Source organism: Marmota marmota, unplaced genomic scaffold, assembly GCF_001458135.2.
Source record: "Marmota marmota marmota unplaced genomic scaffold, marMar, whole genome shotgun sequence".
NCBI lineage: Eukaryota > Metazoa > Chordata > Mammalia > Rodentia > Sciuridae > Marmota > Marmota marmota.
Genome location: NW_026000174.1, coordinates 58,460,491 through 58,532,579, shown reverse-complemented (window position 1 = coordinate 58,532,579; position 72,089 = coordinate 58,460,491). Strand labels below are relative to the sequence as shown.

Here is a 72,089-nt window from a genome sequence, read left to right as displayed (position 1 = left end):
CCAGGTAAACCCCGACCAGCAGTTGGGAGCACACCTTGCTGGACATGTCTATTGCATAGCTCAAGGGCCTGCTGATGGCCTTGTACCTATCAAAGGCCATCACTGCCAGCAGCATACACTCAGTATCTATGAAGATACAGACAATGAGGAATTGCAGAGCACAACCAAGGAAGGGAATTGATTTGTTCTTGGCAAATATGTCCACCAGCATCTTGGGTCCAACTGCTGTAGAATAGCAGAGATCAGAGAATGAAAGGTGGCTCAGGAAGAAGTACATTGGAGTGTGAAGCTGGGAGTCTGTTCTGATTAAAATGATCATTCCAAGATTTGTGAGGAGGCTAATGAGGTAAACAACTAGAAATGCAGTGAACAGAACAACTTTCATTTCGGGGTTATCAGTGATTCCCAAGAGAAAAAATTCAGTTAATGAGGAGCAGTTTCCAGGATCCATTCTTCTTCATTCTTCTCCTACACTATTAGAAAATTCATCAGGTTAAGATCCAAGTTTTCTGAATAGCCAAAAAAATAACATCTATAAGTCAAAATGAAATTTCTTTCTGTAAGTTATTTTCTGTACAATCAGAAAATATCCCAGACATTTAAAGTTATTATCATATGAAAACAAATTATTTTTTTTTAGAATTGGAAGTTGATAAGCTTTTGTTGTTAATATTTATATAAATCCTGAGATATGTTCCTCTCTGAGCGTCTATCATTCATTCAGTGGATGGTAATAAACTAACATGGTTTTAGTTATAAAATGATATAAAGGAAATACCAAATTTAGAGACAGAAGCCACAAAAGACTGAATATCCAATAACTTCGACAAAGGTATGACATTTATTATATTGTTCAAGAAGCAGGATTGATTTAATTACTAATAGTGATATACCATAAAGTTAATAAAATCATTATGATGACTTTTTTGGTGGTTTTAGGGTTTTTTTTTTTTTTTTTGTAAAATAAAGCACATTTTATGGAACTAGTCTATCACACATCATCACTGATTTACCAATATCGTATAAATACTTTGTATAACTGACCTGGTTCCAAAGGAAAAGACCCTTGAAAAGCCAAAAAGTAGTGATAAAAAGAAGTAGGAGCAACACAACACAACAAATGTTTGTCTTAAATTTGGCTGTTAATTGAGTTTTTCTTTTTTTTTTTTTAATTTTTTTAGTTGTCAATAGACCTTTTTTTTTTTTAGAGAGAGAGAGAGAGAGAGAGAGAGAGAGAGAGAGAGAGAATTTTTTTTAATATTTATTTTTTTAGTTTTCGGCGGACACAACATCTTTGTTTGTATGTGGTGCTGAGGATCCAACCCGGGCTGCATGCATGCCAGGTGAGCGCCCTACCTCTTGAGCCACATCCCCAGCCCCAAATTGAGTTTTTCTTTAAAGTGAAAATAGAAAAACAGTAAATATTTTAGAGTCAGGCTTCTGTTTCTTGTTTTTAGTATGTGCTTATATATGCACATGGTGGGGTGTCTGTCTATCTGCTTATATGTGAAAACTGGAATCTGGGCACTCATATATTAGCTCTTCTAGACATCAATAACATGACATGTGATCCACTCGGGCTTCAATTTACATATATTGGTATTTATAATGTGCTACCTCTATTATTATTTGGTTAAGCTAGTTCAGACTTTAAATTTACCTGCACCATATCGCTTGCAGAATGATTTTAACAGGAATGGGTTACTAATGAATTTTGATGAAAACAAATAAACAAGTAACACATCTACTATCCTTACACAAATGACAAATGAATGCAGTGGCATTTACAGAGCTCTAACACGAAAATATCATTGGCAATATTTAACTGAGTAATAAGGAATAAAATCTTTCATTGAAACATTCCTCAATACTTGATTTCTGATTTTTCCAAACCAGGCAGGAATTTCTGTTTCCTTTCTTTTTCAATTAGACATTCAGAAACTTACCTGGATAAGAAAGTCTTTCTGTCCTTATCTCTGGTACGTGAATGCTCAGTAGATCACATTGTATTTTAAACTAGTGACTGTTGGGACTTATATCTCTTAAGCATCTTATATCTCCTCACTCCTTTGTATTATTCAAGCATGATTAATTAGATCCCTGGCTCAGTATTTTCACCTGGGATTTATTCAGCACAGGCTGAAATTTTAATGTAATTCTTTACCCTTCTCACAAATTGATCTATGTCAGAATTTTTTAGCAACATACTCCATGACAATCAGGATCACATGCATTTCTACTGAAGACAGACAGTTTTTAAAATTTTTAAATTCGTTTTAATTAGTTATACCTGACAGTAGAATACATACACTTTGATATATCATATATAGATGAGATATAATTTCTCATTTTTCTGAGTGTACATGTTGCAGAATCATATTGGTCATGTAGTCACATGTATACATACAGAAATACTGCTCGCTTCATTGTACTATATTTCCTAACCCACATCTCCTCTCCTATTCTTAATGATGTTCATGTCCCTTTCATTGGTCATCCTCCTCCTTCCATTTTTTTTTAAATAGTCTCCTTATACCAGGTTTAAAAATGTGCTCATCTCACATGCTATTTTCCAGTAATCAGTGTCTGATGCCTCTCCCAAATTTCATACCAACCACACTCAAATCTATTGTTTTATGAATGCACAAACTTGACTGTACCCAGAATGCTCTCTTGTGTTTATATAATCATATATGAGGTCACTACATTCTCATAATCCCTAGTAGAGATTTAAGTAAAAAATAGACTTGTAAAGATGTGTTGTTAAATATGTTCAGGCTATTATGGTGGATATTCAACAAAGAGTAGAAATAGTCAACCTTTGAGGTCTGTTTCTACTAATATAGATAATACATACTGTATTTTTTTAAAAAAAAAAAACAAGTTTGATGGTACTTTCAAGAAAGAAGCCAACTTCTATTCTTTTCCAAAATAATATGTGTATAATATTATGCATTGAAGTTCTTAGCTAATTGGGAGACCTGGAGTGTGAATTTTGTCTGTCCTTCAAAATCTTCCCTACGTCTACCAATAAAATGTTATATCTTCTCTCAAAGTTAGTTTACCATCTTGGTCTCTGACTTTGACTTCATTGGACTCTTGCTGGGACAAAGAGGTAAATTCTGCATTCAGATTTTTCTGACCATAATAATTTCTCTGCTCACCATTCTATGAATGGGTTTTTTAAGCATCTATGCACTCAGCAATGGACTTGTGAAGGCAAAACCTGTGAATTTAAATATAGATTATTGTGAATATTTTATGAAAAGCGATGTGCTCTTACATATTATGTAATTTATCTCTTTATATACTATCATATATATGAAACATTACTGTGTATTTCCCTAACAACTACACTATACAGAAAGAAATTATGAGGTTCAGAAGTAATCAGGAAACTTCTGGAATCCATCAGCATCATGTTTGAGTATAAAACTTGTGCTCTCAATAGATTTATAACTATAGTTTAATAGGAGAAAATATTTCCATCTTTGGAAAAAAAATTGTCTTGGCTTCTATCAGGAAATGTTTAGTGTGTTTTATTACAGTCATAAAAATAGGAATATACAGTCTTAGATTCTAAGACAATGAAGAGGTCCTTGAAGTTCCAACTCCATACCAAAGCAAGATTTCACCAGAGATGGAATGCAGAGGGAAGCAATAAGGTAGGTTGCCAGATTGAAACATAGTTTGTTCATTTGTTTTTATCTGGACACTTCAACTTTGTACATTGGTTTGCAAAAGTCTGCCATAACACACAACCCCCAGAATCACTTAGAAAATAAATAAAATAGCACTCCCGAGGGTGTGCACCTAGGCGGTCTTGGAATAAATGCTCTGTATTAGCGACTTTTTGAGGGATATTTTGCAACACGTGAAACATTTCAGAATGCAAAGTTTTATATGTGTTCATTAAACCCTATCTTTTAATGTAACATCAAATAAAATACCCTTACATTTTTAATGCAGTTAATTGTATCTACTAAATCAGTAAATAAAAACATTGAATATTCAAAACTTCTGTGAAAAATGATAGGCATAAGCCATTGTATATACTCAAAAAAACTTGGTGATTCCAGTGTCTTCTCAATCCTTACCTGAGAATACGTAGATTGGGACACAGTCTTTTTTTCAAAATTCTTTTAAAGCTAGAAAATAACTTGGTCTAAAATCATTAAAATCTTCTTGTTTAGGGGCAAAAGTTTCCTTAGTGAAACACTTAATTGACTTTTCATGTTTCACTATTATTTATTGAGTAATGACACCAATACAAATGTACTAAATTTACTCTAGGAGAAATGTTGCCTAAGTCAAGCTGAAATTAAATAATTGTAATAATTTGCCACCCATTAAATTGAGAACACTAATACATCTGAATTACCCAAGAGCTTCATTCACTACCATTATCTACTTCTTTTTCATGTACTTAAAGGATGGAAATTACCCTTGTTCTAAAGTACTTTTCCCATTAGAGGACTCCCTGTCTCCAAGATGACAAATCTCTTTTGGTTATTTTCTGTTCAGGCAGAACTTAAATTTTGTTCCCTAAACACAAATGTGCCTGCAGACCATTAGGTCTAAGTTCTCTCCACCCTTTTCCATGACAATCTGAGACGAGAGCCTGAATTTTATTATTCTGGTTGGATAATTAATTTCCTAAAAAAACTTGGATTTTATTTTGTCTAGTGACTCTTTCATCATGGAAGGAAATCATTTATTTGGAACTTAAAAAATCAGAAGTAATCATGTAAGAAAACAGACATTAGCTAAAGGACATCTTTTATGTCATTTTAAAATGTCATTTTAAAATTAGTGCCCCTAAATGTAATAATACTATCCAGGCAAATGCCTGTTTATAGACTCCTTCCTTCAAAAACTAATTTTCTGGTCCTAAGTTATGGACAGTGACAATAAGGTTAGTGAATGGTACCACTCTCAAGAGAATCAGGTTTGTTTATTTCTTTTTGTGGGAAACAATAGTGAAAATACTCAGGGTTAGAATAAGATATTTTTGTTTTATTTAGAAGAGAGCCATTTTTTATAAGAAAAAGGAAAATTATACTGCAGAAAAAATATAAAAACTGTACACAGTCTTCTTAAAAATGATTTTTATGTACATTTTTAAGACAAAAATGTGTGTGGATATTTGTAGTGTGTGTGTAAATACTTAGTAATCACCGTCATACAGCTTCCCAAAGGGGTATGCCCATGCATATGTCCACTAAACACTTTCAGTAACTGAGTCCTTTTATTGTTTCTCTTCTTCACCAGTAACTTAGAGTGGTTTGGGATTTCAATTTTAACCATCATGTAGGGTATGAACTTTGCCCTGATAACTAGTAAAGCTGGATATCTACTTTTATGAAGCATCTCTAATAGTCAAAAGACAAAGTAGAAGGCCCATCAGTTGTCCAGATTAATGGTATTGGGTTCCAGAAACTCCTGCTGTCTAGCTAGCATCACTGTCACTGCCCCTTCAGGTCAAATTGGCTGATAAATGCAAAGACACCATTTTGCATGAATATGCTCCCACATGCCCCCCTTTTTTCTTCCCCAATATAGAAACAAATATAGGTATTAACAAAATCACATTGATTTAGACCGACAGTATGGCAGTAGGAATAAGAGTATAATAAAGGTCATCCAGTTTAAGACTCTGTTTGACCAGATGGATACTGAGGCCCAAAAGGAAAAGTGATTTTTTTTTAAAGTCACACTTCTTATAAATTGAGAATTGAGATTAAGACTCCATTTATGTAATGTTTTGAACAGCCAACAATAAAAAATTAAAAAAAAAAATAAAAAAAAAATAAAAGCCACGTACTTCAGTAGAAAACACATTTTGAATTTTGGTCTTTTCCTAGGCTACCCAAGTGCAGTGCAATTTTCTCATGCAATACTGGGCAGCAGCAATAAAGCACAGCTCCCAGTTACACGATCACCATGGAAAACAACTGATTCTCCACACTGGACTCTGTTGCTAAGCTGGGGCATTCTGCAGATTGTTTTAAATGCATTTCCAACTTGTGAGATTTTTTCAATTTACCAGAGGTTTGTCATGAAAAATCCCATCATAAAACAAGGAGCATCAGTATTTATTTGCTTCTTCCAAGTCCTAATAGGCTCACTGAGATCAGTTACTGTACAACGTAACTGTCCTTCAATTCCAACAATACATGCAGTATCAGACTTTCAGCAGGGGGTTTCTTGTCAAACTGAATTGAGCTCAGGGGCTATGGTCCATATCTTGTTTTGTGTGGGTACTAAAGGCCCACCTTTTCTCAAATCACTCAATGTCATAGTTTTGGCCCCAAAACTAGACCATCTGTTGGTTGACTGTCTTTCCTAATTATGGTTCCTATATCTGCTTATATATTATGCATTCATTCAACAACAGGCACTGTACAGCCACCACAAGCCAAGTCCTGCTCTAGGTACTGGCAGTAGACTGCAGAATGAAACAGGCAAACCCCCATGCCCTCATGGAAGAGATGGGCAACAAATAAGTAAAACATATCTGGTGTTTTACTGATGGTGATAAATCCTTTGGAGAACAGTGAGCCAGAAGAAATGATAGGGAATTTTGACAAAGAAAGAGGGTGAAGGTCTGTGATGGTCTCACTGAAAAGATGACACTGAAGCAAAGCTCTAAAGGAGGTAGGAGGTGTTATGGGCCAGCCTAGGCAAAGACCAAACATACTCCATTTTACCCTGAGACTCCATATCATGTAAGAAATGCTTCTCCTATGGGAAGGCCCCACCTCTGTACCCATTAATAGTTACCTAGCAGTTCTTATACAATGTAAAATTGTTCTCTTTGCTTTGCATATTTCTTGGACAGTGTACCTTGTGAGAGATTAATTGTCTAGACATTAGTAACCATTCTCTAACTTGTACTCAACTAGGGTCATTTTGACCCACTTCCTGTCTGCTTGCTTGCTGCTATGCCAACCTGGAAAATCCTGTGGGAAATACCAATGTAACCCATTGCATTGTCTCATTAACTGCCCAACTCAGCTTCTGTACTTGCTTATTTACATTGGCTAAACCCCCAAACATCCCTTTTGTGGTTTTTTGGCTTAAATATGAGGCCAAATGAAGATGGATGTGTCACTCTGACCATCCACTGGCCAGCAATAAAGGCTTTATTGGCAAAAAAAAAAAAAGACTCCATTTATTGTCAATGTCTCTGTAATTAGAGTTCAATTTATAGTTTCTATAGTGTATTTAAATGTAGGTTGAGTTGGCTTCCTCTGAAGAAGGTAACAAACTATTTAGCAAGTACTACCATTTTCTTATTTTCATACATTTTGCTAGTCATATTTTTTTAAAAAAGTTGATTTTCAATGTATGAACACATATAATGTTAGTATGTATTATATAAATAATATAAGTACACACTAACCTGTCATTACTGGCCATGATTATGATTTGGGATGTAGGTGTTTAGGCATAGCAGATACTATAATAATGGAATTGAGAGAAATTATTGTCTAATTGAATATGGGCACTTAATCTAATTGGATATTAATATTGTACTTAAGACAACAATGTTTGCAACCAATAGATGGTAGGTATAATATGAGAAGAATATGTATTAGAGAGATTAAAAAATTAAAGATAACATGATTGAATTAGAAGGGTAAATTAGATTAAAATGTTTCATAATAGCTTTTACTTATTTTGTACACAAAGTCAATATCAAAAACTTGGATTGTCATCTGCATAAGCCTATATTTGAATAATGAGCTCTCTAAAGATTGTTTCCAATAAATTATTATAGGCATTTTACTTTCACTTATTTAGGCAAAAGGGTAACACAAATTGTGTAAATCAGTCTATTCCATTTATAAAGAAACTTTTTTAACTTTCAAGTAATTTAGTAGACAACATTTTTCATTTTAATTCAGACATTAGATTTCTATTGTTTACAAAATGCAATAAGTAAATCAGATATAAATTTAAACATTTTGCAATAGTCAAATGGACAGTAATATTCTAGCTGCATTGCATGTTCATATATCTGTGATTGACACCAAACCTGTCATGGGTCAAACATACCTCTGCTTTGAGGCTATTTCAGATATAGGACTTTTTAGATAATTTTTTTTTAAGAAATAGGCTGAGAAGTGATTATGACTAAGATAATCATTGCTCATTACTTTTTTTATGCCTCTATACTTCCACATACAATGTCTTTGGATCTCTGAAAAATGACATTCTAGAAAGCACAGGAATTTAACTGTCCTACATGGGTTTAATAAGAAGTCCAAAATATTTTGCTCAAAGGAATAATACAATGGCAGCTGCATAACTTTAGATGTTTAAGAACATTTAGCTGATATAGTTGTAGCTGAAATTTTAAGTGTTCTTTATGACTTTCAAATATGTGTTCATATGAAGAAGTCACTTCCAGTGCTTTGCTCATTAAAAAACTATAGCACAGCAATTGAAAGTTCCTCAATGTCTTAGGAACACTCAGAGAAGTCTCTTTTTTTATTTTCCAAATTATTTATTTGCCTTTATTTAATGTTCCATTAATTTTAGCACAACTGCTTCACATACTTACTTATAAGACACACAAAATATATTCAGCACAATACTAGACATTTGGTCACTTTTTTGGTAACCTCATAAGTAATAAACTCCCAACAAAAATAACAGATTTTTTTCTCTCCCAAACTCTTTGTGTCTCTCCTGCCCTCCTTTATATCTTGCTCCTTTCCTTTTCCTTCTTTCCTTCCTTCCTTCCTTTGCTCAAATGGTAGGCTGGAGTGGGGCGAAGAGATAAAAGCACGGTCCTTACTCTCAAAGTGCTCATAACTCCACATTGGAGGCAATGACTTGGGAAACAGAGTCACAGATTCAGCATGATCTGAGGCCCACTGGGGTGTGAGAACAAGGACAGGAGATGCCGGAGGTCAGAAAAGCACCCAGAAGGAAGTGACCTGAGTGGAGAATTGTAGCAAGGACTTGCCTAGTCAAGTCTGTTCTCTTTATTTGCCATAACTTAGCTGCACTGGCCTTTTTCACATCTCTATGACATTGGCCTGACCACCTCATGGCCTCTCACACTGCTGACCATCTCTCCAGAATGAGTTTTTATTTCCCCCAATAGAATCTCCCACTTAAATATACTTATCCCTTAATTAAGGATTAAATGTTGCCATTTCAAGGACACAGGACACATGTTTTAAATTCTGGTAACTATATATGTCCAGTGTGCTTTGGACTTATAAGGTTCAGTTGATTTATATTAGACATAATTGCAGGTATTATGAACAAGTTGAATAAGCATTTGGTTCACATTCATTATTTTCATAAGATTAAAAGATGAGTTAGAAAAAGCACTTCAGGATTCACCAGTAAATTACAAAGTACTTGGGACTGCAACTGGAATTCGGGAATCTATAAATTCTTAAAACAATAAAATTCATAAGTGTAACTTTGCAAACAAGAGATTGAACATATTAGCAATCCTGAATTTGCCCACATAGTGAATACTGTATATATAAAATGAACCAAGACCTATTTGAGGAATTATAAATGTTGATGTTTCTTTAACATGTATAAATAATTACCATATTATACCACATTAGTGAAAATGATTTTATTTTCATGTAATGTAGTGTAAGAGTGGGAGAAAACTCTATGCACATAATTAACTAATGAAACCCCTTTTCAAGTTTTCTCAGGGCCTCTTTCACATCATTGTAAGATTGGATGGAAGAAGGTTCAAGACACTCGTTTTTTCAAAAGAAAAAGAGATTTGATATAAGTCACATTTATTGAAGAACAGAGTCATTTGGATTGCAGTTGTAGTTAAATGAGAAGATACAAGATACCCGATAACTAAGTTCTATACTAGTAATAACTAAGAGTGTCCTTATGTCATATATGTGTGTGTGTGTGCGCACATGCATGTGTGTATAGACATTCCTTCACATATAGGGACACACCCAGGTTTTCTCAAGAAGCTCATTCAGTTCTTGAGACATAAGAAAATTAGAGCAGAGAAAGTTAAAAATGAAAATATTAAGAGAATACACAGATGTGCATTTTTTCACTTCTCAGAAAATTAATATTCATGTCAGTAGAATCATTGTATTTATATGAAATTATTTTTGTAATTTCTTAAGAAACACCATGTGTATATGTGTGCATGCATGTGTGTGGCAAACACATATTTCTGTTGATTTTGTTTTACAACATCTTATAAGCAAACAAATAATAAACAAAGTATCAAAAATGATATCTAGTACTTTATTTATTATTTGTTTCTTTCCCACTCTATGTCTCAGACTTGATGCAAGTAAGTGTTTTGGATTAAACAGGTGGAAGGCTCAGTACAATTTGGAAAAATAAATTTTGTAATTTCACATTGGAGAAACTGATTTAAGAATCAAAGAAACATTAAATATTTCTTTAGAGAGTTGATTTGTGGACCTCAGAGGAGCACTTAGCCAGGGCTGAGAATGGGGAAAGAGCAGGGGGAATCATCCTGGAGGAAGTGATGAAGGAAGGAGTTGATGGTTTATGATTCCAGTACCCAGAGCCCCTTCACCAGGACCCTTTAGCGGCTCTCTGTAAACAAATCTGGTTAGGTTTCTTCACTTGCCAGCTATAATAAACCTATTCATCTTTAAACTTCTCTAATTGTAAATGCCCTGATACAATCCCTACCTCTCCCAAGCATACCTGTGTTTAGATTTTAACTGGATATCTCCATCCCAGGAAGATTTTGTCCTGTACATATAATTTAGACATTGAATTATATTTCAATCCTTTTTTGAGTTTGGTTGTTTCAAGATCAATTTTACTTTCAGCATGAATTATTTGAGTGCTTATTGAATCTTGTTATTCTATTTCCATTAGAATATAAAATTTACCACAAGGAATACTGGACTTGTGATGGAATGCCTGACACTTAAATTTGCAAAATAAAAAAAAATAGTAGACACTCACTAAATCTTAACATAATAAGTTTTAATTAAAATATAAACAAAAGTTTTATGCTATTGAAAGCATGCAGAAATTTTTGCACAGAAAATGAATGCCATATATTTATTCAAGAAATATAAAGAAGCATGATTCATTTGGAGGTCTGCAACAGTTTTCTTATGATTAGACTCTAATACAAATTATTATATGTGAAAATTAAACTATGGGACATATCTTTGTTTCTTGTGTCATACAAATATAATTTTATAAGTACAATACCAACTATACATGCATGCATATGTACACAAAAGGAAATTATTTAAAACCACCTTCTGTTTTTCAGTTTCTCTAGGGCTCCTTTCACATCTTTGTTGCGTAGGCTATAAATCAGAGGATTCAGCATGGGAATCACAAGGATGTAAAACAGTGAGCTCATTTTATCTTGATCTAGAGAGTAGGCAGAACTCGGCCGGAAATACATGAAGAGCATAGTGCCCTGGAAAATTGCTACTGCAGTTAAGTGGGAGGCACAGGTGGAGAAAGCTTTGAGCCTCCCCTCAGCAGAGCGGATCTTTAAGACTGATGAGATGATGTAGCCATAAGAGACCAGGACTCCACAAATGGTACTCAGTTCAATGAATCCAAAAAGGGCAAATAATACCAACTCATTGACTTGTATGTCAGAACAAGAAAGGAGTAAGAGTGGAGGTAAATCACAGAAGAAATGATTTATCTTGTTAGATCCACAGAAACATAAGTGGAATGCCAATATCGTATGTATCAAACCATCTGCTGTTCCCACCAGGTAAACCCCAACCAGCACTTGGGAGCACACCCTGCTGGACATGTCCACTGCATAGCGCAAGGGGTCGCTGATGGCCTTGTACCTATCAAAGGCCATCACTGCCAGTAGCATGCATTCAGTATCTATGAAGATACAGACAACGAGGAATTGCAGAGCACAACCAAGGAAGGGAATTGATTTGTTCTTGGCAAATATGTCCACCAGCATCTTGGGTCCAACTGCTGTAGAATAGCAGAGGTCAGAGAATGAAAGGTGGCTCAGGAAGAAGTACATTGGAGTATGAAGCTGGGAGTCTGTTCTGATTAAAATGATCATTCCAAGATTTGTGAGGAGGTTAATGAGGTAAAGAACCATAAATATAAAGAATAGAAACACTTTCATTTCGGGGTTATCAGTGATTCCCAAGAGAAGGAATTCAGTTAATGAGGAGCAGTTTCCCTTGTCCATTTTTCTTAGTAAATAGTTAAGAATATCATCAAAGTTATGGCAGGTTAGGCTTTGATTTTTTTCTGAACAGTAAAGATAAAAACTTATCTGTAAAGCAAAACATAATTTCATTCTGTAAATTGTTTTGTGTTTATTCGGAATATATCCCAAACATATGTCAATTTCAAAAAGACATTATAATATAAAAAATGTAGTGCGGGAAGTTTGTGATCTTTGACTCTAACTTTTTATATATCCCAGATGTGCAACTTGTCTTATCTATTACCCATTCTCAGTAGAAGCCTCAAGCCAGATGCTGGAAAAGTGAACATCTCCTATCCTTAACCAATAGCCAAGTTCTCTCATTCTTCATCATTGGTATACCGTGATTTTATATCTTCTGTGAATGCTTTTTCCTGGTTCCAAAGGAAATAGTCCTTGAAAAGCCAAGGAAAAGTCATAAAATGAACTGGTAGGGAGGAATACCACCAACCATTTGCTCATTCATGGGTTTTACATTGATGTTTTCATTAAAACGAAAGTGTGATGATAGACAAAGTTTTGCAGTTATATAAGCTTCTGTTTCTTTTGGTCATCTATGTGTTTACGTGCATTATGGCATGTTACATGATGGTGTGTCTATGTGTACTTACCTGTTGATGTATAAAAACTGGAATGTGACTGGTCATCTGCATTTCTTTAAATATTAGAGCATGTGATCCACATGGACTTAAATTGACACAGATTTTTTTTTTGTAATAGGTCACTTCTATTATTATTTGGATACAATGAAAACAAATCTTTATATGTACGACATCACTTGAAGAGGGATTTTAAAAATAGGATGTTTTCTTTATGAATCTTGATTAAAATATAAATAAAGAATTCCTTTACTATTATTCTACAAATGAGAAGTAGAGTGAATCCAATTCACTCAGATCACCAAGAAAATATCACTGACGATGAGACTGTGGAGCATGATTCAATTAGCAAGCAGGTATAAAATCATTCATCTATACATTTCATAATACTTGATCTCTTATTTTTTTTTCCAAAGAAGGCCAGGATTTATTTTTCTTCTATCCTTCAAACATAGCCATTTAGAAACCTACCTGAGATAAGCATGTCTTCCTGTCCTTATCTCTGGTGTGTGAACAATATGAGGATTATATTTATTTCTTCCCAATGTCTGTTGGGACTTAAAACTTCTAGACCTCTGCCTTCAGGCTTTTGTGTAATTTAAACATGATTAATTAGTTTCCTGGCTCAGTATTTTCCTATGAGAATACTGCAATGAATTTAGCAAACAGCATGCTTCACAACAAACATATGTCACCTTCTTCCAGTGAAATCATACATCTAAGAAACTGAAATGCACAGTCTGCTTAACATGCTGAAATACAGACTCCACTTCCAGGTCCCTTCCATAGCTTGGGTGTTCATAATGTAGAATCCCACTAGTCACGTAGTCATATATGTACAGAGGGTAATAATTTCTGATTCATTCTACTAATGTTCCTACCCCATAAGCCTTCCCCTCCTTCCACTCCCCTCCACCTAATTTTAGTAATTCGAGTCTTCTTTTAAAATAAACATATCACTTGTATATTCATAAGGCTGTGCAGCCACCCCCACTATTCAATCACTGAACAATTTTCATCATCTTAGTAAGAAACACATCTCATGGCAGGCACCCTTGTTCTCCCTTTTCTGTTAGACTTGGCAATCATTAACCTATTCTGAGGCTGCGTGCTTCCCTAATCAGGAGAGTACATATAAACAGAAGTATGAAATATGTAGCCAGTTGTCTCAGGCTCCTGTCAATGAGTCTAATATTTCCAGGAATCATCCATGCCTTTGCATGTGTCAGAAAGCCCTATTTTGTAGAACTGAAATAACATTTATTTTTAAGTATATAATATATTTTCATTGTTCATTCACCCTTGATGAACACTTGGTTTGTTTCTACATTTTCACTGTTATGAATAATGATGCTATAAACATGCATTTCAATGGAGAATTTAAAGACAACAACATTTCCTGTTGTCATACTCTGAGTCTCAAATGGCAAGTCATCATATGTGAAGAAATAAGGCCAAAAACTTTTCAGCCTGAAAAGTTTGGGGCCTTATTTCTTCACATATATTTCTGTCTTTCCTACACTTTTTCTCCTTCTGTCATTTAGAAAATGTATATGTTGTTATGATTTTTAGTGTCCCATATGTCTCTTAAATCATCTTATGTTTTCATTTTTTCTCCAGGCTTCCTAGATTGTACAATTTCTAGGCACCTGTTTTCCAAGTTCACTAACACTTACTTCTGATTCATCTACTTTGCTGGAGAATCTTTCTTTTGAATTCATTAGTTCAATTATAACATTATTCAGATCTATGATTTCTGTTTGCTACTTTTTAAGTATATATTTTTCTCTCTCTTGATAAAAATTCTATGTTTATTTTTGCATTGCTGTCTTGAGCTCTGAATGCATTTCTTCGATGATTATTTTTAATTTGCTGTCAGGTCAATCACAAGTCCTCACTTCACTCATGTCAGTTGGAGATTTATCATGTTGTCTTCACTGTTTTAACTTGGAATAAATATCCCTGATTTTTCATTTTCCTTAATATTTTTTTCATTTGGTCCAAGGAGAATTATAAAGTCAAATCCCCTCTGCGGTCAGAGTTTATGAGTTGAGAGCCAAACCTTGGAGGAAGACTTTGGAGGTAGTAGTAAAATGTGAGGTATAGGCTCTACTTTCCATAGGAAGTGATCAGTATTAGATATTTATATCCCAGTTTTATGTCACAGTTCCTAGGACATGTTTTATGTGAGAGTATACCTCACACATTCTTATTCATTTAATATGGATGTTCTCTCATTTGCCAGGTGGGTGGGGCTCTATCAATTGATCTCTTTTTCTCAAAAGGAATTGATACAAGAATAGAGGTTGATTTGGTGTATTCATAAAAGAATCGATACTTGAGCTAATTTACCATGTTGCTGATATAATATCCTTAATTACATGTTATATGAACAGTTTGGTTATGATATGTCATACTATAGTCAGCTTTGCTTTAAGCCTTATTACAGGTCTTTGAACTTTCTCCATTTGAATGTTTATATTTGCCACATCTTTGTTAATTTTTAAGCTTTGATTTCTTCATGCAGATTTTTACTCAATCTGTTTATTCTCCTTCTTTAACTCCAAAGGTATGAATGTAAGCTGTCTTTAAGGTATCCCATAAATCTCATGGATTTTCTTCATTCCTACTCAATTATTTGTTATTTTTTCCCATTAAGTATTTATTTTTAAAATACTATGCTCAAGTACACTGGTTCTTTCTTCTCCTTGATCAATTATACAGTAAATTCTTTCTGTTGCACTTTTCATTTCATTAATTTTTTTCATCAGCTCCAAAATTTCTGTTCTGTTCTACATTTTTTATTTCAAACTTTCATGTTTCTATTTGGTTGATTTATTGTTAAATTATTTAATTTTGTTGAATTATCTCTATGTTCTTTTGATGTTGACTGAGATTCCTTAAAACCACACAACTCCTTTAAAGGTCATTTATAGGTCTCCCTTTCTTTGACGATAGTTAATGAAAAATTAGTCTGTCTGATGTCAGTGTGCACAGTCTTTCCCTATGGAAGATGTGAGCAAGGTCCCATTGTCCTACCTCCAGTGAGGGAGCAGTATCATGGTTTGTAAGAAACCTTTTAGCTTAAGTCAGTGTTAATGAGGATTGGATTAATCCTCAGTGGTCAATATTGTGCGTGCTTACAGTAGAAGTAAGGGCTGTAGGAGTGTCTGATGGAGAAGGCTCTAATCTTTTTCACACTGATGAAATCATTCTCAAGAGGATGACTGTTGGCACTAAGTCTAGTTGGGGACATGATGATGGTGATAGTAGGGGTGGAATGGGCAAGCAACTTGAGTCTTAATCCTGAGTACTCATACAGAATTTATAGCTCTGAATTCGGGACAGTGGTGGCCTCAGGGTTCATGATACATTTTGTCTTAATAAATTATTGATAATGATGAGCAAAGTGTGAGTGCTTGTTCATCAGCTGGGACTCCAGACTCCAAAGCCTGAGTATATGCAGAGACAGTGCAGTACTAAGGGACAGACAGAGCTGGGTTGTTAGGGAAGAGGAACTTCTTAGGTCTTCTTGCTCTTATACCAAAATAACTGAGATTGGGTAACTTATAAACAATATAAGTTTGGTTTCACAACACTAAATGCTATTAAGTCCAAGATGAAGACACCAGAAGATTCAGTGGTAAAGGCCTTTTCCTCATAGATGTTACCTTTCTCAGTGTCACCAAATAGCAGACTAGGTGAAAGCTCTATTGTCACATGTCAGAAGCCAGGGAGTTCCTGTTTTGAAAGGGCAGTATGAGCTTATGAGGGGAAAATCCTCAAGATTTAATTATTTTCCTGAAAGCCAAACCTCCTAATAACATAGTAGGAGTTAAGTTTTAATATGAATTTTAGAAGGACACTTTTAGACCATAACAACAACTGTGTTGTGTACCAAACATAGGTACACACAGACATATTGTGTTGGAATTTAATGGAGATATAGCAGTTCTGGGGTGCCGGGCACATACTAAGTTGCAAATGCAACAGAGTTATTGAGGAGAGCGTGGGCATGCACAGAGAAAATGAGGATCTGGGTGCAGCATGCAGTCTAGTTTCCAATACTGGTAGTTCTAGGGTCTGAGGCATGAATATATGCACTGCAGCTATGGAGCTAGTACAGAAGGAGACTACTGTGGAAAGGCTGCAGGATAGGGTGAGTGGTATGTGTGTGTTTTAAATTGATGTTGCTTCTATTCCTGGGAGGACACAACAGTCCATTACTGACAAGTTGCAAGCTTCAATGTCTCTCTCTTCAGAGTTGTCCACAGCAGCGCAACCCCAGGGACAAAAGATTTTGGTGTCCTCTACAGAGCACATTGTTGGAGACAAAGAGGGTACCACCCTTTGGCTCATAGCAACCACAGTCTCTTGTCTCCTGTTTCTAGCCATCCTCAAACATTCAAGCATTCTAATCTATCTCAGTATTTTTTTGTGTGAATTTATTCTCCATTTCTTTTTTTTTCTTCCACTCTATTACAGCATGTAAATAAATGTTCCCTTGAGCAATTCTAAGACTGTTATGATTCCTGAATGATTATCTTTTCCCCCCTGGGGAAATGAATTCTTCTATGCTAACTTGCTAACACCATTATTTTAACTCACCAAGATTTTGTCTGATAAATTAAGTGGGGGGGAAAAAGACAGCTCCTCACAGTTTTACATCTGAAGATACATTAAGACATTTTTCTCTTCCCATCCTCACAATTTTAGGATATGATTTATTTGTTAAAAAAATTCTTAATTATTTCTCCTGAGAACCTAACAATGATTTCATTAAATTAGATGGAAAACCGTGACCTGGTCATATTGGGATGCTCATGCAATAGAATCAATAGGCAAAAGAGTTTGTTTTCCTGATTGTGGTGATTGTCTATGAATTGTTATTACTCCCATATAAGGAGGGAAGTGGACAGAATTTCTGGAAGACACGAGAGCCTTTGAGGTGTCTTATATTCTCTTTAAACCTATTGGAAAAAATTAGAAAAAAACTAAAACAGCTCAGTTTAGAGATAACTGCTGATGACATAGATATTTCAAGAATAATAGTTTGGAAACCTTTACCAGAACAGAAACCATAGTAGTTGAGATGTTTGCTAAAATTGAAGAGACTATAAAAGATATCATAGAATAAAGTCTGTTATGTTTGCCACCTGTAATAATATCAACAGTAGTTGAAACCAACATTGTAGTATGAGTTCATTTCTCTCTGGCTTTGACACTCATATATTTATAATTAGAATATCCAATATCCCCCTCACTCCATTCCTCTGTTTCCTAATATAAGACATGGTAATTGCTGTTATACTTTTTATTTATTTATTTATTCTAATTTGTTATACATGACAGCAGAATGCATTTCAATTCATAGTATACATATACAGCACAATTTTTCATTTCTCTGGTTGTACACAAAGTAGAATCACACCATTTGTATCTTTATACATGTGTTATATGAAGTTCATCTCATTTCACCATCATTCCTTTCCTCATTCATCCTCCCTTTACCTCCTTCCCCTTTGCCCTATTCAAAGTTTCTCCATTCCTCCCGTCAACCCCATTATGATTCAGCATCCACATATAAGAAAAAACTTTTGGCATTTGTTTTATTGGGATTGGCTTACTTCACTTAGCAGGATGTTCTCCAACTCCATCTGTTTACCTACAAATGCCATGATTTTATTTTCTTTTGATGTTGAGTAATGGTCCATTGTGTATATATTTTCTTTATCCATTCATATATTGAAGGGCATCTAGATTGGTTCCACAATTTTGCTACTTTGAATTATGCTGCTATAAACATTGATGTGACTTTGTCCCTGTAGTATGCTGTTTTTAAGTCCTTTGGGTATGTGCTGAGAAATGGGACAGCTGGATCAAATGGTGGTTCCATTCCAGTTTTCCAAGGAGCCTCCGTACTGCTTTCCAGATTAGTTGCACCAATTTGCAGTCCTACCAGATATTTATGAGTGTTTCTTTCCTCACACATCCTCGCCAGCACTCATTGTTGTTTGTATTCTTAATAGCTGCCATTCTGACTGGAGTAAGATGAAATCTTAGAGTAGTATTGACATGCATTTCTCTAACTGCTAGAGAGGTTGAATATTTTTTTGATATTATTTGTTGATGGATTGTATATCATCTTCTGAGAAGTGTCTGTTCAGTTTCCTAGGTTATTTATTTATTTATTTTGGTGGGTTTTTTTTTTCTTAGTTCTTCATATAGCCTAGATATTAGTGCTCTATCTGATGTGTGTGTGGTAAAAATTTGCTCCCATTCTGTAGGCTGTCTCTTCATCTCACTGATTCTTTCTTTTGCTGTGAAGAAGCTTTTCAGTTTAAATCCATCCCATTTATTCCTTTTTTATTTCTTTTTGGTGCTGGGAATTGAACTCACGGCCTTATGCATGCAAGGCAAGCACTCTACCAACCGAGCTATATCTCCAGCCCTGAATCCATCCCATTTATTGATTCTCGATTTTCTTTCTTGCGCTGTAGGAGTCTTGTTAAGAAAGTCAGAGTCTAATCTGACATGATTAAGATTTTGGCCTACTTTTTCTTCTATTAGGTGTAGGGTCTCTGTTCTAATTCCTAGTTCCTTGATCCACTTTGAGTTGAGTTTTGTGCATGGTGAGAGATAGGGGCCTATTTTAATTTTGCTGCATTTGGATTTCCACTTTTCTTTTTTTTTAATACCATGTATTAAAGAGGCTGTCTTTTCTCCAATATATGTTTTTTGTGCCTTTGTCTGATATAAGATAACTGTAATTTTGTGGATTAGTCTCTGTGACCTCTATTCTGTGCCATTGGTTTACCAGTCTATTTTGGTTTCAATATCATGCTGTTTTTTCTTATTGTTGCTCTGTAGTATAGTTTAAGGTCCAATATGCTAAGCTCGAGGCCAACATAAATCTTTTTTTAAAAATATTTATTCTTTAGTTTTAGATGGACACAATATCTTTATTTTACATTTATATGGTGCTGAGGATTGAACACAGTGCCTCGTGCATGCTAAGAGAGCACTCTACCACTGAGCCACAACCTCAGCCCCCAACATAATTCTAAATGGAGAAAAATTAAAAGCATTCTCTCTAAAAACAGGAACAAGACAGAGATACCCTCTTTCACCATTTCTATTTAATATAGGTCTTGAATCTCTAGTCAGAGCAGTTTGACAGATGAAAGAAATTAAAGGGATACAGATAGGAAAAGAAAAACTCAAACTATCACTATTTGCCAACAACATTATTCTATACCTAGAGGATCCAAAAAATTCCACCGGAAAATTTATAGAACTAATAAATGAATTCAGCAAACTAGTAGGTTATATCTATATTGTATATGGTTTATATTGTGATCTGTTAACATTGTCCTTCCCCTCAAAGGAGAGGTATTGGAACCCTTCAGGGGCACAATAAGCCTATAGGGTAAAAATGATAACAACTTGGAACTACAGTGATAAAAAGTGAAGACACATGATCAACATGAAAAGATAAAGGAAGAAAGCACCCAAACAAATCAAGATATTACATTATTAGAATCATTGGCCAGCACATCAGAAGAAATGACAGAGAAGGGGTTCATAATTAAAATGCTCTGTGAATTCAAACCAACACCCATAAATCAAAGGCATTTCTGTACATCAGTGACAAACCCTACAAAAGAGGAACTAGCAGAACTAACCCATTTATAATAGCCTCAAATAAATAAATAAATAAATAAAATTGAGAATCAGTGAAAGACATCTACAATGAAAACTACAGAACACTAAAAAATGAATTTAAAGAAGACCTTAGAAGACGGAAAGATCTACCTTGATATTGAATAGACAGAATAATATTGTCAAAATGGCCATAATACCAAAAGTACTATAGAGATTTCATGCAATTCCAATTAAAATTGAAATGACTTTCCTCCTGGAAATAGGAAAAGCAATCATAAAATTCATCTGGAAAAATAAGAGTCCCAGAATAACCAAAGGAATTCTTAGCAAGAAGAGTGAAACAGGTAATTACACGTCTAACTCAACAGTTTGATAAGCCACAGGGTACAAAGTTTCTGTGCCATTTCGACAGAAAAATTCTCAATCACCCCAGATTGATCAGATGGCATGTAAAATTCTACATATCCTCTTTATTCAGTTTTATGTGTACATCTGTTTGAAGTAAGCATACTTTTGTAATTGGTTTTACTTGAAAATTAAATTAAATATGATTAAATATATGTTCATGAACAAGCACTCTGAAAGAGCTGTATTCTTCTTCGTATAATTTTCAATATGTTCATGACTGAGAGCTACATTTATCCAAACAACTTCTAGGTTGGATTAGTTAAAAGAGGAAATTACATGAGACTTCAACATAAAACTTCTAACCCCATAATACTTACAAGTTTCTGCTGCCAATGAAATGCAGAGTAAGTTCCTTTGGATACCAGTTCAGGGACCACACTCACTTCAGTTAAGATGCTTCAGGAAGGATTTAATCATATTGTAGGTAGGTGGTCAGCTTCTGAAAATGATGACTGTGTTGGATCAAAAATATAATTTCAGCTTTGCTAGCTGCATTACAGCCGCGGGAATTCAGCAAGCACCTGCCATTGATGAAGAAATACAGCAGGCTCCCTGTATAATGAGGAGGGCAGGATTCCAGGAAACATACCAGAAGACTGCAGCCCTCAGGGTGTGTGGTAAGCAGGCCAAGCTGAGCCAGGGTTTCTCTAAGTGCTGCTCCAGCTTGTACATTGGAATCACCTGAGGAACTCTAAGGACCAGGGGCGCATTCTAACTTTTACTATTCCCTTACATAGAAATAATCATGTTTTCTGAAAGATGATATAATATCTGTGATATAATTATTGACTACCAAATGGAAGTATCATAGCAAATGTAAGAATTTAATTTGCAACTTTAATCTACCCAATGTAGATATTATCACTAATAGATGCTTAAATATGTAAAATACTTAAATGGAATGAAAAGCCATGTTTAGAAACCCTACATCTATCATGGTCTGTATGATTATAAACTTGATTGAATAAATCTGAAATAAAATTCAGGATTAAATTGTTCAGTTTGCTTGTGTAGTTTTGCATGCGTGTAGTCTCTTCCTACCAAGTAAAGCACCAGAGATGATGAGAAAAGCTGTCGGTCAGAAGTATCAAGAAAAGCTGCTTAGAGAATTTTAAAACTGACATGAACATGATTCTGGCTGTAACAAAGAGAATATTGATGTAAATGTACTTTTACACTGGCACTACCAGATCAAAGTTTGTAGATGTTTATTATCACAGAATAATATTTATGTACAGCAAAATGTTCTGGTCTCTAAACTACATTTTTCAAGGATACACATCCTCCAAAGCACTGAAATGATCACCCCAAGTAGACATAGATTGACACTATTATAAAACTAATGGCTTAGACTGTATCTGAAATGCCAAAGAAGAATGTTCCATACTTTCAGGAATACGTGGCATGATAAAAATATTAGATAGGGATAAAACAATTATTTTCCATTATAGTTTACCTCTATTGCTCTAGCTGCTATTCAGACAAGTTTCTAACATATGCAGACATAAACTAAGTATAGAATATTATTAAGTTACTAAAATCTACTTTATAAAAGTATTTTTAAAATTTTTTTTACAAATGATACTATCACACATTTTATTATAAAATGTGCCTTCTAACTAATGTGAAATACAAATATATATAATAAAAATCATTCACTGGTAAAACAATATGAATATTATTCTTAGCACCTAAATGTATTAACACTATAGGTCATGAAAATCAATGATATAGGTAAAAGTATTCTCTCTCATTTGCAGACAAATGAACTGAGGCAGAGAAAAGTACAGTAACCTTTTCAATGCAACATTCATTATCAAGGTGCAGACTTAACATATAAACCTAGGCAATCTGGCTTCTTCTCTTACCCAGAAATCCACACATCTGAGATATTCTGCACACATATGTACTCACATTTTTTTCTGAGATATTTACTATATTCCTTAAGATAACCTGACCCAATCCATTTTAACACATATCCTAAGACTGTAACCAAAAACCTATTGAAGAGCAACTATTGTTCAGCTGCTACTTTTTAATATATACTTTTATTGTGGGATTATAAAATGACTTTGATTCTGTGAAAAAGCAAACGTGATAAAAGCCTGTTGTACAAGTAGTTGTGTGCTGCTGTTAAGGTTGCTGTGCCAAGTTAGAGTTACTAATTGAGGAATTAGGTGAAAATTGAAATATTATTTCTCATGAAGAATTTATCTTGGATTGTAGAGCTTTCTTCTCTGCATCTTTTACATCTTTATTTCTCAAACTGTAAATCAATGGGTTCAGCACTGGGATGATAATGGTGTAGAACACCGAGGTAATTTTATTAGTGTTGGGAGCATACACAGAACTGGGACGGAAGTAAATGCAGAGAAGAGTCCCCTGGTAGACGACCACAGAAGTCGGGTGAGAGGCACAGGTAGAGAAGGTTTTCTTCCTCCCACCAGCAGAGTGGATCTTTAAGACTGAAAGAAGGATGAAATAGTAGGAGGTGATGATGATGATGAAGCAGATAATTTCCACTGAGCTGCTATATGTGGAGAGGAGCCACTCATTAATTGATGTGTTTGTGCAGGAGAGCTTAAGCAGGGGAGGGAGGTCATAGAAAAAGTGGTTAATGACATTTTTGTCACAGTAGTTCAGAATAAAGGCAAAGGATGTGTGAAATAGAGAGCTCAGGTTGCCTCCAATGTAGGACAAGACAATTAACCTAATACAGATGCCCCGTGACATCACAACTGTGTACAGTAAAGGGTTGCAGATGGCCACATAGCGGTCATATGCCATGGCAGCCAAGATAAAGTATTCAGTATTCAGTATCTGCAAAAGTGCAGAAGAAATAAAACTTCAGGGCACACCCATAGTAGGAAATAGATTTGTTTACTGAGAGGAAATCATGTATGTATTCTAGCTTTCTAGAAAGCACAGTCACTAAGGAATAGCAAAGGTCAACAAAGGACAGGTTTCTGAGGAAGAAATACATTACATTCACTGGTAAATAAGGTATTAGATTTAGCATGAAATACAAAGAAACTAAATGTATTAAAAGGCAGTTACTAAACACTAAATAAATCATATAGTAATTGAATTGAGTGGAAGAATCAACAATAAAACTGTGGAACTATTGAAAGCATCATAATTTTTTTCACATGTATTAATTCATGACAAGTAATGTTTGGATACCTGCAAAATTTTCTAATGATTAGCTTTTGCAGAAATATTTTAGTGAATTAAACAATGTGACACAACTTTGTTTCTTCTGTACCATGCAATATAATTTTGCAGAAAAACACACAACTATTAAAAGGTGCATATGCACACATAATGAAAATATTTAAATCCACCTTTTATTTTTCAATCTTTGAAGGGCTCCTTTCTTGTTCCACAGACTATTACTCAGAGGGTTCAGCATGAGAATCACAAGGATGTAAAATAACGAGATTATTTTGTCTTGTTCTACACAGCAGGAAGAACTTGGCTGGAAATACATGAAGAGGATATTGCCCTGGAAAACTGTAACAGCAGTTAAGTAGGAGGCACAGGTGGAGAAAAGTTTGAGCCTCCCCTCAGCACTGCAGATCTTTAAGGCTAAAGAGATGATGTAGTAATACGAGACAAGCACTTCATAAATGGTACTCAGCTCAATAAATCCCAAAATGGTGAATACATTTAACTCATTGATTTGTATCTGAGCAAGATCGTATAATAGAGAAGAAATATCAAGGAAGAAATGATTAACATCGTTAGACTGTCAATGTTTTACGCATCAAAGCATCTGCCATTTTCACCAGGTAAAACCCAGCCATGAGCAGGGGGAAGACCTACAGTCTATGTCTATTGCTGATGGTTTCATACCTACCATAGGCCATCACCACTGTCACTGGGCACTCAGAATCTGCAAGGATCCATGAGGTAAAGTACTGTAAAGTACAATCATAAAAGATAATTAACTTATTTTCATCAAATATTCCAATTGGCACCTAGCACCCAGTTGCTGCAGAATAGCAGAGGTCACAAGAAGAAAGGTGACAAAGGAAAAAATATATTGGTGTGTGAAGTTGGGAATCCACTATAATCAGCATGATTATTCCAAGATTTCCAGGAAGATTAATGAAATAAGCAAGCAGAGATATGATAAGTGTGGATAATGTTAATGCCAGTGTAAATGAACTCAGGCAAGGAGGAATCTCTCTCATCCATTTTCTTTTGTTTTGTGCAAACTTAAAAAAGACCCCTATAACGTTGTGAGTGTGTGTGTGTGTATAGCTAGCTAGCTATCTATCTATATATATATATATATATATATATATATATATATAATTAGTCTGCATATCCATGGATTGTCTGTAATGAAAGAACAATGATTCCAACTCTAATATTTTTTTTTTATCCTTAGAAAAAATATCTAGTCATGCTTCACTCTTAAAATAACATCTTATCTATTTGGAGAAAAAAAGTAGAAAAAAAACTAAAATAGCAGTTGAGAAAAGTTGAGAACTAGATATCATTAAAGAGGTATAGTACTTTCCTCATGGTTTTTATTTTTGGGACTTTGCCTTCCTTACTTCATGAAATCTAAGTATGGAATAAACACCAACTATACAAAGACTAGCCTGCAAGATAGAGAAACAAATAATTTTGTAATTTTGTGATTTGTATAAACATTCACAAAGACACAAAAACATACAATTATGACCTTTCTCAAAATCATCATTGGTTTAAAAAATTATTGTTTTAGTTCTATATGCATTGAGCATAGCACTAACCAGTAAAAATGTTATATTCTACTGTTGGTAATCAATGTTCTCTTTAGTAATTAATTAGACATAAAATAGATATTATTGATTTTTTTTTCAGGAAGCATATTATGATTCTACCACAAATTTGATTTTACCACAAAAATTGGAAAAAGGGGATGGATATTTGTGGGTTTCCCACCTTTCAGGTAACTAAGGTAAGTGGCCCTATTAAGTTGAAATCAAACATATTGTTACTTGTAATATGATACAGCAATTATCTCTCAACTTAAAAAATAAAACGAAATAACATCCTTAAATTTTTTAATGTTTCTATACAATAATCAAATGAGTTAAGGGTTGCTTATGAACCCAGATTATAACAAAATAATTAAACATTATTTTGTGAATAGTAATACATTCAGTGAACGTCTTTTGGTTTTGAGTAGAAAATATTCATTTTGAGCAATAGATTTCAAAATTTAATAAACAAAATAAGCTGGCTTAAATAATTTATTTACAAAGCTCTCATTTATTTTCCCAAAAGGTAAGGGTTGTTTTATCCTTAATTTAAAAATTTGGAAATTCAGAAACTTTTCTAAGAGAAGCAATGTCCTTCGGTGTGTGATAGGTATGTGATATGTGTGTGTGTGTGTGTGTGTGTGTGTATATATATATATATATATATATATATATATATATATATAATGTTTGTCATTACCTCTGAAGCTAATTATTCTCTAAGCTACTTCCATCAGGGTTTCCCATTATACAGAGGTAAGTATGATTAATTATATTTATGGCTCTTTATTTTCCCCTGTGAATGCATCCATGTCTTCAGTAAAGTTTGAGTTTTAACTCTTGACATTGATCATTTAATTGATCTATGTCAGTATGAAAAGTGTGAATTAAATTTATAGTGTTAAAATAATACACATACACAGAGCCACTTTTGTTATTTGAGCTGTGACTATGGCCCACTTTCATGTTTGACCTGGAGTAACTGTTGGTGTGCCATTGGTATATGTGGTCATTGCTTCTGTACTAGAAGTCAATCTAAACCTAGGTAATCCCAAACATACTGTTGGTGTATTATGCAGAAAATACCAAATAATTACCTACAAAGTCTTACTGCCAAACTTCCCACTGGGTCTGAAATAAGTTGAGATGCCTTGTCCACAGTTAATAGCCAGTAATCAGGCACTGATGAAGTCTTCCTGGCTCTAGGAAGAACCTGGGGATGAAAGGACCATTCCCAGGCTCCTATGTTGCACCTGAGACCACCAATATTACTAAGCTGGATTACGCACTGCACATAAATAAATTATTTGGTCCCATAATAAGCGCAATACTGAGATAAGACCAAGGTCCACAATTCTATGGGCTGCCAACTACTGATGTAGACTTGTGACCCAAGACAGTTTAAACAGCCATATATTATACTAGCTTAATAGAAGCCTGATCATACAAGGGCTACAAGTCTGCCCTTGGCAATGAAGCTATCTCAGAGTCTTCACCCACAAGTAGGCTAGGGGATGGGCCTCCTTAGGTTCTGCCCGGGGTTATATCTCTACATTCCAATGCTAAGTTCCAGGGCAAAGTCTTCTGTTTACGATGATGACCTACATCTAATGAAAAGGATCATGTACCAGGCTATGTTTCCTGAGTTTGAAATGACATTTGTGACAACAGTTCCTTAGCCCCCTAGGCTGAGAGTAAGCTGAGTCATATCTGAGTCTCATGGCCACAACAACATGACAGTCTCAGATGTTCACCAAGGCCTTACCAACAGCTAGTGATGATTTAAGTCAAGAGATTATATCATTGGCTTATGATTCTCTCTGGTGTTGGAAACTTGTTTTAAGCAAAGGCCTAGTGAGGCCTGTGTTGCCTGATTTGGAGAATGTTTGGAGGAAGCAGTCCCTTGGCCACCAAAGCTGTCACTAAGCTGGATCAAGCCTGAATCTCATAGTAGTAGAGATTTGCACTGTCTCAAAGAGGCAGGCAGGCGATGGCTCAGGTCCAATTCAGGCTGAATTTCAGGTAGTCCCATCTCTCCCTGATGCTGGATCCAGTCTACAGGCCCCTTCTCTGAGCTCTGGCTGTTTAAAGCCCCAAGATTATACCAGGTCCTAAGGCTCACCATGGCGGGCTTGGTACTGGACTGTGACACAAAGTCCTGTACTAGATTTCATGCACATCTCCCCAGACAGTGGAGTCTGGCTCCACCTGCCACCTGAAGATGAGGTTGGCTTTAATTCAATTATATTTTAGATTATCTATCTTAAAATTATCTCAACATATAAGAATATTGATACCAACATTGGGGACGTAAGAATCAGGGCTTTTTATTTGACAATGGCTTACTGGAATATGAGGACCAGAGTATTATGGCTAAGAGAAGTGATATCAAGCTATTAGTGAAAGAAGTATTTCTCTACAGAAAATAAACATTAAAATATTAATGTGTATATAAACACACACACACACACACACACACACACACACAGTGAGAAACAACACCACTCAACCCCAATATGAGACTCTGAATATACCAAAGCCCTCTAAGAAAACTGAAGGTTTGAGACTGACTGGCTTATCTCTAATTAGGTGACGACCTGTTTGTCTCTGGCGCCATCTACTGTGTAGAACAGGTAAGAACACAGTGCCAAAGGAAACCACTTTGCAATCCCTCCTTGCCAAGCAGAACCAATGTGAAAGAAAGAGCATTTTCCTGGTCAGACTTCTTTCTTTTTTTTAAATTTATTTATTTGTATTTTAGTTATATGTAAGATTAAGGTTCATTTTCACATAATTATAAAAACATGGATTATAATTTGCTGTAATTTAGTCTCCAGTACTTCCTCATCCCCTCTTCCCTTCCCTTCCCTCTACTAATCATTCTGATATATATATATATATATTTAATTATAAAAATTAATTAGTTTCTTGTGGATGTACATGTTGGTGATATTCAACACTGTGGTATATTCATAAATATACATAGAAAAATTAGTTCAGATTTATTCCACTTTTCTTCCCGTATCCTGTCCCACCTCCCTCCACTTCAATCCTCCCACTTTTTTTTTCATTTCTCTCTTTTTCTCCCTTTATTTTGTACTTTTTTCCCATATGTCAGAGAAAATATTGTACCTTTGACTTTTGGAGTCTGGTTTATTTCACTTAGCATAATAGAGACTAATTTCTTAAGGTTGGTTCAGGTTGGACATTCTATGTAATTGGATAGAATTATATTTTTTTCTGACAACCTTCTACATCAAATTAGTTGCATGTTCCAATTTTTTTTCCTCAAAGTCTCATGGTAATCCTTTGTTTCCACCCAATTCCCTGTATGCTAATAGTACTATTAAATTCATTCAATGAGCTGGCCATTCTAAGACTGTGTTTACCACCTCCATTTGATTTTTTACTACAGCTTAATTCCATGGTGAATGACCCCACACTTTTTGTCATTATCCAAATCTTTCTAAAAATATTTTTTAAATATTATTTTCTATATTTTTATTTTTGTTTCATTTTTTGGAGGTATTAAGGATTGAAAGTACTCTACAAACTGAGTTACATCCCCAACCAAACTCAAAAGGTCAAGGGTTGTCTGTTTCCTTCAGATATGGAAGCTAGGGAGGAAAAAAGGAAAAGAAATGTGGGAACAGATCTCAGGGAAATGAAAGGGAAATCAGTAGAGGAAAGGGACCAAAAGTGAGGATTGAGGAGTGGGAGGTGGGGGGGTTACAGGGAGTGATATTGACCAAATTATATTATGTTGTGGGTATGTATGAATATGAAACAACAAATCTCATCATTATGTCCAACTATAATGTGCCAATAAATTATGTGGAGAAAATAAAATATTATAGTTATTTTATAATCTGTTTGCCAACTCAAATTGTGTGTCAACATGCATTGGATTTTTAGTATTTATTTTCTTGTTTATTGGCCGTAGCTCTTGCCTATTCTCTTTAATTTTACATTTAGTAATTATTATATGTTATGTGTTGACTACAAAGAAAGATTTTCCAGATGATTTCTTTTATTAAAGAGGGCTAGATCCTTCCTCTGATAAAATTTAGACTGATAACTCAATCGCATCAGCAACTGATTAGAACAGGATCTTTCTTGCCTTGGCAAAAGGCAGTATCCCTACTTATAGAGCATAGCCATTCTGGCTTTCACATATGAGCTTGAGATCTTTGTCTTTTCAGTAGGAATAGTGTGAGAATCTCCACTGTCATGCTTCCAGAGACGTCTGGTTTATGGCATTAATATTGAGAAGGTTGTGGAAGCAACGTCACTGTGCATTTGAGGTCCCACCGATCTCCACTTGTGGAACTCTAATCATGTGCAATTACGAAAAGTTCTGCTAACCACTCTGACCATAGCCGCAGTGCTCCAGGAAGCATTATGTCTGTATTCTTTACTGTGAGAGGCACCCAGATTAGCAGGCCTTCTCTAAGAAATGTGGTTAAGAGTTGCCAGTGTCAAGCGATAATTCCCTCAAGCTTTTACACTTTTCTTTTTTACTCAAACCTTCAATCCATTTGCAGATCCTTTTGTCCTTAGTAAAACAAGAGTATTCCACTTCATTTGTATGAGGTTTTGCAGTGATGTCAGTTTATTGTAAAATTTGAAGTTTAGCATATCTTGAATAGGAACTCATTCATGCATTCCAGGGTCCTCACATCTCCACTTTAAACAGTCCCATACTGTGTAACTTCCTCAAACACTCAGTAAGTCCATGTTCTGTTCTCTCACCCACACTCATGATTGTGAGATTGTGACTGTAGCACCTGCAGAGACATTGGCAGATCCTCAGCTCAGGTCTGAGTCTTTAAACCCTGAATTATATTCATTCTAATGCATACTGATGAGTTTATATATATGATGCAAAAATTGACTCCCCTAATATTATCGAAGTAAAGATTTGATCAGTCAAAGCTTCAGTTTTGTTTAGTTTTTGCTTTGTTTGTTTGTTTGTTTTTGCTGATAAGGGAGAATATCACCCCACAAAAGCTTTGTCAGTTTCTAGAGAGAGAGGAGGTAAGTGGAAAAAAAAAAAAAGCTCTTTTAATAAGAGGAAACTGGGCTTCAGGTGGAGAGTAAAAATAGAACAGTCCAAGGAGGTGGAAACAGCAAAAAAAAAAAGATTTTGAGGCAAAGCATTTAAAGACTCTAAGGAAGAAACTTTCACTAATGTATTCCATTGAAGAGGCCATGGATTGTTCAGGGAATTTCTGCAATGGGCAGTTGAAGCATTTGCATGAATCTCTTGGAAAAATTAAAGGATCCTAAAGGATTAACAAGGTCAGGACAATGCAAACTTTACTGTGTGGTTTCAATTTCCTGGTGGGGTGTTATAGAAAGTCTCAGTTCTCAGTGATATTTGGAATGTAGCCCTTATTATTATTAATTTTTTAAAAGTTTCAATGAAACAATAAACTAATGCATATTTTCACATCCTCTGTATAGGGTTAGGTTTATAATTTTTTTTTGTTTTATATTTATAGAAACAACAAAGGGTATGTAATTATGTATATAATATGTTAGTTACAGTCAATAAACAAGAGAAACCTCTTAGTTGCCTACAAAATTCAGTGGTATTTGCTGATATCAGAAAATATACCATCATAGGTGGTAGAGTAATATCACCTTCACTTCCTTCTCAAATAAAAGTCACCAATATCATAGTTACTATACACCAGCTGACCTTGTATTAAAAAATCTGTTCAAATATACTCTACTGTCATTTATAACTTAAAAATAAAAGAAAAAATGTTTTTCACTATATCTATATTCCTAAAAATTGTGCTAATCTGTACACTGGACCAATGTGTATAATTATCTCAATGAAAGATTCCCTTCAATTCTCCTTTTTCTCTCTCTTTGTTACTGTGTCAGTCAAATTTAGAACCCCAATAAAGTATAATGCAATGTCACAGAAATTAAGAAGGTTTTGAAAGTGTATAGTTTATTTCATTTTGTTTTCTTGTAGAGACAATGCTACAGCTTCTGGGATGATGGGCTTTTTTTCCCATATCTATAGAACTTTGGATCTCACCCACACATTCTTATAGATCAAGTATTACAGTGTTAGATTATCACTATTCTTCTTTCTCTCAGAAAACATCTGCTTATAAATAGTCTACATAGGACTCTATGGGTCTTCCTCCTCAACACAACAAAAATATTAATTTTCAGTACTGATAATAGAATCCATCGAGTTTTTTAAATAATTTATTCAAATAAATTTTATGACTCTTATTTTCATTTCTCTGAAGAACATCACTGGAATTTTAATAGGAATCACATTACATCTGTATAGCATTTTTGGAAGTATGGCAATTTTGACAATATTCATTTTGTCTATACAAGAACACAGGAGATCTTTTCATCATCTAAGTTTTTCAATTTCTTTTTTTAGTGTTCTGTAGTTTTCATTGTAGAGGTCTTTCACCTTTTTTGGTAGATTGAATCCCAAGTATTTTTTGAGGCTATTGTGAATAGGATAGTTTTCATGATTTCTCTTTTAGCTAATTCATCATTGCTGTATAGGAATGCAATTGATTAATGGGTGTTAATTTTTTATTCTACTACGTTGCTGAATTTATGCATGAGTTTTAGAGGTTTTCAGGCTGAGTTTTTTGGTTCTTCTAAATGTAGAATCATGTTATCCCCTAATAGGGACACTTTGAGCTCTCCTTTTCCTATCATATCCTTTACTTTCTTTCTTTTGCCTAATTGCTTTGGCTAAAGTTTCAAGAACTTTATTGAATAGAAGGGATGAAAGGAGCATCCTTGTCTTGTTCCAGTGTTTATAGAAAATGCTTCAAGTTTTTCTGCATTTAGAATGATGTGGGACTTGACTTTGTTGTATATAGGTTTTATAATGTTCAGGTATGTTCCTTCTATACTTAGTTTTACTACTGCTATAAACATAAAGCACTGCTGTATTTTGTCAAATGCTTTTTGTGCATTTATTGAAATAATTATGTAATTCTTGTTTTTAAGCCTATTGATGTGGTCAATTTTGTTTATTGATTTCCATATATTGAACCAATCTTGCATCCCTGGGATGAACCCCACTTGATTATGATGCACAATAATTTTAATATGTTTTGTATGCAATTAGTCAGGATTTTATTAAGAATTTTTGCATCTATGATTATCAGGAATATTGATCTGAAGATTTCTTTCCTTGATGTGTCTTTGTTCGGTTTTGGTATCAGGGTAATACTAGCTTCATAGGATGAGTTTGGAAGAGTTCCTTTCTTTTTTATTTCATGAAATAATTTAAAAAGAATAGGTGGTAGCTCTTCTTTGAAGGTCTTGTAGAATTCTGATATGAATCTATATGATCTTGGCCTTTACTTTGTTGGTAGGCTTTTGATGACATCATTAATTTTATTGCTTGAAATTTATCTGTTTAAATTTTCTATATCCCCCTGATTCAATCTGGGTAAGGTCATGTCTCTATAAATTTGTTGATATCTTCAAGATTTTTTATTTTATTGGAGTGTACATTTTCAGAATAATTTCTGATTGTTGTTTGTATTTCAGTAGTGTCCATGATGATCTTTCATTTTTCACCACAAATTTTAGAATTTTTTTTGTTTCTTAAAGATGGCTAAGGATTTATCAACTTTATTAATATTTTCAAAGAACCAAATTTTTGTTTTATTGATTTTTTTTGAATTTTTTATTCTTTTGTTTTAATCTCATTGATTTCATTTCTTATTTTAATGATTTTCTTCTTCTACTGCTTTTGTTATTGATTTGTTCTTCTTTTTCCAGGGCTTTGAGGTGTAAAGTTAGGTTATTTATTTGATGACTTTCTATTATTTTAATGAATGTGCTCAATGCAATGAACTTTCCTATTACAACCAACTTAATATTGTTCCAGAGATTTTGATATGTTGTGTTGTTCTTCACATTTACTTCTAAGTATTTTTTTAAAATTTCATCCCTGATTTCTTCTGCTAACTATTACTTATTCAATAGTTTATTATTTAGTATCCAGGTGTGTTATTGTAGCTTCTAATTTTTGTTTTTTTATTGATTTCTAATTTTGTTCTGTTATGATCTGATAGAATGCAAGATAGTCTCTATTTTTTTTTTTTTTTTTTTGGTATTTGCTAAGAGTTTTGTTTTTTTGTTTTTTGTTTTTTTTTTGGTCTAAGATATGTTCTATTTTATAAAAATCTATATGCTGCTGAGAAGAAAACCCTATTCAGTTATTGATGAAATAGTCTACATGTGACTGTTAAATTATTAGTTGTGTTTTTTAGTTCCACAGCTTTGTTATTTTGTTTTTGTTTGGAAGATTCATCCAGTGATGAGAGAGGTGTGTCAAAGTCCCCCATTTTATTGTGCTATGGTCTATTTGATTCTTGAAATTGGGAAGGGTGTGTTTGTTGTATATAGATGCTCCATTGTTTGGGGCATAAATATTTATGATTGTTATTACTTGTGTGTATATAGATAGACAGATACACACACACACACACACACACACACACATCTATCTATCTACCTATATAGATGAGATACAGTTTTAAATATGTGAACTATTTGCAAAGAACTAGCACAACTCTAGGGTCATTTTTCAGTTTACAAGTGCTATTAAAAACAACCCCAATATTAGTGGGAATGAAAATTATCTCTTCAAATTAACACTGATAGCATTTGTACTATAATTACCAATGTGTATTTAAAAAAATTACAATGAATATAACTATTAACAAACCCAAAGAGTCCCTTGGAAATAAACTTGTTTGGAATATTTTAATTATTAGGTCCCCAAGGAACAGGAGAATTCATATAAAAGTCCTTAGTCCTGCTGGTGAAATTATTCACTTAGACAGTTGGAAACAGCTCCTATCTTGGTGAGTGGCTTCTGTAATGATTATACCTTGCTTTCATGGGGCAAAAGTTGGGCTTGGGTACTTCAGGTGGTAGGGGTAGTGCTCAGTGGAAGGGGTAGTGCTCAGTGCTGAGCATGCATGAGACCCTGGTTTCATCCCAGCAGCTCTGAGAACAAGAACCACTGATTTGTAGCCAATTGAGAAATTGTATTTTTTCCTACTCAATATTGTGTCTGTAAGAGCATTCCTCTGTGTCACTCTGATCCAGGTTGTCCAGGGATGCAACATATCTTTGCTTAAAGACTCCTTTGGTCACAGATAAGAAAACACACATGACTGCCTACTTGATACTTTTATTCCATAAAACTGTTTTACATATGAGAGGAATTTACTGAATCTAGTAGCTTGATTATATATTTTTGTTAATTTCCTTTTAAAACAAGAGTTCAAGCTCCACTTTCCTCCCCGCATTTCCCATCCTGTATCTTCCCTTCCCTGTATCCTGTCTCTACACAGAATTTTTAGGCTATCAAAAGAAATGACCAGTTGGAAGCTCCTAAGAGAAAATGCCCTTCTTTCTTAGGAAACAGAGAAACCTTTTCTTCTTCCCTTCAGCCACTCCAGGAACCTCTGCCTGTCTCAGAGTGGTCACACTGTTCATGTTATGACCACCCTCTTGCTTGCTCTCATGGGCTTTCGCTGGGGAACACTTGAACTTGTATCAAATCTACTGACTACTGGTTCAATGACCTTGGTATTTTACCCTAAGCAGCAGTGTTTTTGCCCCAGATATGAAGTTGATAAGAAACTTGTTTATGGAAAGCCAATGTATCATGAGGTTTTGGGGTCAGGATCTTTAATGCCAATCCTTTTATCACATTTGTCGATCTCAGATTCTCTAGTTTGCCTTTCATAAGAACAAGATGATAATGATAGTAGCTCCATTATAATTTTGTTAATGGTTTTGCTGACAAATGGTTATAAAGCATTTAAAATATTTCCATTATACATAATCGTCATTTTATAAAGTTTGCTGTTTATCCACTAAATGTCATTCTCTCCAAGGAATTACACATGGAATGACAAATAGATAGATAGGTGGTAGATAGAGATAATTTATTAAATACAGAAACCATAAGATATTTTTGCCCTTGTTGTGGTGTTGATTAAGATAACTTACATTGTTACACAAAGTCACATTGTCTACCTATGGCCAAGATAGACAGGCAACCAAAATCTTACTAATGCTAATGCAATGAATTTGATAATTTTGCAAACAATCAAAATGATAAATTAAGCGCTGCCCTGCCATGGATCTCCTTGTATTCACAACCAGGAAATAAGGTAGGACAACACCTTGAGCAGGTGCTTAAGCTTCTGGCTATCATCCTTCTCCTGTTCAACTTGCCCATGCCAGAAGAAAGTTTATGATTAAGTAAGATTAAGTTTGTAGCCCTGTCACTGTCATAGTACTTACTTTATAAATTACAGAAACATATTTAATGTCCTTCCTGCCTTTCTGGGGTAATACTAAGATAGCAATTGCATGCTTTCCTTTTAAAATTATTTTATGTACCTCTAAGTCTATTTCTGAGCTTAAGTTCAACATTACTTTCACTTCAAAGTCATATCAATTCAACTCCTTCAGGTACTTCAAGTTCTACTCTTGAAAATATTCTGAGAATTTGGAAGCAGTGATTGAAAACTTTCTCAGGCTTAACCAATTATATTATGCTGAAACAAAAACAGTGGCTTTTTCGGTTTGCTAATTGTCTTAAAATAGCAAGAACGTCTATGATTTAATTAGAAGTAAATTTGCAACTAAATGCTGTATCAGTGGAATAATGTTCACTATTTACTGATGATATATTCCAAAATAATAAAAGCAAACAACTTATTTCATGTTTAATTTATTATGTGCACAGGATATATGGTGTTATCCAAAGATTTTTCTTGTTAAAAATATATTCAGATCTGATATTTACTGTTGCTTTTTTTCATTTCACTAACAGAGCTTTTACTTTATATTTTAAAATATAAACACTTATCTAGCACTTTTTTATGAAAATACTCAATCCACATTTTCAAGAAATATAACACACTAGCGTACATTAAATCTTAGAAAACATTGTTCTAAAGTTCTCATTTTTATACTAGTCTAGGAATCAATTTTAAATGATATTATATATATATATATATGTATATATATATATATATTCATGTTCTTTATACCATCATCAATCAGTCCATTAATTTATTGCTTTGTTAGTACTCTTAGCCAGCTATTGTTTTATGACTGAAAATGTTAGTGAAACCATACGTTAATTCCTGCACACAGGGAGCCAAATGTCCAAGGACAGGAATAATCGTTAATTGAATAAATAAAAGATGTAACTATGAAATCTGATAGCTAATAAATTATGAAATGTATCTCCTAGTTTATACTTTAGAAACTTTGATCATAATGTATTTACTGGTTAATTATTTTGTAAACAGTACATTACCTGGATATCTCATTATCATTCTCCTTCCATCTATATGTTATTTTAGAATGTTAAAATTCTTATAAAAGGAAAATCACACCGAAGATGGAATTTACAGAGGGAAACTTCACCTTGGTCACTGAATTCATTCTCCTGGGTTTTCCTACTCGCCCTGAACTGCAGATTGTCCTATTCCTCGTATTTCTCGTATTGTATGGTATGATCTTAACAGGGAACATTGGATTGATGCTGTTAATCAGGACAGATCCACAACTTCAAACCCCCATGTATTTCTTCCTCAGCAACCTGTCCTTTGTTGACCTTTGCTATTCCTCAGTCATTGTGCCCAAAATGCTGATCAATTTCCTCTCAGTAAACAAATCTATTTCCTACTATGGGTGCGCCCTGCAGTTTTATTTCTTCTGCACTTTTGCAGATACTGAATCCTTTATCTTGGCTGCCATGGCATATGACCGCTATGTGGCCATCTGCAACCCTTTACTGTACACAGTTGTGATGTCACGGGGCATCTGTATCAGGTTGATTGTCTTGTCCTACATTGGAGGCAATCTGAACTCTCTGGTTCACACATCCTTTGCCTTTATTCTGAAATACTGTGACAAAAATGTCATTAACCACTTTTTCTGTGACCTCCCTCCCCTGCTTAAGCTCTCCTGCACAGACACACCAGTTAATGAGTGGCTCCTCTCCACATATGGCAGCTCAGTGGAAATTATCTGTTTCATCATCATCATCACCTCCTACTATTTCATCCTTCTTTCAGTCTTAAAGATCCGCTCTGCTGGTGGGAGGAAGAAAACCTTCTCTACCTGTGCCTCTCACCCGACTCTGTGGTCATCTATCAGGGGACTCTTCTCTTCATTTACTTCCGTCCCAGTCCTGTGTATGCTCCCAACACTGATAAAATTATCTCCGTGTTCTACACCATTATCATCCCAGTGCTGAACCCATTGATTTACAGTTTGAGAAATAAAGATGTAAAAGATGCAGAGAAGAAAGCTCTACAATCAAAGATAAATGCTTCATGAGAGAAAACATTTCAAGATTCATCTAATTCCCTGATTAATAACTCTAAATGGGCACCTGCAGCAACCTTACCAGCAGGCACACACCTACTTGCATAACAGGCTATTATCACATTTGTTTTTTCACACAATCAAATGCTTTTTATAATCCCATGATAAAAGTAAACATTAAAAATGTTTTGTTTTTTTAAGCAACTAAATAATAGCTGCTCTTCAATATGTGTTGTGTTACAGGCTTGGGATGTGTGTTAAAATTGTTTGGGTCATGATATATTAAATATTTCAGAAAACTGTGGATACATATGTATGCAGAATGTCTCAGAAGTGTGGGTTTCTGGGTAAGAGAAGATGCCAGATTGCCTAGATATGTATGTCATGTCTGCTCCTGGATAATGAATGGTACAATGAAAAAATTGCTGTACTTTTCTCAGCCACAGTTAATTTGCCTGAAAATGAGAGAGAATACTTTTACCTGTATCATTGATTTTAGTGGTCAGTAGTGTTAATACATTTAAGTGCTAAGAATAATATCTGTACAGTTTTACCAGTTAAATGATTTTTATTTTATATAGTTGTATTGCACATTAATTAGAAGGCACATCATATAATGAGGAACATTTGGAATGCAAAAGTTTAAAAAAATACTTTTATAAAGGTCAGTTTAGTTATTTTTTAATAATTTTCTACACTTAGTTTACTGCAGAGTGTTTTGGAAACTTGTCTAAATAGCAGCTTGAGCAACAGAGGTAAATTATAATAAAAAGTAGCTGTATTTTTTCTTATCTCTTATTGTTTATCCTGCCAAAGTATTGCTGACAGCATGGAACATTCTGTGACATCTCAGAAACAGTGTGAGCCACTATGTTATGACAGTGTGTACCAATGTCTTCATGGAGAAATCATTTCAGTGCTATGGTAGAATACTATAGTGGGAATTCATTGCAAAATATATTTCAGAAACCAATATATTTTGCTGTTCATAAATATTATTCTGTGATAATAAATACTTATAATCTTTGATCTGGAAATACCAGAGTAAAAGTATATTTACAACAATATTCTCTCTATTACAGCCAAAATAATTTTAGTGCCAGTTTTAAAGTTCTCTATATAAATTTTCTTGATATTTCTCTCCTACAATGTTCTTTCTCAGCATTTCTGGTGCTTCATTTGGTAAGAAGAGAGCACACACTCTCAAAACTACAATCAAACTGAACACTCTAATCCTGAATTTGGTTTCACTGTTATTCAACCAAGTTTATAATCATACAGAGCATGTTAGATGCAGGGTTTCTAAACAAAACTTTTTATGCCAGTCACGTCCTTGACATACTTAAGCATCTATTAGTGATAATGTCTACATTGGGTAGATTAAAGTTGCAAATTAAATTCTTACACTTGCTATACTACTGCCATTTGGTAGTCAATAATTATATCACAGACATTATATTGTTTTTCAGAAAACATGATTATTTCTAAGTAAGAAAATAGTAAAAGTTAGAATGTGCCAGTGGTTTTTAGAGTTCCTCAGGCGATTCCAATGTACAAGCTGGAGCAGCATGAAGAGAAACCCTGGCTCAACTCACCTTGCTTAATAAGCACCCTGAGGGCTGCCATCATCTGCTATGCTTCCTGGAGTCCTGCCCTCCTCATTATACAGGGAGCCTGCTGTATTTCTTCACTAATGGCAGGTGCTTGCTGAATTCCCGTGGCTGTAATGCAGCTAGCAAAGCTGAAATTGTATTTTAGATCCAACACAATCATCATTTTGAGAAGCTGACCACCTACCTACAATATGACTAAGACCTTCCTAAAGCATCTTTGCTGAACTATGTGTGGTCCCTGTGCTGGTATCAAAAGGAACTTACTCTGCATTTCAATATTGGCAGCAGAAACCTGAAAGTATTATGGGGTTAGGAGGTTTATGTTGAAGTCTCATATAATTACTTCTTTAAACTAATTCTAACCTAGGAATTGATTGGATAAATGTAGCTCCCAGCCAGGAGCCTACTGAGAATGATACCCAGAAGAATCCAGCCCTTTCAGTGTGCCATTCATAAACATTTAATTTTCAAATAAAACCAATTATAAAAGTGTGCTTATTCCAAACAGATGTATGCATACAACTGAATAAAGAAGATATACAGAATTTTACATGTCACTTTATCTATCTGGGGTGATGGAGGATTCTTCTAGCTATGTCCACCGAAACTTTGTACTACTTTATACTTCTAAATCACTAAACTGTTGATTTAGAAGTATAAGCCACAATTACCATGTCTTATGTTAAGAAGCAGAAGAATGGACGATGGGGGAAATATTGGAAATTTATTTGTGTGTGTGAGTGTATGAAAATTCTAGAGATAAATAAGTAGTACATTCTTTGTTTCAACTACTGTTGATATCATTACAGCTGGAACACATAACTTACTTTTTTCAATAATCTATTTCAAACTCTCTTCAGTCTCAACAAACACCTCAACTGTTATGATTTCTTTTCTGGTAAAAGTATTCAAACTATTATTGTTAAAATGTCCATTTCACTAGTAGTTATTTTTATATTGAACTGTTTTACTTTTCTATTAAGTTTTTCCAATAGGAGTGAACATAATATAAGAGACTTCAAAGGCTCTCCTGCCTTCCATAAATTCTGCCCACCTTCCTCATTATATGGAAGTAACAACATAACTTATAGACAATCACCACAATCAGGACGTTTTTCCTGATGGTTCAGTAGCATGGGCATCCCAATATGACCAACTAACAGTCCTCCATGTAATTTGATGGAATTCTTGCTAGGATTTCGGGAGAAAGAATAATCAAACACATACCTACACATCAGTGATAAATCTATTGAAAGAGAAATTTTAAAAACAAATTACTCCATTCACAAGAGCTGCCCCAAAATAAAATACTTGGGAATAAATATAACAAAAGTGATGAAAGATCTCTACAATGAACTATAGAACACTGGAGAAAGAATTGAAAAAAGACTTTAGAAGATAGAAAGATGTGTTTTAATAAACAAAGCATATTTCAAAATTGTGAGGATGGAAGACAAAATTTTCTTAATGTACCTTCAGATACAAAATTGTGAAGAGCTGTATCTTTTTCTCCCTTAGTTTATCATACTTGATTTTGGTGAGTTAAGAGTAGTATTATCAACTTAGCATAGAAGACATCATTCCCCCAGGGGAAAAATGGATAATTATTCAAAAATCATAGCAGTCTCAGGATGACTCAAGGAGACATTTATTTATCCGCTATAATAGAGTAGGGCAAAAAAAAAAAAAAGAAAAGAAAAGAAAAAGAAAGAAAGAAAGAAAGAAAGAAAGAAAGAAAGAAAGAAAGAAAGAAAGAAAAAGAAAGAAAAGAGAAATGGAGGATAAATTCACAGAAGACTAGTGGGAAAATAGAATGTTTGAGATGTTTGTAGATGGCTAGAAATAAGAGACAGGAGAGTGTGGCCGGTATGAGCCACAGGGTGGGTACCATCTTTTGTCTCCAACAATGTGCTCTGTTGGAAACACAAAAATATTTTGCCCCTGAGGGTGTCTTGCTGTGGACAACCCTAAAGTGAGAGATGTTGCTGCTTGTAACTTGTCACTAATGGACTACTATTGTGTCACCTTAGGAATAAAACCAACATCCTTTTTGAACACACACATACCACTCACCCCAATGCTGCGGCCTTTCCACAAGTGCTCCCCTGGACATCAGTTACACAGATGCAGTATATGCATCCATGCTTCAGACCCCAGAATCACCAGAATTGCAAGCTAGATTGAATTCTGCACCCAGATGCTCAGTTTCTCTGTGCATGCCCATACTGTTGCCAATAGCTCTATTGCATTAGCAAGTTAGTATGTGCCCTGCACCCCAGAACTGCTGTATCTCCATTCATTTCCAACACAATCTTTCTGAGTGTACCTATGCTTTGGACAACTATTGCTATTGTTGGAAATTGTCTTTCCAAAGCTCATGTTAAAACCTATTTCTATTGTGGTATTATAAGGCAGGACTTTCAGCAAAAGTATTAAGTTATGACGGTTTTGCCCTCATAAACTCTTAGTACCCTTTCAAAATTGGAACTCTCTGGCACCTCTTAAATGTGACAATATAGCTTTTGCCTACTCTGCCATTTGGTGGCACCGAAAAGACACCTTCATCTTGGACTTCACAGCTTTCAGTGTTGTGAAACTGAACTTATATAGTTTATAAGTTACCCAGTCTGAGTCATTTTGGTTTAAGAGCAGGAACAGACGATGAAGTTCCTCTTCCATAGCAACCCGACACTGCCTGGCCTCTAAAACTGCAGTTTTCTTCATACACTCAGGCTCTATAGCCTGGAATTCCAGCTACTCAACAAGCACTCACACTTGGTACACCATTGCCAATAATATATCAGGAGAAAATGCATCATGAGCACAGATGCTACCACTGCCTTAAACCTCAGAGATACAATTTCTTCATGGGCACTCAGGCTTAAGACCCAAGTTCCTTGCCCATTCCTGAGGTTCTGCACATCAGACACCACTGCCACTCTCAACATAAGCAACCTGGACTCAGTGCCAAATGAAATACCCTTAAGAATTATTTCATCACTGGGAAAAAAAATATAGTGTGGATGACACTGGAGGCTTCCCCAACCAAGTCTCCTACAGCCCTTATCACTACTGTGAGAATCCACAATGTTGATCACTAGGATCAATCCAATCTTCACCAACACTGACTTAAGCTAAAAGGTTTCATAAAGATCTTGACACTGTTCCCTCACTGGAGGCAGACCCCCTATACTTTGCTCAGACAAGATACTCACATGTTCTATGGGGGAAAGACATTCCACACTGACACCAGACAGGGTAAGTTTCTGTTAACTGTCTTCAAAGAAAGGGACACCCATAAATAGCCTTAAAAGAAGTTAAATAGTGAGCTTAAGGAATCTTAGTCAACATGAAAAAAATACAGAGCAATGATTCAACAAAATTAAATAATTTAACAACAAATCAACTAAAAAGGAACTTGTGTTTACATCTGTGTGTAAAACCAGACAGAAATTTTGGAGCTGAAGAAAACATTTAATGAAATAAAAATGCAATAGGAAAATCTGCAGTATAATTTATTAAGGAGAAGAAAGAATCTGTGAACTTAAGGCAGAATATTTTAAAAATATATACTCAAAGGGGAAAAAGAGAAACAAATAAATAAGAAAGAATGAAGAAAACCCATAATATTTATTGGACAACTTTAAGACAGCTAACATTCATACCATAAGAGTTAAAGAAGGGGGATTGGAGATATTGAGTGAAATTTGCTTAAAGAAATCATGGTTTAAAAGCTATAAAATTTGGGAAAAATATAAATATTCAATTGGAGAAAATTCAAAGATCTATAATAAGGATCAAAGTAAAACTGACTATACTAAGCTATATCATAATCAAACTATTTATATGACATATTACTGAGGGAATAATATCAGCAACATGACAAATTAGCCACTCAACTTCCCTTTCTTTTGTGGATACACCAAATCTATGTTTATTCTTTGATCCATTTTCTTTGAGAGAAAGTCAGAGACAAATTGAGAGATCCAACCCACTTGGTCACTGAGAAAATATCCACATTAAATGACTAGAATACTGTGAGATATACTCTCACATAGAACATGTCCTAGGTAGAGTGACATAAAATTGGTATATGAATATCTAATACTGATGTCCTCCTAGGGTGAGGAGGGCTTATATTTCACATTGCATTATAAACTCCAAATTCCTCCAAAGTTTGGCTCTCAACTCACCAACTCTGGCAGCAAACGGGATTAGATTTACATAATTCTTATTGGACAAAAGGGGAAAAAAAAACATCAAGGAAAATGAAAACCAGGGAAACTCATTCCAAATTAAGACAATGAAGATGGCATGATAAACCTCCAGAAACTGACATGAGTGAAGTGAGGATTTGTGATTGAACTGACTGGAGATTAAAAGTAATCATCAAAGAAATGCACTCAGAGTTCAAGATAGCAATGCTAAAATAAATGTAGAATTTTAACCAAGATTATATATATGCAAAAAGAATCATATATATAATATATATATATTAGCAAAAAGAAATCATATATATATATATATTAGCAATATATATATATAAGCAAAAAGAAATCATAGATCTAAATAATGCTATAACTGAATTAAAAAATTCAATAGAGATTTACTAACAAAATATAGATGAATCAGAAGTAAAGCTTATTGAAGTTCGATAAAGCATAAAGAATAAAATGAGAAACCATGGTGATTTAAGTGACATAGGATACACCATAAATCATGACAGCCTATGCATTTTCTAAGTGACAGAAGGAGAAGTGGAGGAAAAACTGAAATATATTAAAATAAACAAAGCCAAAACATTCCAGGCCTGGAGAAAGAAATAGATCCAAATATGATTCTTCAAAAACTACCCACACTGAAACCTGTCATAAACAAACTGACAAACTGTAAAGACAGAACATTTTTAAAGAAGGGAATTGTGTACAATAGGATTATCCAGAGACAGTCAGAATATTTCTACATCAGAAACCTTACAGACTAACAGAGACCATTGAGATTCCATGTTTAACCTCTTGAAAGAAAAAAAAAAGTTAGAAACCAAGAATATTTTAACCAGCAACCCTGTATTTTTAAAATTAAACAATGATAAAGACTTTCTGAAATAAACAAAGCATAGACAGTTTAAAATCACTAGAACTGCTTTATAAGAATTCTAAAGGGCTTATTTATTTTTTTTTTACTTTGAAGAAAAGGGATAATAATTAGGTGCATGAAAATATACAACATATAAAATTCATGGGTAAAAGTACATTGTCAAATCAATATTCTAACATCATCATGGTGACTGATCAATTATCTCTCCCAGTATAGAGGTTAAAAAGTAAAATTATTAAAATAATTAAATATACAATATTTTATTAAGCATAAAAGTTATGAGAAATAAATTATATCATCAATACATAAAATATGAGAGAATAGCATGGAAATATAGTTTAAATAGACAATGAAATTTAATAATAGTAATTTAATAATTCAACAAAATTAAATAATTTAACAACAAATCAACCAAAGTTGCCATCAGCTTAAAATAACCATTTGTATGTTCAAGTGGATTTATATAAGCCTCAAAGTAACCACAATGTAAATGTCTATGGTAGTGACATAACATATAAAAAAGAAAATACCTAAAACTTAGCACTGCAAAAAACCATAAAACTACAAAAGAAGGTTGTAATATAGGAAAAATGGAATAAAGGCTTCTTAAAACAACCAGAAAACAATGAGGTGGAACTAGTAACTCCCAATGACCAATAATTACATTGAATATAAATGCATTAAATTCTTTAATTGAAAAATCATAGAGTGCCTGAATAGATTGAAAAATTAAGACCTATCTATTTGCTGCCTACTGGAAATTCATGTTTCCTTAATGGACACCTATCGTTTGAGAGTGAAAGGAGAAGCAAAAGTCTTTAGTGCAAATGAAAAGAGAAAATAATAGGGCTACTTATGCTTACTTAAGACAAAAAAATGACATTAAAACTGTAAGAAGAGGAAAGAAGACCATTATGTGCTGATAAAAGGGTCAATTCATCAAGAGGACATAACAATTATAAATATGAATGCACTCATATTGGAATTTCTAAATATATAAGGCAAACATTAGTGATCTGATGGGAGACATAAAAATGGGCAAAGAATATTGAGAGATAGTTCTTAAAAGAAAACACACATATGTTTAACTGGTATGTAAAAAATGGTAACATCTTTACAGATGTATGAAATGCATATTAAATTTACAATGAGATATTACCTCACATCCAGAGAATTTCATTACTATCTGTTGAGGAGGATTTTTGAAGATTAAAAAAAGACAAACTTCCAATTGTTTTTAATTTTGAAAGGAAATACTAAGAATAATAACAAACTAAATTATTTTTGAACAAAATATTTGATTTTTATATTGATTTTCCATGTCAAAATTCTTATGTGAGTCAATGTTGCACATATGACTCTATCATTAAGACAATAATTCACAAAGTCAGTATATTTCTACATTTGATCACTAATAACTAGCCTAAAATTCTTAAAAAAATAATATCAAACTATTATTTTTGAAAATCCTCATTTCAGGTTTCATAGGGGACACAGAGAATAAACATTGATCTTGTCCCTAAGGTCTTACATGCAGTAGATAAGCTTTGGTAGAATAAACTAGTCTTTACTCAAGTGTGTATATGTGTGAAGAATGTGGTTTAATCGTAAAATTAATGTGGGTGATGTCTTTCCTTTGGGGACTGAGAGTATGGTAACAGGAAATATTGTCTTTAAAGATTCCTTTGATATGCATACTTATAGCATCATTATTCATAATAGTGAAAATGTAGAAACAAATCATAACTGGTGAATGGATAATGAAAATATATTACATACATGAAAATAAATGTTATTCAGCTCTGCAAAATAGGGTTTTCTGACACATGAAAAATCATAGATGATTCCTGGAAATATTAGACTCAGTGAAAGAAGGCTGAGACACATGGCCATATATTTTAGACTTCTGTTGATATGTACTCTCCTGATTACGAAACACACAGCCTCAGAAGAGGTTAAAGATTGCCAGGGCTAGCAGAAAAGGGAGAAGTAAGGTGCCGGCTAAGAGACGTTTTTCTTACTAAAATGATAACAAATGTTCAGTGATTGGATAGTGTTGGTGGCTGCACAGCCTTATGAATATACAAATGAAATGTTTATTTTAAAAGGAAGAATATAGCCAGGCCTATAATCCCAGCTGCTCAGAAGGCTGAGAAGGGAGAATTGCAGGTTCAAAAACAGCCTCAGCAAAAGTGAGGTGATGAGCCACTCAGTGAGACCCTGTCTCTAAATAAAATACAAAATAGGGCTGGGAATGTGGTTCAGTGGTCCAGTGCCCCCGAGTTCAATCCCCGGTAGCCGCCCCCACCAAAAAGGAAGAAAAAATAGCCTATTAATCATAACATTAAAAAAAATGATATCAAAGGGTAATAATGTTCCTAATGTGAGATGATAAAGGAAAATGTTTCAAAAATCAAGAACTGAAGAACAATATAAGAGTTAGGAGTGATTGAAGAACTGTATGAGTTTCATTTGATTTCCACTTTGGAGAGTGACAATTTTGATTATACGTAGCAGTATATATATATATACTTTACAGTTTTTTTTCCTGATATAGATCAATTTGGTGAAAATAGTAAAGAATTGAAGTTTAACATTAGCTAAGCCATTGCGTTACACACAGGGGCAATACTGAACCAGGAATCTAATTAACACATCAAACCCTGAGGGAAAGAGCTTCAGAAACTGAAGTCCCAGTTGCTACCAAGTAAAATAAAATGCTAATTGTTGAGTGTTCAGCTACCAAAGACCTGCTCATCTCAGGTAGGTTCTCAAGTCTCCAGATGTAAAGACAAAGGGAACAATTTTTCAAATATTATTTCTTTAGGAAAAAAATGAGAATTTTGTAAAGGAATTATTTTTATGTTTGTTCACTGACATCCATAGATTATTCTATCTAATGCCTGAAGATGATCGTCTTCCCCCTCTGAATAGGAAAAAAATTGATTGAATTAAATAATATCCACATAATAACATTGAAAGTATTGTATTTTAGAATAGTTATTCATGAAAATGCTAATTTCTTTTATTATTATGCATGCACATACGTACATGAATTGAAGGAGTGTTTAAGTTTGTTTCTTGTCCAAAACCTTTGACTTACTATATTATGGATAACAATATGTACAAATTCAACTTCATGTGAGCTACATAGTCTCTTAGACTTTAAAATAACCCACTAATACACATCACCTACATTTCAGTTCTCGTATTTCAAGAGAAACATACTAGTACCAGACATAGGCATGAATATATATATATATATATATATATATATATATATATATATATATATATATATATATAAAAAGAGGTGACTGATTTCCAAGAGANTATATATAAACCAAGAGGCTTGTATATCTACGAACAGGTATTGATCCTAATTCTGTTTCCATTTTTAATACAAAAAAAATGTAATGAAAAGCAAGTGTGTGTGTTAAATTCTGTCCATTTTACCTTCTTTTAACAGACTTCTTTGGTCATAGGACTTATCTTTTGGTACCAGACCACTTCCATAAACAGGTAATGAGTACTTTAGTAAAATTAAAACAGACTCTTGAAATGGTAAACAGAACCTATTTCATGTCTAATCAAATACTAAAGAATCATAGGCCAGTAGAGTAACAGTAATTTTCAGAAGTAATTGGGATTTGCTCCATATTTCTAGAATGAGCACAAATGTCTTTTCAATAAGTCATGATTTTTTAGAAATACAGTGAGAGTAATCAATTTATTTTTTGTCCATACAAATTTCTTTATGCATATAAAATTCTTATTCCTATATCTTACAAGTTGTCTCTCTGGCATCTGTGTTTCTCCATATCATTTTGAATATCAAATGTGATTTCCATGTATGCAATTCTACCTCTTGAAACAAATAAAGTAGGAAACAAATTTTGGGGACTTGTGGAAAGTCAGAGATCATGAATGGCATGTAGAATTATATCAGTTTCTGTACTGCCTACCTCAATATTTATTTTTTTATATCCACTTTCAAAAACATAACCATGATTTTTAAGAAATGAAATATGGTGGGCAATTTTCCTTGGATAATAATGACAATAAGGAAACCAATGTTATTCTGTCTTAGCAATATATCATTGATGTTCAAAAGTGCAAAATATGCATTTGTAATTTTTTCATTGTATTTTAGAAGTTTTGAATAAGAAGAGAGTAAAATGGACAGAAAAAATTGCTCCTCATTGACTGAATTTATTTTCATGGGAATTACCAATAATCCTGAGATGAAAGTGACCCTATTTACAATATTTCTACTTGTTTATCTCATTAATCTTTTGGGAAATCTTGGAATGATCTTCTTAATCAGAGTGGATCCCCAGCTTCACACTCCAATGTACTTTTTTCTCAGCCACCTGTCTTTCTGTGACCTCTGCTATTCCACAGCAATTGGGCCCAAGATGCTGGTCGACATATTTGGCAAGAACAAGTCAATTCCTTTCTTTGCCTGTGCTCTGCAGTTCTTCATCTCCTGCACCTTTGCAGATTCCGAGTGTGTCCTGCTGGCAGTGATGGCCTTTGATCGGTACAAGGCCATTAGCAACCCCCTGCACTACACAGCAGAAATGTCCAACAAGTTATGCTTCCTGCTCATGGCTGGAGTTTACCTGGTGGGAACAGCAGATGCTTTGTTACACACAACATTGGCATTCCGCTTATGTTTCTGTGGGTCTAATGAGATTAATCATTTCTTCTGTGATTTACCTCCACTTTTCTTCCTTTCTTGCTCTAATATGCAAGTGAATCAACTAGTATTATTCACCATTTTTGGTTTGATTGAATTAAGTACCATTTCTGGAGTCCTGGTCTCTTATGGCTACATCATCTCATCAGTCTTAAAGATCCGCTCTGCTAATGGGAGGCTCAAAGCTTTCTCCACCTGTGCCTCCCACTTAACTGCTGTTGCAATTTTCCAGGGCACCATGCTCTTCACATATTTCCGGCCAAGTTCTTCTTACTCTCTAGATCAGGACAAAATGACCTCACTGTTTTACACCCTTGTGATTCCCATGCTGAACCCTCTGATTTATAGCCTACGTAACAAGGATGTGAAAGCGGCCCTGCAAAAACTTAAAAATAAATGGTGTTTTTAAATATTTATACCAAGTCCCAACCCCTTGAATCATATGTAGTAATTTTTATTTCATAAAATCATATGGTAAAATTTATGGAAAAGATTTTCTAAAGTACTTTATGATAATGATAATTAGTACTCAAATCCAATAATAGGAAAATGTAGCTCCCCAAACATGCCATGTTCTATTATGTGTCTTCTACTTTCCCTCACTATTTTGCCCAGGCTGGCTTCTCACCTGCAATATTCTTGCCTTATCTCATGAGTTGCTGGGATTAAGGTAACTCATCATTATGCCTGGCTATCCATTTTTGTCTTGAATTTCAATATAGTAAATACTATGTCTCTATGAAAATATCTCTATCTTGGCCAAGTTTTTATTTGCTCATTCTTTCATCCAGGTTGTTATTTCAATTATATTAAAATTTACAATGTTTTTATTAAGTGCTCTAGGAATTGAAATGGTTTTATTTTCTGTAGTAATGAATCCTATAAACAAGTGGAAGTAAAATGCATTAATTGTCTAAGGATTCAGATAACTCACAATAAGACTTAAACCTTCATGAAGCCAAAAGGCTAGGAAATAACAAAATGTCTAAATCAGTTGTGTAGGAGAGTGTCTTCCTTGGACTGAGAATCTCAATCCAGATCTATGGAAATGCAAATTAGGTAAAGGAATGGATCCTGGGCAGAAGGTCTGGGAATTAGAAAGGTCCTGACATAGACAAGTCTTGTCTTTTTAGAAGCAAAGCTTTTCAACAATCTTGAAGAACGATGAATAGAGGCTTTTTAAAGATAATCCTTGTGCACTAACTATTAACTATCCATCTCCATCACATCCTCCAAGAAGCTCTTTCCCTTATTCCCTGGTTCTTTGTTCTGCTTAAATGAACCTTTTTTTTTTTTTTTTAGTTTGGACAACTATCTCCTTAAGGAATTGTCTTAATATCACTCTGCATGTGAAATGATTTGCTTCCAATACAAACTTGTGAATGTCCTTTGCTCAAGGACAAAGTGAGCCACCATTTTATCTAAAGCCCTTGCATTGCCTTTGTGAGAAGACACAGGGAAACAAACAAAGCAATAAGGAAATACAAACATGAGACATTTATGATGTTGTTATATGCCAGTAAATCTAAAGTAACTTATTAGGTAGGGCATGTGCCTTAAAACACAGACACACACACACAAACACACGTTTCATACATATGTACAATAACATTTAATAAATTATATATAATATAAAATAGTTGTGGATACCATGGTAATAAATCTATAAGGAAATAGTGATTTTATGGGAAGTAAACTGCATTCATGTATGCATACTCATAATACTCACTTATTTCATCTTTGTCTACTCTAGTTTTCTTTTCCCTAAAGCAGTGAATCAGCTCTTTGAGAAAATATGGATTTGACCATATATTTGAAGGATTACATATGACTCAAAGGTAGACTTTCTTACCTTACCACTAAGAACTAATGGATGTCTTCTAGCTGTCGTTATAAAGTGCCTTTCTGAAAATATTTGAGAATAGAATGAGAGCCCAAGAATCCCCTCTGCCTTTCGAGGTAACATTAATGATTCAAATTAATGCATTAGATATTACCATGATGGAGAAAACCCATGATGATTGTTTTTTTTAAAAAACAGGTTTTAAAGATTTCCACTTGTATCATATTTCTTTTTTAAATTATTTTTTATTTATATATGACAGTAGAATGCATTACAATTCTTATTACTCATATAGAGCAAAATTTTTAATATCTCTGGTTATATACAATTCCTATCTTCATAAATGTACTTTGGATAATAATGTCCATCACATTCCACCATCATTGCAAACCCATGCCCCCACCCCTCTGCCGTATCTAGAGTTTGTCTATTCCTCCCATGCTCCCACTCCCTACGTCACTATGAATCAGCCTCCTTATATCAGATAAAATATTTGGCATTTGTTTTTTGGGATTGGCTAACTTCACTTAGCATTATCTTCTCTAACTCCATCCATTTACCTGCAAATGCCATGATATTATTCTCTTTTATTGCTGAGTAATATTCCATTGTGTTCATATGCCACATTTTTTTATACATTTATCTATTGAAGGGAATCTAGTTGGTTCCACAGTTTAGCTATTGTGAATTGTGCTGCTATAAACATAGATGTGGCTGTGTCCCTGTAGTATGCTGTTTTAAGTCCTTTAGGTATAGACTGAGGAAAGGGATAGCTGGGTCAAATGTTTGTTCCATTTAAAATTTTCCAAGAAATCTCCATATTGCTTTCCATATTGGCTGCACCAATTTGCAGTCCCACCAGCAGTGTATCAGTGTACCTTTTTCCCCACATCCTCTCCCAAACTTATTGTTGTTTGTATTCATAATAGCTGCCATTCTGCCTGGAATGAGATGAAATCTTAGAGTGATTTTAATTTGCATTCGTCTAATTGCTAGCGATGATGAACATTTTTTTATATATTTTTGATTGATTGTATATCACATTCTAAGAAATGTCTGTTCTGGGCTTTGGCCCATTTATTGATTGGGTTATTTGATTTTTGGTGTTTAGCTCTTTGAGTTCTTTAAATACTCTAGAGATTAGTGCTTTATATGATGTATGAGGGGGTGAAGATTTGCTCTCCAGATGTAGGCTCTCTGTGTACCTCACAGATTGTTTCTTTTGCTGAGAAGAAACTTTTTAGTTTGAATTCATTCCATTTGTTGATTTTTTATTGTAATTCTTGAGCCAAATGAGTCTTATTAAGGAAGTTGGGGCCTAATCCCACATGATGGAGTTTAGGGCCGACTTTTTATTCTATTAGACGCAGGGTCTCTGGTTGTGTTCCTAAGTCCTGATCCATTTTGAGTGGAGTTTTGTGCATGGCGAGAGATAGGGGTGTAATTTTATTTTGTTGCATATGGATTTCCAGTTTTCCCAGCATCATTTGTTGAAGAGGCTATCTTTTCTCCAATGCATGGTTTTGGTTCTTTAATTCATCCTCAAGAAATTTTGAAAAATAAACTTTAATGAAATTTTTTGACTCTCCTACAGAATAGCTAAAATGAAAACAATTGAAATATCAAGTAATGCGAAAATATGAAGCAACTGTGGTTCTTACAGAATGATGGAGAAAAGACCATTGGCATTCTACATTCTAAAATTGTGTGGAAGTATCTACTGTACCTGGCTGCATATACAGATGACTTATAATCCCAAAATTCCATCCTTAGATTTATACTCAAACTGAACTATTAATAATGTGTACCCAAGGACATGTACACAAATATTCAGTCTTGCATTATTTGCAGCATCATAAAATTCAAATATTTCAAATACTATCAACACTTCATATCAGGAGTTGACATAGTAAATGTCATACAGTACAAATTTTAGGGCTTTCAGGGTATAAAACCCCCTTTTCAAACCACTCAGATTTGTCTTTAAACCATAAAAGCAATAATAGATAGTATACTGATAAAATGTTATTTCTGAATCCCAACAACTTTTGTGGACCCTATGTTGCTAACTTATATTAGTTGATAAATAACTTTATGGTGAATTTGTACATTGAGATATTAAACAATAACAAGAATGAATGAACTTTCTCTCTACACAACATGTAAGAATTTTGCAAGATAATGTTGAATGAATAAAGACAAACATGAAAGCGAAAGACATCTATGTTATTATTCTTGTCAGGTACCTAACACAACATACAAACTATCCTATGAGATTAGAAATCTATTTGTCATGGATGCGGGGTCAGTTTCTGGGATGCTGTATTTTTTTTTTTTTTTTTTTGGTCCTGGTTCAGAACAAACGGATGCTTTCATTTTTAAAAATGTACCTGCAATACAATTTCAATAGGTAATTCCAATATGCATATTGGACCCTAATGTCGTTTTCAAAAATAAAGCATATCACTGCTAGATTTTAAGTAAATGCAAGATAATATTAGTTTTAAAGTGCATCTGTGTTTTTCTACAGAATTAGTTGTAACAAGTTTATAAAACTAAGTTGGCGTACAAATTCCATAGAATGTCTCAGTAAATAATTGATCTTTTGCTACTGAAAGTGCTGCCTTGTTTGTAGAACATCTTCATAAGCTCAAAGACACTAGATTCTTTCCCCAGCATTAGGAAGACTTGGTGTACTTTGCTGGGTGTCATGGGGTGTCCCAGCACCCCATACTTTGGAGCCAGACAGCTATTTTCTGGAGAAGGTGCTTTTCTAGACAGACAGTTGTGTATATGTTATTATGTCACCCAGAAAAACCTTAAATATGGATATATTTTTCTGAGTTTGTTCCATATGGTGAATAACAAGTCCTGAAATCATTACTTAGAAATTTCATTATGAATGAAAATGCAAATCTCTATGTAGTCAAATTTAATTATCTAATTTGTAACATCAGTGTAGCTTTATAAGCTTAGGTTCCAAATGAGGGTATGGGTGGGTATTGTAGTCTGTGTACTTTAGAGAAGAAACTATTGAAGAACCTGAAACTGCTTAACTTTTTGACACATGCTACACTATGGATGACATATTGAAACAGTAAGCTAAGTGAAAGAAGTTGTACATAGAAAGCTACATTTTTGTTGATGCATTTTTATAACCATAGAGCAGACAAAGCTATAGAGACAATAAATAAATTGATTTCCAGTGCTGGGGGATGGGTGCATGGGTAGTACATGCTTAATGGATAAAAGGTGTCTAGGTGTCTTATTTGATGAAAGTGCCCTAGAATCAGACAGTGGTGATGGTTATATAAATGGAAATTGTATATGTTATTTTATTTATATTATGTTAATTTTATGTTACATGAATTTTACTTTAATTCAAAAATTGGCTAAAAAAATAAAGCAGATATCTGACTAAAGCAAATGTAACCCAAAGACAGGGAGGCATCTAAGGGGATAGTTGTTTACAGAAAGAAAAGGTGGGTATCCAGGGACAAATCCCTGTCCTCCAGATATCCACCAGAGAAGTAAATAGCAGTCAGGAAGCTTTGGGATAGTACAAATGCATTACTTTCTCGAGTTTAGCCAGGGGCAATTATTAGCAATCAGTTTGGTGGTTTGAGCTTTGCGTCAACAGTATCTCCCACAGGACTACACTGGTATGTAAATATAGGAGTCATATAGAGGAGAAGAAAACAAAAGGCATTTAAGATTTCTTAGGAATCACTATTCCCAATATTAAAAACAACAACAACAACAACAACAACAAAAGCATATTGTTTCTCTGGTCTTGAAATTGCTTGATGATTTTTTTTCATAATCCTTTTTTAATTTTTTTTATTAGCTACACATGACATTACAATTATCTTGACAATTCATACATTTGAATTAATTGGGGTATAATTTCTCATTTTTCTGATTGTACAGATGGCAGAATCACACTGGTCATAGAGTCACCTATATACATACAGCAATCATAATGTCTATTCTATTCTGCTGCCTTTCCTATACCCCCTTCCTCTTCCCCTCCCCTCCCTTCATTTCTCTCTATCCAATCTAATGTGACACACTTTTTTTTTCTCCTCACAACATCATACATGTATTCTGTATAACGATGAAGGTCTCCTTCCATCATCTGTGCAACTCCCCTTCTCCCTCCTTTTCCCTCCCACCTCTCTTCCCTATTTAGTGGTAATCTTCTTCTCATGCTCTTCCTCCCTATCCCATTTTGAGTCACCCCCCTTATATAGGAGCATTGGTGGTTCAGTGGTAGAATTCTTGCCTCCCACGCTTGATGAATTTTCTACCTTTATAGAAAGAAAAACAGAAAACAACAAACTAAGGAAACAGTTAAACACACACACACACACACACACACTCACACAGATGAGAAGCTGTGTCCCTGTCCATTCCCAGGTGTGGCTTCAGTTACTCAAGTCACACACGCCAAACACATTCAGTGGTATTTTTTGTTTGTTTTTTTAATTTGCCCTTAAGTTTTGGATTTGACAATTAATCACCCTATGACTCAACATATATAACTAGTGAGAATAATTACAAATTTTCTTAGAATTTCATGGAGAGTATACTGTCTTGATTCACGTACTATATCTCTTACAATGTAGCTAATATAGAAGCTTCTCCAAGCCTTCTAATTGATATAAGTTCTGTGAACAATGATTTTTCCCATTTTCTGTTTACTCTGGAATTGTACAATGTTCCTGCCCTCTGCAGGATTCTGTCTTCATATCAAAGTTATTAAGGTGCAATGGTTCAGTCAATGTATATCAAGCAATACTTCCATATTTTCTATTCTCATGTGCTTCCTCTTGTTTTATCCTTAATCACCATGGTTGAGATTTTGCCTTATTCAAAAATGAAGCCTACATGTCATCAACATTTTAGAAATCTAAAATTATGTGGTTCATTAATTAAAAACATTCAAAACATACTAGAATATAATGACTCTAGCATTCCATGACATTAATAAGATAATTATTTCTTAAAAAAGGATTCATTCTTTGCAATGTAATCAGGAATTGTTGAGAACACATCTTTGAAGTCAGAAAACCTTAATATCTATGAGAATATAACTCACATTTGAAATTGTTAAAAGCAACTTAGGTTATATGGTATAGTATGTAAAATCGGCTGCTTATTACTTATTAAAGCAAAAAGAGGGAATTGGAAGGGGGTATATATCCCCCAAAGATAAACTTAAAATAACGCTTTTTACTCTAAACTTTTAAAATTTGGATTCATCAGGACTTAGTGCTGCGGAAAGACATATGTATCCAAAAAATGTACATAAGCCTAAGGTACTTTGGAAAGCTATTCTAACACGACAATGGAAAGGTCCTGACCCAGTGATTGTCTGGAGTCGGGGGTCTGTTTGTGTTTTTCCACAGGGAGAACAGCAGCTGATTTGGATTCCAGAGAGATTAACTAAAGCAATTTCTACAGTCTGAAAAGAAGATGATTTGACTCAAATCCATAACAGCTGATATCCAGAACTCCAGCTTGGCCATTCTTACATCTGCGACAGTGATTAACCAGGATGCTTTTTTCAATATCATTGCCAGAATTCCTATCTTCATCCCAGTGCCGGTGAAGACAAAGATAAAACCAAACTACAGCTTCTATGATAGCTATCACAGTAAACTGTATAAACTGATGCATCAATGAATATAACTCAACAAGTAATGCTCAATCAAGGAGTCAACTTACTTTGGGAGGAAACAGATTTTGGGAGGAAATGGACATATTGATAGATTCCTCCGCTTTGAACTGCTTGCAGAACTTTCCTGGACTATGTAACTATCGTTTGGTGCAGCAAATTGTGGTAATGCTGGACCAGTAGTCAATGACGGGTATGATCCAATTGCAGTGGTATCAACCTAAGACAGGAGGCTGACGCCTAAAGGTCAGTTTTCCGATGATGGGTAAGAACCATATGTTGAATTGGACAACCTACCAGGCACGGTCCTTAAGCCACATTGCTTGTTGTTTAATTAATCAGAAGAGGGGAGATGCTGGGAGCCATTAGCCAAGTAGGTATGACAATTTCCTTGCCAGCATACCCCATGTTGCTTAGTGGAAGGACTCTTGGAAATAGGACATTTTGCAGTGACATTGCATGTAGGTGACCTTGCTCAAGGACTAGGGTAGGTTCCAGGTTTAAGGTTATTCCTGCTGGGAATAGGGCGTATCCTGCTGCCTGAGTTCCCCTTGCACCATGAAGATACTTTTTATCATTCTTAAGCAAATGTGAATAAGGGTCCCCTGTATAAGGGTTCTGTGATAGCAGAAGCTGCGTATTATCCTGTGTTCTCATTCATGGTCCACTGGGCCAGTGCTGCTCCCGCCTTCTCAAGACACATGGTTAAGCTACGCAAATGTCCTCTGGGAAGAACACTGAAAGTTCATTGCTGCCTGTTGCACATGAAAGCAAACTCCTGGTTTTCTTATCGGAGCCCTTGTGTTTCCTTGGCCCTCTTTTGCTTCCACCTTCTGATTCATACTCTGTATCCCTTACTTTTTAGTCCTCCGCCATACCATCTATATCCTATTTTGCTTGAGAATGAGGAAAACCCACTAAAGGACTCAGGATTGTACCAGAGCTCCATAATATTGTTCTGGTGCCATTTAGGTAATGTTGTCCTTCATTCCAGCTGGCTGAAAATGTCTCATTATCAGAACTAGTGTAATTTACTGCATAGATGTCTTGCTTCATCCCCACCTCCCTTAAGAGTTCTTGAAGTTTTTACATGGATTGCCATCTTGGGTGCAATGTGTAACTCACTCATATAGGGCCAAGAAATTTTTTTTTTTAAAGAGACAGTGAGAGAGAGGTAGAGAGAGAGAGAGAATTTTGATATTTATTTTTTAGTATTTGGCGGACACAACATCTTTGTTTGTATGTGGTGCTGAGGATCGAACCCGGGCCGCACGCATGCCAGGCGAGCACGCTACCGCTTGATCCACATCCCCAGCCCCAGGGCCAAGAAATTTTATAGGTGGTTATTAGGACAGTAAAGAGATGGCAGGGTCCTCATGAACATCTTTATGTAAATGTTGTTGCACAGTAGAATATGTGGTACCCAAGGTGATTTTACTTATTTCACTCTGTATAGTTTCAAGGACCTCAGATACCTGTCAGATTCTGTTTGAGCAAGACTAAGGTGGTTACCAACTGCTCTTACAGACAGAATCCAAGTGTTCCCTAACCCCAAGCAGTCACAGATCCTCCTGGGATTACTACACTGCTGGTCTTGCTCTATTCCATACTTAATAGAAATTTTAAAACCATTGTATGATTTTGTAAAAGGAAAAGCCCAGTCAGCTTGTGAACCTAAATACTTGAGGTCTCTTCCCAAACAAAAATAAATGTAAAACAGATCCCTGGGCATATCAGTCCCAAAACATCCCTATCAATTGGATGTTTTAGCTTCCCTGATGGTTAGAATGGGTTCTATGACCACAACAGTAGGGCAAAATGAATTTCTTTAGTATTTTGCTCACAGCTATGGAAGGAGATAAAAATATGGAGAGACATTTGGCAATGACAGCCACACTTATAACTGTGTATCAAGTGACATCACACAATCCTGATCCTACACAAGGCAACCAGGAAGCAGATGATGTAGCTAAATTTAAATCACTATAAAATGAACCAGCTGAAGATATGGCTTCTTGGCTGTATAGAGAGATGGAACACAAATGAAACTCTCTGGTCTACTGCAAAAAAAGTGGGACTTCCCACTAAGGTACTCAGATATGGTACATATGTGGGATTTTCATCCTGTGAAGTATATCCTGGTCAGTGATTTATGTCATGAGGTAGACAGCTTGAGTCATGCAGCCTGCACAACAGTACCATGCTGACTTCATTAGCCCCTTGCTCATTTTCAGACATTCAAACTAGACTACTATGGGTGTAAGCTTGCAGAAGGGCCACACAGAAGGTAACTCTACAAGGTCTTCAAATGCTCGATGTCAAATATAGCACTCTCATGGATATAGACAGTGACACTTTACTGGCCACATTCTGTAAATGTGTAAAAGTGGACTAAGAATTTGGACATACATCAGCATTTCCATTTGCCTTATAACTAGAATATAGGATAATTAATTCCATGAATGAATGGCTCACTAAAACAGCAACTACAATTGAAGATGGATCTATCCAAGTGTGGTTCAAGCAACTATGGATGGCCATCAGGAACATCAATAAATATGATGGCAGCATATTCCCAAGTACCTGCCTGATGTTGACAAGAACCCGATGACACTATCTGTATTCAAATCATGATACATAAGAAGGACAAGTGCACTCCACAAATGGGAACACAGGATAATTCACTGTTGTCATTGCTGTAGAAACAACCACAAGGAACCCATCTTTTGTCTTGGCCAAGAGAATGGCAAATGAGGCTCAATAGTTTGGATTTCTAAGTCCATGAGGGAAAGGGGTCAATGTGACTAGAAATATCTTGAGATGGGCCACAGGCCAGCACTACTCTCAGAATAATCAGCTTGATTATGTATTGTTGAATATTAAAGATTTGCCTATAATTATACTTGTTAAAAGTACCTTACATTTTATCCTTAGCAATAATTTATTTGCAGAATGGACAAATGTCATTGCAGAATTGCAGAATGGATTGTTGGGTGTGCATTGAGCTGCTTCAGTTCTTCTGCAGTGATCTTTTATGATATCCAGAAAGAGTCACTGTGGCACAATGAAAAAGAATGTTCAGTTGGAACAATAACCTCCATTCATGTACCCAGCTGGACAACTGCTTTATAAACCTGAAAATAAATTCAAATTCTCTTAAAGATACCAAATATTATATCTTTCTCTTGTCTGGGAACAAATGAACATGACAAAGACTTACTGGGGTATACTTTGTGACAGCAGGGGGTGGCTACATACAACCCAGGTGGAAACGAAAAGAAAATTTCTTATCTGTATTAAAAAGAAATAATGGTGGCAATAACAATTCTCTATTTTCTATAAATATAGTTTGATCCCCTGTTGGTCAATGTGATTTCAGCATGATACTTAATGACACATACTACTTATGATGACAAAGTCAAACGCCATGTTCCAAAGGTTATCCCTCCCCTTGGGTGTGGTTATGGGCCTGCAATATCCATGGATGGACATCCCTGCCTTATAACTGGAGAAATAAATAAGTAAATGTCAAAAATTATATTTATTTCACCTGTTTTTTTTAGTTATACATGACAGTAGAATATAATTTGACATGTTTATACAAACATGGAGTACATTTTATTCTAATTAAAATTATTTTAGAATGGAGTAAAAATTATTATTTTAAGGTATTAATTATTTATTTTTAAATGTTTTTGTTAGTTAATAATGGGCTTCCTTTTGACATAATTATACATGCATGCAATTTAATTTGTTCATTTTCAGTGCCCAGTATTTCCTCTTTTCTTTCCCTCCTGTCTCTTTTTCTCTTCATCTCCTCTACTGACCTTCCTTCCATGTTTTTATTTATTGATGTTTGGTTGGTGATTTATAGACACAAATAAAGATGAAATTTACCGTATTATACTCAAATATCCACATAGCATAATTTGGTCAATTTTATTCCACAATTCTTCCCTTTTCCCAATAATTTTTTCTCCTCAAATTTTGAAGAAGCAATATGAATACTACCAAACTTCTTTCTCTACTCTTGTAATATACCTTTTATTTTCATGGGATCCCTCTTTTCTCTTATTTTTCCCTAGCTTGTGTGTATGAGAGAAGACATTCTACCTTTGACTTCTGAGTCGGGCTTATTTCACTTACATGATGTTCTCCAGTTCTATCATTGTGCCAACTTATGCCATAATTTTATTCTTGTTTATGGCTGAGCAAGATGCCATTGTGTATACATAATATGTGTGAGAGAGTGAGTCTCTGTATGTGTGTGAGTAGGTGAGGAAAGGGGTCTACTTGAGTTCCACAAAATTTCTGCCTTGGTTGGACACAAAAAGTTTATATTATATTTTACAGATATAAAAAATGATTCCCAGCTTTTCCTGACATAGATCAATCTCATTAGGTTACTATAGTGAATAGTTAAAGCTCAATTTTTGCTTAAACTGTTAATATGCATGTAGAGGAAAATATAGACAGAGAAATGTGATTAATCACATCAAAGCCTGTGGGAAATTGCATCAGAGTTCTGAGTCCCAGATGCTACTTGTTAAAATAAAAGGCCATCTCTCCAGTGTTCAGCTATCAATGGTCTACTCATCTGCTCATCTCAGGTAAGTTCCTGAGTATTCAGCTTTAAACACAGAGTTTAAAAAAAAACAAAACAAAACAAAACAAAACAACAACAACAACAACAACAACAAAAAAAAACTAAGAAATTTACTATTTTTTTTTACTATTTTAGAAAAAACATGAGAAATTTATAAGGGAATCATACTTTGCCAGAGATTTTTATTTAAAATGTTCTCTAATGCCTGAAATAGATATTTCCCCCCTCAGAATTAGAAGAATTTGAATGAACTTAATAAATCCACAAAATCACATCTTTATTTTATTTTTAATTTTTTTTAAAAAATGTTTATTAGACCTTTATGGTTAGATATAGTACTTTGGTTTATCTCAGATGTGCATGGAAATTGATTTCAGTTCATGATCCCCTTGATAGAACGTTATACCTTTTATTACTGTGCATGTTCACATTATATTTAAGGAAAATAAACAACAGCATGCAAATTCAACTCCATGTGAATCACATAATATATTTATGTAGGTCTAAAATTTACCTACACATATTTATCATCCATATTCCAATTCTCATAAATTAACAAATAGTCATACACATACATGAATTCTGGATACACAGAGGAAAATTACACTAGCCCAAGAAAAAGAAGCTATATATATAAAATAAAATATTCACTGTGCCCCATCAAATTTCCAATTTTTAACACAAAAATCCATTTAAATTCAATGAAATGAAAATGGATAAGCTAAATTTTATTGATTCTTTTTCTTTTTAAAATATTCTTTGGTCAGAAGACTCATCAGTGTGTAACAGACCACTGCTACAAGTAGGTTCAGAGTATTGTGCCCAGACTGTAACATCCTACTAAGTAAAAGTCAATAAAACTTATTTCATGTGTTTCAATACTAAAAAAAATAGGATAAGAATAGTAGCAGTAAATTTCTTTATTAAGCAGTGGTTTTATTCTATATTTCTAGATTTCTAGAAATTTTATGCCAAATTTTTTGAACCTAATCATGATTTTAAAGGAATGTAGTGCAATGATTTTTTTTCCTTCATGTGAATATTCTGAAGCATAGCAAAAGCTTACTCAAGCATTTTGTAGCCTCATCTCTCAAATATCTGTGTTTTTTCAATATTATTTTGAATATCAAATGAGATTTCAGTTCATCAAAGTCTAATTCTTGGGGCAAGGGATGCAGACCACACAGATACTAGGAAACATGTAGAAAGTCACAGACTCATGTGTATTTAGATCAGAGTTTCTCAACTGTTTATCGGGGATATTTATTTCTAAAAATATTTCCAAGTAATAATGTGTTTAAAATGACATATGACTAGATGATATTCTTAAGAAATAATGCAAAAACAATATTCTCCTTTACAGATCCATTGCTGAAGTCTACAAGTACAAAATTGGCATTTATAAACGTTTTTTATTATTATTTTCTCAAAAGTTTACCTAAGAGTAAAGAAGAATGGACAGGGAAAATTGTTCTTTGAAAGAATTCATTTTGATGGGAATTTCTGATAACCCCGAGATGAAACTGACCTTATTTATGATATTTCTACTTGTTTACCTTATTAATCTTCTTGGAAACCTTGGAATGATCTTCTTGATTAGAGTGGATCCCCAACTTCATACACCCATGTACTTTTTCCTCAGCCACCTCTCTTTCTGTGACCTCTGCTATTCCACAGCAATTGGGCCCAAGATGCTGGTCGACGTATTTGCTAAGAACAAGTCAATTCCGTTCTTTGCCTGTGCTCTGCAGTTCTTCATCTCCTGCACCTTTGTAGTTTCGGAGTGCATCCTGCTGGCAGTGATGGCCTTCGACAGATACAAAGCCATCAGCAACCCCTTGCACTACACAGTAGACATGTCCAGCAGGATTTGTTCTGTGCTTTTAGCTGGGGTTTACCTGGTGGGAACAGCAGATTCTTTGATACATACAACATTGACCTTTCGCTTATGTTTCTGTGGGTCTAAGGAGATTCATCATTTCTTCTGTGACATCCCTCCTATCCTATTACTGTCTTGCTCTGACACACAGGTCAATGAGTTAGCAATATTCACCATTTTTGGTTTCATTGAACTGAGTACCATTTGTGGAGTCCTGGTCTCTTATGGCTACATCATCTCATCAGTCTTAAAGATCCGCTCTGCTGAGGGGAGGCTCAAAGCTTTCTCTACCTGTGCCTCCCACTTAACTGCAGTCGCAATTTTCCAGGGAGCTGTGCTCTTCATGTATTTCAGGCCAAGTTCTTCCTACTCTCTAGATCAAGATAAAATGAGCTCATTGTTCTACACCCTTGTGATTCCCATGCTGAACCCTCTGATTTATAGCCTACGGAACAAGGATGTAAAAGAGGCCTTACAAAAAGTGAAAAATAAAATGCAGCTTTAAATATTTATTATAAGCTCCTCTCTCCCACACATGTGTGATTATTGTTTTCTTTTTTTTTAAATTTTTTTTATTGTGGGTTGTTCAAAACATTACAAATTTCTTGACATATCATATTCCACATTTTGATTCAAGTGGGTTATGAACTCCCACCTTCACCCCATACACAGATTGCAGAATCACATCAGTTACACATCCATTGATTTACATATTGCCATACTAGTGTCTGTTGTGCTCCGCTGCCTTTCCCATCCTCCACCATCCCTCCTCCCCACCACTCCCCTCCCCTCCCCTCCTCTCTCTCTACCCCCTCCACTGTATAACCCTGAGGGTCTCCTTCCATTACCATGCAATTTCCCTTCTCTCTCCCTTTCCCTCCCACCTCTCATCCCTGTTAAATGTTAATCTTCTTCTCCTGCTCTTCGTCCCTACTCTGATCTTAGTTACTCTCCTTATATCAAAGAAGACATTTGGCATTTGTTTTTTAGGGATTGGCTAGCTTCACTTAGCATAATCTGCTCTAATGCCATCCATTTCCCTGTAAATTCTATGATTTTGTCATTTTTTAATGCAGAGTAATACTCCATTGTGTATAAATGCCACATTTTTTTTATCCATTCGTCTATTGAAGGGCATCTAGGTTGGTTCCACAGTCTTGCTATTGTGAACTGTGCTGCTATGAACATCGATGTAGCAGTGTCCCTGTAGCATGCTCTTTTTAGGTCTTTAGGGAATAGACCAAGAAGGGGAATAGCTGGGTCAAATGGTGGCTCCATTCCCAGCTTTCCAAGAAATCTCCATACTGCTTTCCAAATTGGCTGCACCAATCTGCAGTCCCACCAGCAATGTACAAGTGTACCCTTTTCCCCACATCCTCGCCAGCACTTGTTGTTGTTTGACTTCCTAATGGCTGCCAATCTTACTGGAGTGAGATGGTATCTTAGGGTGGTTTTGATTTGCATTTCTCTGACAGCTAGAGATGGTGAGCATTTTTTCATGTACTTGTTGATTGACTGTATGTCCTCCTCTGAGAAGTGTCTGTTCAGGTCCTTGGCCCATTTGTTGATTGGGTTGTTTGTTCTCTTATTGTCTAATTTTTTGAGTTCTTTGTATACTCTGGATATTAGGGCTCTATCTGAAGTGTGAGGAGTAAAGATTTGTTCCCAGGGTGTAGGCTCCCTATTTACCTCTCTTATTGTTTCTTTTGCTGAGAAAAAACTTTTTAGTTTGAGTAAGTCCCATTTGTTGATTCTAGTTATTAACTTTTGTGCTATGGGTGTCCTATTGAGGAATTTGGAGCCCGACCCCACAGTATGTAGATCGTAGCCAACTTTTTCTTCTATCAGACGGCGTGTCTCTGATTTGATATCAAGCTCCTTGATCCATTTTGAATTCACTTTTGTGCATGGCGAGAGAAAGGGATTCAGTTTCATTTTGTTGCATATGGATTTCCAGTTTTCCCAGCACCATTTGTTGAAGATGCTATCCTTCCTCCATTGCATGCTTTTAGCCCCTTTATCAAATATAAGATAGTTGTAGTTTTGTGGATTGGTTTCTGTGTCCTCTATTCTGTACCATTGGTCCACCCGCCTGTTTTGGTACCAGTACCATGCTGTTTTTGTTACTATTGCTCTGTAGTATAGTTTGAAGTCTGGTATCGCTATACCGCCTGATTCACACTTCCTGCTTAGCATTGTTTTTGCTATTCTGGGTCTTTTATTTTTCCATATGAATTTCATGATTGCTTTCTCTATTTCTACAAGAAATGCCGTTGGGATTTTGATTGGCATTGCATTAAACCTATAGAGAACTTTTGGTAATATCGCCATTTTGATGATGTTAGTTCTGCCTATCCATGAACAGGGTATATTTTTCCATCTTCTAAGATCTTCTTCTATTTCTCTCTTTAGGGTTCTGTAGTTTTCATTGTATAAGTCTTTCACCTCTTTTGTTAGGTTGATTCCCAAGTATTTTATTTTTTTTGAAGATATTGTGAATGGAGTGGTTGTCCTCATTTCCATTTCAGAGGATTTGTCGCTGATATACAGGAATGCCTTTGATTTATGCGTGTTGATTTTATATCCTGCCACTTTGCTGAATTCATTTATTAGCTCTAATAGTTTCTTTGTAGAGCCTTTTGGGTCTGCTAGGTATAGAATCATATCATCTGCAAATAGTGATAATTTAAGTTCTTCTTTTCCTATTTTGATGCCTTTAATTTCTTTCGTCTGTCTAATTGCTCTGGCCAGTGTTTCGAGAACTATGTTGAACAGAAGTGGAGAGAGAGGGCATCCCTGTCTTGTTCCAGATTTTAGAGGGAATGCCTTCAGTTTTTCTCCATTCAGAATGATGCTAGCCTGAGGCTTAGCATAGATTGCTTTTACAATATTGAGGTATGTTCCTGTTATCCCTAGTTTTTCTAGAGTTTTGAACATAAAGGGATGCTGTACTTTGTCGAATGCTTTTTCCGCATCTATCGAGATGATCATATGGTTCTTATTTTTAAGTCTATTGATGTGGTGAATAACATTTATTGATTTCCGTATATTGAACCAGCCTTGCATCCCAGGGATGAATCCTACTTGATCATGGTGCACAATTTTTTTGATATGTTTTTGTATCCGATTCGCCAGAATTTTATTGAGGATTTTTGCATCTAGGTTCATTAGAGATATTGGTCTGTAGTTTTCTTTCTTTGAAGTGTCTTTGTCTGGTTTAGGTATCAGGGTGATGTTGGCCTCATAGAATGAATTTGGAAGTTCTCCCTCCTTTTCTATTTCCTGAAGTAGCTTGAAAAGTATTGGTATTAGTTCTTCTTTAAAGGTTTTGTAAAATTCTGCTGTATACCCATCCGGTCCTGGGCTTTTCTTAGTTGGTAGTCTTTTGATGGTTTCTTCTATTTCCTCAATTGATATTGGTCTGTTTAGGTTGTCTATATCCTCCTGACTCAATCTGGGCAGATCATATGACTTAAGAAATTTATCTATGCCTTCACTATCTTCTAATTTATTGGAGTATAAGGATTCAAAATAGTTTTTGATTATCTTCTGTATTTCTGAAGTGTCTGTTGTGATATTGCCTTTTTCATCCCGTATGCTAGTAATTTGAGTTCTCTCTCTTCTTCTCTTCGCTAGCATCGCTAAGGGTCTGTCGATTTTGTTTATTTTTTCAAAGAACCAACTTTTAGTTTTGTCAATTTTTTCAATTGTTTCTTTTGTTTCGATTTCATTAATTTCAGCTCTGATTTTAATTATTTCTTGCCTTCTACTTCTTTTGCTGTTGTTTTGCTCTTCTTTTTCTAGGATTTTGAGATGAAGTATGAGATCATTTATTTGTTGGTTTTTTCTTTTTTTAAGGAATGAACTCCAAGCAATGAATTTTCCTCTTAGAACTGCTTTCAATGTGTCCCATAGATTCCGATATGTTGTGTCTGTGTTTTCATTTATCTCTAAGAATTTTTTAATTTCCTCCTTGATGTCTTCTATAACCCATTGATCATTCAGTAACCTATTGTTCATTCTCCAAGTGATGTATGCTTTTTCCTTCCTTCTTTTATCGTTGATTTTCAGTTTCATTCCATTATGATCAGATAAGATGCATGGTATTATCTCTACTCCTTTATATTGTCTAAGAGTTGCCCTGTGACATAATATATGATCTATTTTTGAGAAGGATCCATGTGCTGCTGAGAAAAAAGTGTAACTGCTTGATGTTGGGTGGTATACTCTATATATGTCAATTAGGTCTAGGTTATTAATAGTGTTATTGAGTTCTATAGTTTCCTTATTCAACTTTTGTTTGGAAGATCTGTCCAGTGGCGAGAGAGGTGTGTTGAAGTCTCCCATGATTATGGTATGGTGGTCTATTAGACTCTTGAACTTGAGAAGAGTTTGTTTGACGAACATAGCTGCACCATTGTTTGGGGCATAAATATTTATGATTGTTATGTCTTGTTGGTGTATGGTTCCCTTAAGCAGTATGTAGTGTCCCTCTTTATCCCTTTTGATTAACTTTGGCTTGAAATCTATTTTATTTGATATGAGTATGGACACTCCTGCTTGTTTCCGAAGTCCATATGAGTGATATGATTTTTCCCAACCTTTCACCTTCAGCCTATGTATGTCTTTTCCTATCAAATGCGTCTCCTGTAGGCAGCATATTGTTGGGTCTTGTTTTGTGATCCATTCTACTAGCCTGTGTCTCTTAATTGGTGAGTTTAAGCCATTAACATTTAGGGTTATTATTGAGATATGGGTTGTTCTTCCAGCCATATTTGTTTATTTCTGTTACTAAACATGGTTTGTTTTCCTCTTTGATTATTTCCCCCCCCTTTACTGTCCTACCTCCCACTGTTGGTTTTCATTGTTATTTTCCATTTCCTCTTCCTGTAATGTTTTGCCGAGGATGTTTTGAAGAGATGGTTTTCTAGCTGCAAATTCTTTTAACTTTTGTTTATCGTGGAAGGTTTTAATTTCATCTTCCATCCTGAAGCTTAATTTCGCTGGATACACAATTCTTGGTTGGAACCCATTTTCTTTCAGTGTTTGAAATATGTTATTCCAGGATCTTCTAGCTTTCAGAGTCTGTGTTGAAAGATCAGCTGTTATCCTGATTGGCTTACCCCTAAATGTAATCTGCTTCCTTTCTCTTGTAGCTTTTAAAATTCTCTCCTTATTCTGTATGTTGGGCATCTTCATTATAATGTGTCTAGGTGTGGATCTCTTATGATTTTGCACATTCGGCGTCCTGTAGGCTTCTAGGATTTGGGATTCTGTCTCATTCTTCAAGTCTGGGAAGTTTTCTCGTATTATTTCATTGAATAGACTGCTCATTCCTTTGGTTTGGAGCTCTGTACCTTCCTGTATCCCAATGACTCTTAAGTTTGGTCTCTTAATGTTATCCCATATTTCTTGGATGTTCTGCTCATGGTTTCTTAACAGTCTTGCTGAGCTGTCTATGTTCTTTTCCAGTTGAAATACTTTGTCTTCATTGTCTGATGTTCTATCTTCTAAGTGTTCTACTCTGCTGGTAGTATTCTCCATTGAGTTTTTAAGTTGGTTTATTGCTTCCTGCATTTCTAGGATTTCTGTTTGTTTGTTTTTTATAACCTCTATCTCCCTGTATAGTTGATCCTTTGCTTCCTGGATTTGTTTGCGTAATTCATTGTCGAAGTGATCTTTCATTGTCTGATTTTGCTGTTTAATGTCTTCCTTGATACTCCAGATCATCTGAAGCATGTATATCCTGAATTCTTTATCTGACATTCCATCTGCTGCAGCTGTTACCTCTTCTAAAGTTGCGTTGACCTGCATTGCTTGTGGTCCTTTCTTTCCTTGTCTTTTCATACTGCTTGCGTATCTTTCCTGCAGGTGCGGGCGGCGGCTCTGCTCTCTCCTTATTCCAATTGGGGTGTCGTGGCTACCACGCCGGCAGGTCACTGGGCCTGTTCTGGGCGCTGGCGGCGGCTCTGTTCTGCCCCTACTCCAATTGGGGTGACGAGTGTACCACGCCGGCAGGCCACCGGGCCTGATCCGCCGGTCGGTTGCAGGTTTGCCTACCCTGCAGGCGCGGGCGGCGGCTCTACTCTGCCCCTACTCCAAATGGGGTGACGTGTCTGTCGTACCGGCAGGCCACTGGGCCTGTCCCGCTGGTCGGTCGCAGATCTGCCCACCTTTCGGGCACGGGTGGAGGCTCTGCTCTGCCCCTACTCCAATTGGGGTGTCGTGACTACCCCGCCTGCAGGACGCTGGGCCTGTTCCTGGCACGGGCGGCGACTCTGCTCTGCCACTACTCCAATTAGGGTGGTGTTTGTACCACGCCGGCAGGCTCCTGGGCCTGATCCGCCGGTCTGTTGTAGGTCTGCCTACCTTGGAGGCGCGGGCAGCGGATCTGCCCTGCCCCTCCTACCACGCCTGCGGACCCCTGGGTCTGATCTGCAGTTTGATCACTGGTCTGCTCACCCTGCGGGCACGGGTGGCGGTTCCGCTCCGCCCCCACTCCAATTGGGGTCACGTGACCACCACACCGGCAGGGCCTGATCCGGGCGTGGGAGAAGGATCTGCTCTGCCCCTACTCCAGTTGGGGTGACATGTGTACCACACTGGCAGGCCACTGGGCCTGACCCGCCCGGCTGTCACAGGTCTGTTTACCTTGCAAGCGCGAACGGCGGCTCTGCCCTGCCCCTCCTACCACGCCCATGTACCACTGGGTCGCGGGTCTGCCCACCTTGCGGGTGCGGGTGGCGTCTCCACTCCGCCCCCTCTCCAATTGGGGTCACGCGGTCACCACGCTGGCGAGCCGCTGGGCCTGCTCCGGGCGTTGGCGGCGGCCCGGCTCCTCCCCTCTGGCTCGATGACAAATTGAGGAGACTCGGGTGACAGTGCCTCATCCCCCCTACCAGGAGACCAACTGTTTCTGTCACCGCTGGTATTGATGAAGTTCTCTCCTCCGCCGCTTTCTGATGACATCAGATCTCTGCCATGTTGGTATCCTATCCGAATGGCAGCATTTCGTTCCCCTTGCCGGGCAACCAAAGCAACGTGTGAGTCCTGACCGGCCCTCAGCAGGACCCGGACCGAGAAGCAGTTTCCACGGGCTCCTAGCCCCGGGCCAGGGAAGTTCCGGGAGCCGGAACTCGGCCGCTCCGTGCTTGGTGTAAGCTCCTATAAGAGTAGGCTCCAAGAAGCAGTCCCGCGGGCTCAGTTCCGGGAGCCGGAATTCGGCCGCTTTGATTATTGTTTTCTTAAATTGGCAAGCAATTGCATATAAATTTTTTTTTTCTCAAACATTTTAGTTTAATGAAATAAGTATTGATCTTAAAGTCTGGCCATAGGAAAATGTTATAATTCCCTAACCTCTTTAAATTATATAGGATACTGCATTCCAGTGGAACACTTTGGGGATCTAATTTTGCCAGATTTTTATTTTTTCTTTTACTCAAAAACTTTCAAATATATTGAAGCGTATTAAGGTTATACGATTTCTATGCATTTTGATAATTTATTTTCATGGTAAACATAGTAATCTCTATGGTAAATCATTCTCTCAGCTATTGGGAGTAACATGTATTAATTAACTAAGCAGTCAAATACTTCATAATAAACTTCAAAGCCTTTATGAAGTCAAAACGCTGAGGAATAAATTAGAAAAATGTTCAAATCCAATGTGTGGAGAAGGGCTTCTTTGGTTCAAGTTTCTCAATTTTGAGTTCTAGAGAAATGTCACTTGGGAAACTGTTTTATATTGTTAAAGAGCAATGAGAAGAACCTGTTTACGGATCTATCTGGGGTAATTGCTAAGGGTCAACTCTTCCTCACTTCTTTCAGTACTTTCTTCCCTTTTCTCTATCTTGGTTAAATGTCCCCTTTTTAATATCTCACAGACAGCTATCTCCTAAAGGCATTGTCTTAATGTCATCCTGTATATGTTCGAAATATTTGCTTCCAATATGGTATTGCAAGTGTCCTTTCCTTGAAGACACAGTGATGCATCCCTGTTATGTGAAACAATGGCTTTGTGTTTATGAGAAGAAAGGGGGAAACAAATAAATAATAAAATAGAAACACTAGATATTTTTAATGCTGCCAGATGTCACTAAAACAAAAATAATTTGCTAAGGTGTATGCCTTGAGTATACATATTTTTGAACGTTTGATACATTATGTAAAATTATTGTGGATATAAATATAATAAATCTATAGATACATATGATTGCATTGAAAATAAATATTATGAATCTGTATATTTGTGATATGTGTCTATTTCATCTTTCTCTACTCTAGTATTCTGTTTGCTTAGACAACTGAATCAGTTTGTTGAGAACTAAACTTATGTGTCAGTATACATGATGGATTATATGCGACTCAAAGTCACTAGAGTTATCTGTTACAATTGTGGAAACTAAAAGCCAATAATGTCCCAGAATTTCTAGTTGGCATTATGAAATGTTTTAAAACATTTCAGAATGAAATGAAAGCCCCAAAATACTCTTTGACTTTCAAGGTGAAATTTATGGGACAAAGTGACCGATCAGATAATGTCATGGTGGAACAAACCTAAGAACAATACTTTTTTAGATAAAGGCTTTAAAGGTTTCTACATGTACCTTGCTTTCCATAATACGGTCTTTGGGATTTTTGTTATGAGC

General features: G+C 35.3%; 6 protein-coding genes and 1 pseudogene across 6 annotated transcripts in view; 3 read left to right on the top strand and 4 right to left on the bottom strand.

The window, feature by feature from the left end:
- LOC107135316 (olfactory receptor 5W2-like) overlaps positions 1 to 451 on the bottom strand; it is a 933-nt gene extending 482 nt beyond the window's left edge. Inside the window, exon 1 of the mRNA XM_015477202.1 lies at positions 1 to 451. This exon is cut by the window's left edge and continues 482 nt beyond it. Within this exon, the coding sequence (XP_015332688.1) occupies positions 1 to 451 (451 nt within the window).
- Positions 452 to 11,260: 10,809 nt separating this feature from the next.
- On the bottom strand, positions 11,261 to 12,208 carry LOC107135315 (olfactory receptor 5W2-like). The gene has a single exon (XM_015477201.2). It carries the CDS (start codon positions 12,191 to 12,193, stop codon positions 11,261 to 11,263), a length of 933 nt encoding a protein of 310 aa, XP_015332687.1. The 5' UTR covers positions 12,194 to 12,208.
- A 10,877-nt stretch (positions 12,209 to 23,085) lies between these two features.
- On the bottom strand, positions 23,086 to 23,869 carry LOC107135314 (olfactory receptor 5I1-like). Its single transcript, XM_015477200.1, is given in 2 exon segments — positions 23,086 to 23,703; positions 23,705 to 23,869. Coding segments are annotated over 2 exon segments (783 nt in total).
- A 351-nt stretch (positions 23,870 to 24,220) lies between these two features.
- Positions 24,221 to 25,082, bottom strand: LOC107159264 (annotated as a pseudogene).
- A 12,007-nt stretch (positions 25,083 to 37,089) lies between these two features.
- On the top strand, positions 37,090 to 38,033 carry LOC107135313 (olfactory receptor 5I1-like). Its single transcript, XM_015477199.1, is given in 2 exon segments — positions 37,090 to 37,825; positions 37,828 to 38,033. Coding segments are annotated over 2 exon segments (942 nt in total).
- Positions 38,034 to 48,906: 10,873 nt separating this feature from the next.
- Positions 48,907 to 49,842, top strand: LOC107135312 (olfactory receptor 5W2-like). The gene has a single exon (XM_015477198.1). The coding sequence runs from the start codon at positions 48,910 to 48,912 to the stop codon at positions 49,840 to 49,842; it is 933 nt and encodes a 310-aa protein (XP_015332684.1). The 5' UTR covers positions 48,907 to 48,909.
- A 13,174-nt stretch (positions 49,843 to 63,016) lies between these two features.
- Positions 63,017 to 63,946, top strand: LOC107159253 (olfactory receptor 5W2-like). Its single transcript, XM_015505844.1, has one exon. The coding sequence runs from the start codon at positions 63,017 to 63,019 to the stop codon at positions 63,944 to 63,946; it is 930 nt and encodes a 309-aa protein (XP_015361330.1).
- Positions 63,947 to 72,089: the final 8,143 nt, after the last annotated feature.

Excerpts from the sequence above, each read along its gene's own strand:
- LOC107159253 (XM_015505844.1), top strand. The coding sequence starts at position 63,017 with ATGGACAGGGAAAATTGTTCTTTGAAAGAATTCATTTTGATGGGAATT.
- LOC107135312 (XM_015477198.1), top strand. The coding sequence starts at position 48,910 with ATGGACAGAAAAAATTGCTCCTCATTGACTGAATTTATTTTCATGGGA.
- LOC107135315 (XM_015477201.2), bottom strand. The coding sequence starts at position 12,193 with ATGGACAAGGGAAACTGCTCCTCATTAACTGAATTCCTTCTCTTGGGA.